Source organism: Sander lucioperca, chromosome 1, assembly GCF_008315115.2.
Source record: "Sander lucioperca isolate FBNREF2018 chromosome 1, SLUC_FBN_1.2, whole genome shotgun sequence".
Taxonomy (NCBI): domain Eukaryota; kingdom Metazoa; phylum Chordata; class Actinopteri; order Perciformes; family Percidae; genus Sander; species Sander lucioperca.
The window spans coordinates 3643369-3715457 of NC_050173.1; positions in this window are offsets into that span (position 1 = coordinate 3643369).

Consider the following 72089-nt stretch of genomic DNA (forward strand, 5'->3'; position numbering starts at 1 on the left):
TCAAAGAGGTTCAAATCTCTATTTATTAAAATTGTTTAACACTGCACTGTTCAAGTAAAATGAATTTTTAGTGCAACCTGAAGCCAGGTGTAGGCTATCAATCTAACCACAAAATAAAGTCACTTTCAGGAGGAATATAAAAATAAAAACTTAAAGTAAACAGAGCAAGTGCAAAAAGATAGCCTGTATTTGCTTTTTTAACAGTAGGTAAAATAATGAATAAGCTCTTGTTTAACATCCAAGCTCTTCTCCCTTTAATTTAACTTTCATTATTTGTATCTAATGGCTAGTTAAGCACTGTAGGGAGGAGAAGTTGGACAGTTTGTTTTGTCTCGTTCCAGTGATTGGCACATCTTGGTGATGGCGTTGGATATGCGGTAGCATGTTAGATGTATTTCCACTCACATACCCAACAACTGCTGAACAATGCCGACACACAGTCCTCGTCTTATCCACCACTCTCTCGCATGTACTACTGTAAGGCTACGTTCACACCGCAAGTCTTATGCCTAATTCAGATTTTTTGCTCAGATCCGATTTTTTGTTAGGCTGTTCACATTACCTTCTAAAATGTGGCCTATATCAGATTCCAGTGTGAACTGTTTGCGGTTTTGAAATGACCCGCATGTGCAAAAGTACAATAACAATGACATCAGACGCAGCACGCTGTTGCACTAAAGTTAGGGAGGTTATAGAGGAAGAAAGCATTTTCGCTTTTATTTCAAAATGTTTGTGTAATGGCAGCCATAACATTAATGAGCAGGTCCGGAGGAGGAGAATAATGAAGAGAAAGAGAGCCAAATTGGCTATTTTGGCCTTTTGTGGGGTTATGGCTGCAAATTCACTATAGAGGTCTGTGTGACCGGACGACCAATTTGATTGATTGATAGATAGATAGATAGATAGATAGATGGATAGATTTTTTATTGATCCCCAAAAAAAAATGGGAAATAACGTTGTTACAGCAGCAAAATTTCAGACACACAGCACACATACAGAGTAAACAGTAAATAATAGGAAACAGTATACATGAAATAATAATAGAATAATACACTAGCAATATTTAAAATATATACAATTTGGAAATAAAATGTACAACTGTTTCAATAGATATAGATAAACTAATGTGCAAGTTGGGGAGTAAAAGTGTACAACTGTTTCACTAGTCATGATTGTGCAAGGTTATGCAAGGTGCATTCAGTGCAGTTGTGATGTATATGAGTCTTATCTAACACTCAGAGATGAAGTGTTAAAAAGTTTTATTGCCTGTGGTAGGAGTGATTTCCTGTAGCGGTCTGTGCGACATCGAAGCTGTTGGAGCCTCTTCGAGAAGGTGCTCCTCTGTTAGACCAGTGTGGGGTGGAGAGGGTGGTCGGGGTTATCCATGATAGATAACAGTTTGTTCAGTGACCGCCTCTCCACCACAGCTTCAAATGTCTCCTGTTTGCAGCCAATAACGGAGCCAGCCTTCCTGATCAGTTTGTTCAGTCTGTTTGTGTCGCTGGCTCCGATGCTGCTGCCCCAGCAGATGGCGGAGGAGAACAGAGCGCTGGCCACAACAGACTGGTAGAACATCTCCAGCATCTTGCTGCACACGTTGAAGGATCTCAGCTTCCTCAGGAAATAGAGTCTGCTCATCCCCTTCTTTAAACAGCAGTGCTGTTGACTTTCCAGTTCAGCCTGTTGTCGATGTTGACACCCAGGTATCTGTACTCCTCAACCATGTCCACATCTCCACCCAGAATGCAAAGAGGCTGCGGAGCCGTTCCCTTCCTCCTGAAGTCAATCACCATCTCTCTGGTCTTATCCACATTCAGCAGCAGGTGATTCTTACCAGACCACTCCACAAAGTTGTCCACTAGCGCTCTCTACTCTCTCTCCTGTCCATCCCTTATACACCCAACAACTGCAGAGTCATCAGAGAACTTCTGTAGGTGACATGACTCTGAGTTGTACTGAAAGTCTGTGGTGTATAAGGTGAACAGAAAAGGAGACAGCACAGTCCCCTGTGGAGCCCCCATACCACTCACCACCACATCAGACAGAACACGGTCTAGACGGACAAACTGTGGTCTGTCTGTCAGGTAGTCAGTGATCCAGGAGACTGTGGACGCACCGACACCCATCATCTGCAGCTTCTCACCTAGTAGCAGTGGCTGGATGGTGTTGAATGCACTGGAGAAATAAAAAAATGTGATTCTCACAGTGCTGCCACCGCCATCCAGGTGCAAATGAGCTCGCTGCAGAAGATAGATGACAGCATCGTCCACTCCCAGACGAGGCTGGTAGGCAACTGTAGAGGGTCCAGAGAAGATCTCACCTGCGGCCTCAGGTGGGCCAAGACCAGCCTCTCCAGCACCTTCATCACATGGGATGTGAGAGCTACTGGGCGGTTGTCCTTGAGGCCAGATGGAGTCGACTTCTTGGGGACCGGGACAAGGCAGGACGTCTTCCACAGCAGCGGCACCTTCTGCAGGCTCAGGCTCAGGTTGAAGACATACTGGAGAACACCAGACAGCTGACTGGCGCAGGTCTTCAGGACCCTGGGGCTGATGCCATCCGGGCCGGCAGCCTTGCGCTGGTGAAGCCTCTCCAGCTGTCTCCTCACCTGGCCAGGTGTGAATGAAAAGCAGGGGGGGGGGCTTGAAGTGTCTGTGGGGGGAGATGAGATGTGCTGTAGTTGTGGGGGGAGTGGGCAGAGCACAAGGGGGTGAGGGGGGAGGTGTGGGAGCAAGAGAGGGGGGGGAGGAGGCAGAGAGGGGGTGTTGGTGTTGGTGGAGTGGTAGAAGAGGCAGGGGATGACTGTGAGCTAAACCTGTTAAAGTAACAGTTCAGTTCGTTTGCTCTCTCATGGCTGCCTGGTGTTGGTCTTCTTCTACCCCCACACCCGGTGATTACTTTCATCCCTGTCCACACCTCCCTCATATTGCACGTCAGGACCGGTACGGGTCTCCACCAGAGTTTCCTCTGGCTTCGCCCTCGCACACTTGCCACCTCCCCAACAGTGCGGGCGAGACGGGCCGGTGGTGCGCCCGACCCCGAGGAACCGGGATCCCCACCTCAGCCGGCGCGCACCGGCCCTCACTTGGGGGGCACACTGAGGACAGTTCGCCCAGGTTGACAGCTGCACCGGGAGCAGGGGGCCCTAGAACCCGCGTATCTAACAGTAGTTCCGCATTACATTAGTTCCGCATTACATTCATTAATTTGCGTTAACTAACCCTTGTGGACGCAAATTATTTGTGTTGACGCATTTACGTAATCGATGAATCGTCCCAGCCCTAGTTTAAATACAATTTTTCTTCCTTTGTCCTGCTCGGTTTAAACTAGATCCACATGGAAGGAGAAAGGCGGCGGTCTAGATGGAAAATGTGAAGAAAAAGAGAGAGATTAAGGAGGACTTCAAGAAAAAAAAAAGAACATGAAGGAAAAGGGTAAGAGAAATTGAGGAGAGAAGTGAATGTGAGACAAATAATGTAAGAAAAGGGAATTACAGAATGAAGGTACAAAGTGGAGGAATGAGTGATAAAGAGAGAAAAGAAAGAGACAGAGAATGGAGGTAAGTTAATCGATTTCATCTTGGATATGACAACGCTCTACACCCCAATACTATTTTAAGGTAATAACAGGGGAGGAGGAGGAGGTGACAGATGGAAGCAGATGTAGAGAGACAGAGTTTGAAAGTCTTTTTTTAAATTTTTTTATATATGTGTACATAAGTGTAACAGAGAGTCAAGTCAAGAAAATGTGATCTGTCCAGCCAAAAAAGCAAGAGCTGGAGGTGCAATTGTTTTTTGTTTCATTACATGTGATACTGTCATAACTTTTTGTTTTTTAGCTGTTATAGTACATCAGAGGTTAACCCTCTGAGAACAAAAGACCAGTGTTGCCACAGTTACTTTGAAAAAGTAACTTAGTTACTTTACAGATTACTTGATTTTAAAAGTAATTTAGTTACTTTACAGATTACTTTTTTTAAAAGTAACTGCCCGACCAACTTCTTCAACTCTCCCCCACCGGGTGAGAGTTGGTTTTGCACCGAAGTCCAGCTTTTGTTGTTTGGGTGGTGGGGGACCTTCTGCTCTCTGCTTCGCACCACCTGGTGGGACTTGCTCTGTAAGTTTGACTGCAGTGCTGCGACTCCAAATGTTTCTTCAAATTTGACGTAGTGTTTTTGTAGCTAGATAGCACTTTGTCGCCACCAGCACAGAGTGTACAACGGACCTTAATATTGCCATCTTTAGCTGACACAAGCTCAAAATAGTGACTGTATTTCCAGCACGAAAACGCGCATCTCTCTCCTCCCTCCATTGTTGTTTACGTTTGTGTCGCTGCGTGGTACACGTGACCTGTCCACATGCTGAAAACGTGACCTGTCCACATGCTGAAAACGGGACTTGTCGTCGCATACGTGACTTCACTCCCCGAGATGCAAGAAGAAAGTAAAAACAATATATATTTTTACTAAGGAAAATGACAAAAATAGTAACGCACAGTGACTTGGATAAGTAACTTTAATCTGATTACTGGTTTGGAAATAGTAACGCGTTAGATTACTCGTTACTGAAAAAAGTGGTTGGCATCACTGCAAAAGACGCACCGGCGATCAATAAAAACATTGTTTAAGAAAACAACAAGTGGTTTGGGACAGGCAGAGGCTTTAGAAAAAAGAGGAATGGAAGGAAATGGTATAGGAAGCATCACGGTTTTGAAATGTGGACAGCTGAATACTGGTGTTACTATGTGTCTTTTGGGCTCAAAACATTCTGAAATCCAGAGTATTTTGTTGAACAGATGGGATATTGTCAAGATTTTTCTCTTTGTTTTTGGCAGACAACAATGGCCACTTGTGCTGCTAGTGCAATGGTTCCCAACTGGTCTTCCTTCATCATCAAAATGTTAGCTTAGACAGTAAGTCAATAAAGTTAAACTTGGGCTTAGAAGTCAATAATTTGTAATCTGCAATTTTGAGCATACAAATAACATTAAAAGAACATGTAAAGTCATTATTGGTACGGACATTTAGTTGTGTTCAAACAAGCTAGCTTCTTTTTTTTTCTTTTTGGTTTGTGAGGTTAGGACCGTAACCTGCCAGTGGGGAACCCCTGTATTTCCATATACCCAGCCAATTCACATGGAATTGATTATTTTATGAATGCGGAGTTTATGCGTTATTATGGAACCAACGTAACTTCTAGGAAAGGCCAGCCCTACGAAGCAGCTCGATTGGGGTTAGGCATTGACCTTGAGTGGTTAAGGTTAGGATAGCTGATTGGTCAGGGAAGAGGACCTGAACAAATCGTGTTACGTTTCCTTGCGTAAGAATGGACGCCTAGTCAATAGTAGTGTGTGAATGTTATTGAAGGATGGGCCTTTCCTAAAAGTTGCGTGGGTTCCATAATAACGCAGAGTTGATATGTTGTGTCTAAGCTCTGACCTCTTCACCCCCGACAAGCATACAGCGAGCTCAGCATGACAGAGATTGGGGAGCATTACACAGCTTCACCCCATGGGACTCAGAACCTACAAGTGGGTGCTGGGCTGGAAGTGAAGCTTATGACATTCTTTATGACCAGTAGCAGCAGTGGCTGCAGTTAAAGCAGAAGATTCAGGTGAGCCGATCAGCAGCACTGATGCTACAACAAGTGCAGTAAAGGACTGATGACTCAACCCGTTCTCATTCCGAACTCGTAAAATAAGGACATTTGGACAGTGGCTGTCAGCGTCTGATGCGACGAAAAAGGTGTCTTTCAGCGTGTTTGTGTAACGCACCGGGGAGAGCAGCAATTAGATAGGATTTAGCGAGTAGTATGTAAGGGCGAATTTCCACGTAAGGAGGTTGGTTGGGGTGATGGATGGGTCAAACACAGGACTTTCACCCAGGAGACCGGGGTTCGCGTCACGCTTGCTAAAGTCATTTTTTTCTTTCCAACCCGTTCTTCCCGTGTGTCACAGAACCGTACGCCCACCCACGACCCTTTCCTAAACCCAACCGTCCCGTTCTTCCCGCGTGTAACGGAACCGTACGTCCACCCACGACCCTTTCCTAAACCCAACCGTCCCGTAGTTCCCACGTGTCACGGAACCGTAAGCCCAACCACGACCTTTTCCTTAACTGCGTCAAAAGGGACGGCAATAGTCCCGACCAAGCGCGTTTACTTAAAGCGCTAAAGGGACGGCAGTAGTGCCGACCAAGCGCGTTTACTTAAAGCGCTAAAGGGACGGCAATAGTCCCGACCAAGTGCGTTTACTTAAAGCCTGAAGGAGACTGTTAGCGTCAATAAGAACGACAAAGGCACCTGACCAAGCGTCCATATTTTACGAGCTGGGTGTGAGAACCTGTTGGATGACTTATTTAATATGTCCAAGGGTAGAGTGGATATATATTGCACAATATTTCAATATGCACTCATTAAAGTTAATTTGGCTGGCAAAACAGTTAAAGTTCTTCCATTACACAATAATAAAAGTCATAATTTTTAAGAACTAAAAAGTTTTGGATCAATTTTTACTTCTCCCAACCATATGTTAAATTAAGAATCAATGTAGATTTACATATTACAATAATATCATAATCCTACAATGAATCATTGTGAAAACAGGGCAGTTTGGGCTTCAGATAGCTTTTACACAGTGGCCATCGTTAATGACAAATCATGTTCCTCTATGAACACACACACGTATTGTTTGTATCACAAACATGGTCGGTCAGCGAAGGAGCAGTCGCAGTGGTAGCCGTCGTTGCCGGTAACGTACTCATATGACAGAGTGCATGGACCGAAGCTTTGGGACTAACATCTAATGACTAGGAGCCCTTTCTTACCGCTGCTGCCGTACAGTGTCTTCCTTCAACATGCGCTGCAGAAGCCCCCGGCTCCCTCAATCTGAGGCACCGTGTAGAACAGCTTCCCGTCTCCTCCATAGACATATATAATATATAATATATATCTCCTCCCGTCTCCTCTTGTCCTCTATTCATGCCCAGCGCCATTTGTTTTAACTCCTTTCTCAACTTAAGCTGTATCTACATGCTCCAAGTTTGATCAACTTTGCCTCCATTTTTTTAGCTGCGTTACCACGGAGACCACACCGGCACCGCACTCTCACATTTCGGCAAAGACCTGCCCTACTTTGCATGTGATTGGCTAGAACTTGTTTCATTGGTAGGTGGAAGTTCGATGATTGGTTAAATCCAGCGCATCAAAAACAGATCCCATGTGGACTTTTTAATTTATTTATTTTTCTAAAATAGTCATATGCCAGAAATCGGGCACCAGGCCTGATTACTTAAGCCCTGCGTTAGTTAGAGCAGGTCGCTCTCATATGATTGGTAGGTGAAATCAATTGCCTCGAAAATAATAAACCGCATGCAAGTTCCCAATTTCGTTTTTTTTGTCCTTAAGGACGCACGCCGGAGATCCGGCACGGTGCCGGAATACTTTAAGCCCTGCAACCTGCTCTACCTGCTGAGCGAGTCCCGCGCTTGTGTCCTCTTATGTCTGGTCTCCTCTCCCCCTACTCTCTATCTTTATAGCTTTCACTATACTGAGTAGGGTTTCAGCAATTTATTGAAAATTACACTGTGTAATTTTCAGTCTAAATGCACTAAAAAAAACAGATCCCTTGTTTCATTTCGAGTCATGATGCAATCTGTCTTTGCCACAAAGCAATCAAGTACACACAGATTTGGAAGTGACAAAAACAGACCTGGTGGTGAGCACCACCAAATTGCCAGCCCTGTTAATGAGGGCCTCATTTGCTTACAGATATTGTAATATAATAAAGTGATTATTTGATCATGTTAAAACACTGCATGTGCATAACTTACATTTTCTGTAAATCCAATTAAACTAAGGGGTAACTGACTACTTCAAACTTTAACTTTTCTCATAGTATATCTTAAGTATACATCTAATCGAGCAGTTCAAGCAATAATAATAATAGCAGTTCAGTAATTTGATCTGCTTTCCAAAATTTGGAGCTTTGGCTGTGCATCACTATACTGTATATTGGCATATACGTATGTTTGGGCATCATATCATAAGATAATTCAAAATTCAACCCAACTTATCTTTCCCATTAAGTATTAGTAGGGCTTAGGCTACTGTAATACCCTGATATGCATGAGTGTACTTACTCAATGATAAATGTGATTTCTGTTGTTTGAACATTGAACAGTCCTTCTGTTAATTTTCAGACTCCTCAGTAATATGCATATTCACAAGCCCAGAGAGGCTGATGCTGTCCATCCTGATGGGAGATACAGTTTGTGGGTTGTTAATGTCTGAATGTCTGGGGCTGAATTTTTTTAAATACAACTATTTTCAATGAAGTTATACAGAAAATTCAGTTGTCGTCTGCACAGTCACCATTTTTACTTAGCAGGAGCAAGCTTCAAGCACAAGCACAGACCACAAGATGCACAATCACAGATGGCAGGAAAGTTTGGAGCAATGAAATTGACGACCGGGAACAAACCAAAACCATTCCCCCTGTCAAATCGGACATGATTTGATTTCATGCTTCCCACAAAGAGAAAGAACTCAAAAAGGTCAACCATGTTTGCAACTGCGAGAAGACATATCCACAGAGATTCCAGCACTCTATGAAACCCTTTCAACTACATAGGTTAAACAGAAAATATGAGTTATTTTACCAGAGGCTATGCATAATAAGAAACTCTCTCGTTGTGCAATGTAATCATTTTTCCACCAGCAAGACTGCCACACTGTCTCGTTAAACAAGCACGTAGAAGTAACCTGTTTCTCATTAGCTTACTTGGAAATGCCACGGTTGGGCTTTGCTGATATATTTGCTCTCTCTTTACTTGAAAGCCTCGGGCTAGGAGCGTGATGGCAGCAAGACTCCAGCTAAATTTGAAAAGATGTTGTGGATACAACAACAATGATGAACATGATACTTTGTGAGGGCTCACTTCTACACAAAAGAAACACACTTGCTTTGATTTGATACTAGTCGACTTGAAGTGTATTGTACAGGTTAATCAACAAAAAGTAAATTTCCCTCTGATTATGTCTTCCAAAGTTTAATGAAACCTATGGTATACCGTCCTGTTGATTCCCCAGCTGTTGCTATACTCCCCAGACAATGCAGAAAAAGTATTTACTGGCGCAATTCGACGCATCTACCCGATGCTGCTTCATTTGTTTTACATTACTGTAAAGCAATATTGCTCTGCAGGTTTAAACTCACACATTATGTTCTACTGACACAGTATGATAGTATTGATGTCTTAGATCTTTGAAGTCAAACTGCAAATCTCCACTGATGGGATTAGCCCAGTTTTCATCATTGTGAATTTGATGTCTTTCTTTTTTTCATTAAGATAAATGTATTATTTAAACCTTTCTTTTATTCAGTAAAAAATCTGCTGAGTATGTATGATCTTTCCCAGCAGTGCCTCACACATTCATACAGCTGTAAACGGTCACCCACGGGAGCCGCAGAAAACATCCACTGTCGTCTACTGTCGGCAACTGAGCAGCACCACAGGGATATTTCAAAGTTAGGATGCACTGTAATGTTTTTGTAGTGGGCACTTTATTATTTAGACTATTAGACTTGAACCTGGCCCGTACCCGCGCCTTTCAGAGCTAACCCAACTAAACACGCCTGGTACTGCCAAATTTGAGACATAAACCCAACCTGTGACTAAGGCTATATTTTAATTTCCTCTGAAAGACAAACTCAAAAGGTCTTTCCGAGCTGAACTTGGCAACAGTTCAAACAGTGATAATCCCGACACATGATCAGTTGTCGGGCAGGTTGCTGAACTCTACTCCCTACCCCCACTTATCCTGTGTTGTGAGGAAATGTTTCTGTTCTTTTTTCTCTCTAAACTACTTCCTTTGACTATTTTATTGAATTTATTCAATTCGTCTCATTATATACTAATTCCACTCACTTTGAATTACCTCTCCTTTTCCTTGTCCTCGTATTGAGCTTGATAGATAGATGGATGGATAGATAGATAGATAGACTTTATTGATCCCAAACTGGGACATTTCTGAGCTGGGTAATTGTTCATGTAAATCCCAATGAGACACTGTATGCTAATATTGGGCTATACAAATGAACTTAACTTGAAACTGTGCAGCTTTAAATGATTCTAGTTTATTACAACTATCATATTTATCTGTTGTAATCACATTGTGGCGCCTTATTTTTCCCTACGAACCAAAACTTACCAGTTAAATCATGTAGCTCCCCTTTACTTCTGTTGTTAAACGTTTGTTGTTAATAAAGTCAGTCTTGTTTTCTGATCCTTTATCAAATCTTTTTAAGTATGTATTAATATTTTGCATCCATGCATTGTGTCAGAATGACCTCCTGGGGTCTCATTTATAAAACTGTGTGTAGGATCCTTACTAAAAGTGTACGTGCGTCCAAAAGCCCAAAATGGCAAAATTCAGATTTATAAAATTGTGTGTACGCACATCTGTAAGCAATGTTCCCTTTATAAATCAGAGATTACCTACAAGTGTGCGTATGTGGTATGTGTCAACCTCTTATCAGACATGAAAATCACTCACCTTTCGGCGAAATTCGCCGTTCTGAAACCAAAATAGGTGACCTACGTGAATCGTGTAGATTCGATGAGAAAATGTTTAAGGGGGGGGGGGCAGGAATGGGTTAAGTACTCGGGCCTGGTGCCCGATTTCTGGCATATGACTATTTCAGAAAAATAAATAAATTAAGAAGTCCACATGGGATTTGTTTTGATGCGCTGGATTTAACCAATCATCGAACTTCCACCTACCAATGAAACGAGTTCTAGCCAATCAGATGCAAAGTAGAGCGGGTCTTTGCCGAAATGTGAGAGTGCCGGTGTGGTCTCTGTGGTAACGCGGCTAGGAGCAGATACAGGCAGCTTTAGTTGAGAAAGTAATTAAAACAAATGGCGCTGGGCATGAATAGAGGACAAGAGGAAATGGGTGGAGACGGGAAGCTGTTTAGCACTTGGTGCCTCAAATTGAGGGAACCGGGTGCTTGCTTCTGCAGTGCATGTTCAAGGAAGACACTGTACGGCAGCAGCGGTAAGAAAGTGCTGCTAGTCACAAAGCTTCGGTCCGTGCACTCTGTCATACGAGTAAGTTACCGGCAACGACAGCTACCGCTACCACTGCGACTGCTCCTTTACTGACCGACCCTGATACAAACAATACGTGTGTGCACGTTCATAGAGGAACACGATTTGTCATTAACGATGGCCACTGTGTAAAAGCGATCTGAAGCCCAAACTGCCCTGACGCTGTCTGTTTGGAATTAGCATGGCAGGTATTTATGTCCCAGAGTTTAGACGTCTAGCTATATGAAAAGATAAACAATGCGACATTTTTAATAAATGTAAATAAAGCAGCTAATATCAACATGGACAAAATCATGAATGTACCAATTCTCTTTTTTGATGATGACCTGGTCAAAGTAGTAAAGTTTAGTTTTCACAATGATTCATTGTAGGATTATGATATTATTGCAATATATAAATGTGTACTCTTTATTTAACATATGGTTGGAAGAAGTAAAAATTGATCCAAAACTTTTTTGTTTTTAAAAATTATGACTTTTATTATTGTGTAATGTCAGAAGGACTTTAACTGTTTTGCCAGTCAAATTAACTTTAATGAGTGCATACTGAAATATTACACTGTTGGTTGGCAAAAAATGCATCTCAAAATGCATCAGATTGATGCTTTAAAATATGGAATATTTAAAATTTTCTTCTGGGGGAGCATGCCCCCAGACCCCCCTAAAGGGGTAATATTCTTCTCACCTTTTTCACCCCTGACCTGTTTTCATGCCTGTCTTATCCCGCCCTGACCCGTTTTCATGCCTGTCTTATCCCGCCCTGTACATGCCCATTTTTAACCATAAATCAATGCAAAGCACCTCATGAATGCTGATCAGTATATTAATGACACTGGCATGCAATTGTTTTTTCGTAACGGTGAATCATGGCGACAGGTGGGAAAAGAGCGAAAAAGCGTAATTTCTCAGACACTGAAATTGAAATACTTGTAGGAAAAAAACATTTGGTGGCTACAGCAGCGGGATCACCAATAAAAAGAAAGCGAGTGGCAACATGTTGCTGCTGCCATCAACTCTGCCAGTGTCACAGAGCGCACAGTGGCAGAACTCAAAAAAAAAGTGGTCTGATCTGAAAGTAAAGTATACTACATCTTTTTACTCCTTTACCAACATTTATTTAGTTTGTTGCTTGTGTATTTGAAGAGGTTTTACTTTAATGTGCTCACTTGTGCGAAATAAAGAATCTCATTCATTCAGGAGGAAACTGTCCTCCCACCGCCAGAGTGTGGCTGCAACTGGTGGGGGCCTAAGTACACCTGAGCTCACATCAATAGACAGCAAAAATCGCTGCCATAATTGGAGAGGCCAGCGTGTGGGGGATTGTGTCGGAAAAGGAGGGAGACACCAACCACAGAGAGACCACAGAGGAACAAGGTTAAACACATTTTAAAGTTTTATTGTAGGCTAAAGTTTGTGTGTTGGGTCAAACAAGTAATTAAATTGTTTGTTCTCCAGTCCTTCCAGAGTCTGGAGCGTTGGGTGGGCGGGAGGTTCTCGGCGAGGAGAGCAACTGTGAGGGGTCCTCTGCAGCTGCACAGCGTCCGGCTCTAATCAGCAAGACACAATAAACGCCATCAACCTCATTTCAAATGAGCTACAGCAGATGAGACAAGCAATACAAGAAATTGCACATTTATTAAAAGATGTTAAAAAATGAACCTTGAACCTTTTTTGTCTTTCTACAAACGCCGCATGACATCCTCACGGATTCTTGCCCCATGCTGATAGGCCTCTTGTCGGGCAGGGGGCTGTGGTTTGGGGTCACAATGTTGGGGGGTGGGTAGGTCAGAAGGGAGAGGGATACCGGTCCTAAGTGTCACATTGTGCATAACACCACACGCCCTGATTATTGCGTACACCTTTGCCGGATGGTAAAGCAGTCTGCCACCTGCATCCAGAGCACGTCATCTGCATTTAAGCAGGCCGATGGCATGCTCCATGACCGAGCGTGCACAAGAGTGGACCGCGCATTTGCTCTACGCTCTGCGGGTTCAAAAATGGGGTAAGGAGCCAGCGTCTGAGGGGGTAGCCACTGTCACCTACATGTTATAATTAAAACATAATTATAGTCAACATCAGAACAAATTGTTACAATTTCACCAAGAAGCCAGCCATCACGTCCTGCACCTGCCTCTAGTCTGTTCCCTACACTGCTATTTGTCAGGATAAAGGAATCATGTGTTGAGCCAGGCGAGCGTGCCACAATGTTTGTGAGGGTCATTTTAGAGTCACATATGACTTGCACATTAATATAATGGACATGCTTTCTAGTAAAATAAACAAATTTGTTTTCATATGGAGCCCTTATAGCAATATGAATGCAGTCACTTGCGCTGATTACATTCAGGAAACCAGACATTGCTGCAAATTGCATTTAATTTCGGCCTGTTCTCCAGCAGTATAGGAAAACCTGATGTATCTACTACCTATATTAATAATACCTTCCAAAACGGCAGGCATTATAGCACTCAGGGACGGCTGTGATATACCAGACTTATAGGATGAGATTTAACAGAATTAGATTATATCCAGACAAGGCTTAGTGATTAAATTGAAGATTATATATAATGATATAAAACACTTACCTGTCTGCCAATTCCTGCTGGAAACAGGCAGTTGCCAGGAACCCCAGAGTGGTGAGGACCTGTATTTGGATCTGTATTGGATGGCATGGTTCCGGTGCATTGCCCTCTCTAGCACTGGACCCAGTTCAGTACATAGATCCAAGAGCGCAGCTCTAGGGAATCTAAATCAGCATATTAGCCAGTCGTCATCATGGGCCAGTAAATCGTTATCGTCCCCGAAGACTCTTTCTCTCCTGATTTTGCCATTGGCGTAGTCCTCCGGCAGTGCCAGCAGTGCCATCGTGAAGCATTACGCACGGGGACCACCACAGTATTTATATGTTTACAACAATTAGAGTGATTGTTAACACCTTGCCAAAATCACAGCATCAATTTGTGGTATCCCCCACCCAGATAATTTGAAGATGAAAGTCTAATAGGCAAACACACTTTTCTTCATGCAGGTTTTGTCACGAACAGTATTAAAGTTCGGACTGATAATGAGGACATTAAGTGTCACGATTGCACGAGAGCTTAACTGCTGTATTTCCAGACTTTGACATTTGATGATATATGCACAGTATTAAAGACAGATATTTAGTTATTTACGCTGTGTTCTGCAGTTATCTAATGGTAGGGTATTTGATGCTATCATGTATTCCATGCAGTCGGGCCATCTCCTCCTCCTGCGCTCCGTAGTGGACAATGTGACGGTGAGACAAGCGGTGATTAAATATTAAGAGTGAATTTTTAAGATTTGAGTTGGGTTTTACAAGGTGTTTATGGAACAATTATAACTCAGTACAAGCGCAAATAACACTGCTGGATTTAATCATCATGATAACGTGGATGATATGGAGTGAAAAAATGTGCGTGAGGCATCAATACTTGAAAATATTAAGAGTAATCGTTATTCCCACATTTACTTTCTGCAGTCTGACTTCAGTTCACCACCTCACCATCTGCATCGCCAATTCCCATTGTCTCCAAAATGTGTGTACGCATGGGTCAGGAGCCCAGTCTCATGGCAGTTCGTGAAATGGTCACGTTATTGAATCTATTGATTTGTGTACTGAACACGTTAATGTTATTTTCGTGTGGTGAGCACAAATTTTATAGTAATGTATTTCAATGGGAAGCATATTTCGTGATCACAGAACGATTACGGTAGCGAGTAGTATTGATAAGGCGAAAATCCGCGCAGGGAGATTGGTCGGGGTGGTGGATGGGTCAAATAACACAGGACTTTCACCCTGGAGACCGGAGATCGCGTCCCGCTTGTTGCAGTTCCTTTCCGCGTTAATTCTCTTCCTAACCACAACCGCCCCATTGTTGTCGGCATCTCCTGCATGTGACGGTTCCTTTCCCGTTCTTCTTTTCCTAACCAAAGATGTCCCCGTTGTTGCGTGCAACAGAGACCGTGGATCGTGTCCCTGCGCCTGGGGATCGCATCCTGCGTGTGGCGTTTCATTTCTCCGTTGTGGCGTTTCATTTCCCCGTTGTTGCGTCCCCCAGAGCAGCCCAGTGTCATGGCAGTTCGTGAAATGGTCACGTTCGAAAATCGTGACCTGTACACAAAATAAACGAGAAAATCGTGACCTGTACACAAATTAATAAATCAAAATAACGTGATCATTTCACGAACTGGCGTGAGACTGGGTTGGGGTCAGAGTTTGCGTGGAGGACCGCACATTCTCCCGTCAAGTTTGATTTTTATAAATCACAACCTTTGCGTGGGAAGTGGCGTACGCACATTTTCAGCCCCGTTTTGTGCGTACACCATGTTTATAAATGAGACCCCTGGGCATTAAGTGCAGAAAATGTATCTAATTAGAAAAATTACATGTTAGTTAGAACCAAAATAGCATTGCAAACACTTGCAGTTTTACAGTAAAGGTATTCCACTGCTTTCACTTTAAAATGCACATTTCGGAACACATTCAAGAAGTGCCAATTTAGCATTAGTTGTAGCTACACATTTCAAAATCAAAGCAGAACAGTATCTGCACAGTGGATCTGTCACATCACATCAGATCCACTTAAGGTTAGTATTGGTGCTGATGCCGATCAAATGGATCAGAGTGATGCATCCCTAATAGTAAACAAGGCAGTATTTCAGTTAGATTTTGATCGACTTTATCTGTGGTAAAACTGTTTACAATGTATAGTTTAAGTAATCATTTTACAGTTCTTCTTTGTTTTCTCTACCAAGTGAATTATTGTCTGACTCTTTATGTTTAATCCCCAATTGGACTTGTTTTGTGCGATGCCGCCATGTTCCCAGATCTCATCAATTACATGGTCAGTGTAATTACATGTCTGGTGGGAATGATGGCCAGACTATGAAAATGTGTTGTAATAAACTGGACTTATCTTTTAGAAGAGATGCATAGTTTTGAGGAGACAAACATTGCAACCCAATTATTACAAAAATCATGGCCTGAGGCTACAGTTGCCCCTGTTGACATTTTACATGACCTTTTGACTGAGTGTCACCCTCGGAACATTGCCTGTAGTGATTTATGGTGTTGAATTGTATGACTTTACACGATTACGATGTCTTTCCACCTGCTTCACGTACACTGGCCTGCACTTGGGGAGAATGCTGTAAGAATTCGGTAAAATTGTCAAAAGTGATAGAGCTGAAATGAGGGCTACTTCCCATAGCGCTGACAGAACTCAGAAAGCAGATTGTCACTAAGAGTTTCTAGTCTTGTGCAATTAGCCCACTTGCAATCACACTGCAGTGAACTCTGGGAACTTAACAGCAGGAATACCCTACATCTCTTCAGTGGAGTGTATTCATTTTACATTAATGCCAGTGTATTTTGACATTTCCAACGGCACTCTGAATGGGTGTAAATGTTTTTTTTATTTTAACATGAGGAAAACTGACATTAGGGACACTTGAAACAGCCACTTCAAACAAGTCAAAGTGCTTCTCGAGACTTTTGACATTTAGATATTGGGATATTAACCAGACCGCTAAGTAAAACAGTTGCCGTTACTGGACAACCCTGTAGCTCCACAATCCTTCCTTTGCTGAAAATATGAAAAACACCAAGTTTTCTCCTTCTGCAAAACGAGAGTCAAAGGGCCATTTGACTCTTCACAGTGCTGGGATTAGCCCACTTTCCATCATGCAGTGAAGTACCAGGGATTTGACAGTTATACCCGCCAGACTCTCTACTGGAATGTGAACTGTTCTGACTTCTTTGCTTTAAAATGTCTGCCTTTTAGGAACCAAAGGGAAACTGACAATGTCTGCTTTTTAGGAACCAAAGGGAAACTGACAATGTGTTGTATGCAATTTTATTTTTGGAATAGCTTTGAGACCTTGTGTTATGTTTATGACTAATTTTTGTGTTGGCTCTTTACATGGGAAGTGAAAAGTTTCCCCTAAGTCTTCATTTATTTTTTTTCCAAGATTATTTTTTGGGCATTTTAGACCTTTATTTTTTTATAGGACAGATGGAGACATGAAAGGGGAGAGAGAGGGGAAAAGACATGCAGCAAAGGGCTTCTTTTCTAAAAACAACGTCTAAACGACAAGATAAGTTATTCTTATCTTTCCAAATGCAAACGGGTTTGCCGTGTTAGTTACTGACGTTGTTGAAGTTTCAAGTTTGGGGAGGTTAGCCTAGCCTACTGTTACTAGCACCAGCCTCGTGTGAAGTTAGGCTAGCAGCCAGTTGCTCTGAGGTAAACATAACGTTAGTTTATTGAGAAACGTCTTGCTGAGAGATTATTTTAGTTTAAATGCCGCTCAGTTAGCGCCACAGGATTCCAGGCACACCTGTGGCTCCACTGAGTAGTCTCCGAGGGAGCATCGCCACCCGGATAGCGCCACTGGTGACCAGGATAAAGCCAGTGGTTCCTCTGGCTACAAGGGAGAATAGTGGATGAACAACCACTGTTGATCGGTGCGGCCCTATTGCTCTGGGAACGCAGGGAGAGACACTCTTTGGCTAGTGGTTTGTTGCTAAAGGGACCGTGAGTACGATACATCAACTGTCAACACGAACTTTAACAGGCCTGCAACGGGGGTTTCATTTTATTTTGCTGGCTTTTGTATGTTATGTCTTTATATTGTTACTGTATGTTGAGTGACCGGTTATCTCAGGGTATTGATATCAGTTTGCAAGTGTTAGAGAAATAATTTGCACTACTCTGTACCCATGCTATGGATGATTCGAGTCAATGTTGATTAATGTTGATTGTGTTATATTATAATACAGTTGTGTTTTGTAATACTGACTCCGGCTCCACTCACTGGTTAGTATAACCTTTATACCGTAGGGGTGCTTAAGCTACACTGGTTATACAGCAGTCTTAACAGGTGAGAACCTTACCCTAGGAGTTAGGTTACACTAACACCCCTCCGAGGCAAAAGAGATACACAGATATGAGAAAATGGCTCTAAACACCAATAAGTTCTCTCTCACTAGTTATGGCCAATTGTTCTTTATTTTCTGAGCCTACTAGATGGCACTCTCTATTCAACAAAGGGTTGAGAGCACACTGAATTGCCATTCCTTGAGCATTTTCTTTAAACTAATAGCGCCATCTCTTGGGCTCAGAAAATAAAGAAAATTGTTTATGAAGCGGACTATGATATGGACAATTTTGTTCTTACATAATGCTCCAACATACATACATAATTTACCTTGCAGTGCATGTGTAAAAGGGTCACAGACACACGAGTCACAAACCACAAACAGGACTAAGTTTTCAGCCAAGCTAACATCTCTTTGAGGCCATATTTAGATACAGCAGTGTATTTAGTTAAAGCTAATATAAGCATGCTAAGAAGCTCACAATGACAATGCTAACATGCTGATGCTTGCATGCAGTTAACCCTCTGAGGACGAAAGATGCACCAGCCAAACAATGTTTGACAAAACTCCTACTCAAAAAGCGATATTACAAAATTTAATTTCAGACATTTATTTACTATTTTAATCATTTATAACCTACGACTTTGGTAAACTCATTTCAAGTACCGAAACAATTCGTACAACACATCATAAGTTAAGGTTTGTTTTCAAAAGAGATATTTCTTTTTTTGGGGGCATTTTTAGGCTTTTATTTGACAGGACAGCTGAAGACATGAAAGGGGAGGGGGGGGATGACATGCAGCAAAGGGCCGCAGGTCTGAGTCAAACTCGGGCCCACTGCATCGAGGAGTAAACCTCTATAGACCCTTTGCAAACACGTGACCACGACCACTTTAACGCCATGATGGACGGCAAAATTACCGGCAATAACAAGCTAAACAGTGTAGTATAAAGTTTCATAGTTTCAATCAGTTTGAAATACATAACACTAAATAAACGTGTTTATGGCTTTATGGCTTCTTCTATTGAACAAGAAGTTGTTGGGCCGTTATCGGTTGAGGTAGGGCATCTGGTAGGTGCTCACAAAGAGCAGTATTTGGAGAAGTTGGAGATAGCAGGATTGGATACCGACCCTTAATTCTTCCTCCCTCCGTTTTCACAGACCTCATTAAATCACAGTCTGCCCGACTTCAGTCCACATGATCTGTACCACTATGTGGTAAACGGGGTATACCCATATACTGGTGCTGATCTCAAAGCTTTTAAAAGTCTGGATGCTTACCAGTTCTTTGTAGCTGGCTGGGTTGCAGGTACGCGATGCTATGCTAACAGCGGGGGGAGGTACCTCATAATGGTAAAGATAAAACATCAACCTAGGGTTTATTTTGTATTAACATCTATTCTTTACTTAAGTAAAGATTTATATAACACGTAGCCCATGTTTTTAGAGAACATGTTCGGTCGTGGCTACCCACATACCATTGTTCACTGGGTGTGCCAATGCAACTATCTAATGGATGCCTGAACGCATCCCAGCTCTGGGAAGTGCAGTCATTAATTATCTATCACACGTTAATCCATGCAGTAAATCATGGAGTGTCTATGATCAGTAGTAACCACACATAATTGTAACATCTAGCCATCTTCAGCAGTCCAAAGCTAGCTGCTGCTAGCTCGTCAGCTAACCGGGGTAGGAGCTCCGCAGACCCGCATTTAACTCGTTTTTAGGCCTTTTTGAAGCTAGTTTCCGTGCCATGTCATCTTTAATTTAACCAATATTTTTTGTATGTGTGTTAAATGATCAAGAAAACGGCTTTTTTGGATATGTAGCTAGGTCAGTGAATAACCAATGTTAGTTATATGGGTCATCATCGGGTTGGACCTGTTAGCAGCTAGCTGGTTGAGGATATATTTATTTATCACTCATTTAAAACAGAAGTTTAGTTTTAGTAAGTAGCTCCTAGTACTGGCTGTAGTCCTTTGCCTCTGGGCAAAAATCTTCCGATGACGCAAAAATCTTCGTTTTACGCCATCGGAAGATTTTTTCCAGACCCACAATACAGAGATCTCTCCTCTCAGGGGGGACATGAGGGAGGAAAGCACGGTCATTCAAAAATACTACCGTGTTTCTGCTGATACAAAGTTTAATGCTAAATCGGTGAAGTATCCCTTTAATAGCACTGAACACAAAGTACAGCTAAGGCTGATGGGGATGTCATTAGTTTTGCAGATATGTGTTTATATACAATTTGTATTGGGCAAATTGACATTTTGATTCATTAATGGCGTTAGATTTAAAAAAAATTACGTGATGTCACAAAAGCTGATATCAGCATCATCGAGGAGCCATACATAGTTGTATAAATCCATCTAGTAGATATTTCACCAGACAAGTGAAAACATTGACCTCCTGGTAGTGCTATATGAAATGTCTGGGAATCACCAAAGTCACTGAGATTGTATTGTATTTAACAAAAAACTAAAGCTTTTATTTTTGTGGTGAGTCTCGATGTTCCTGAGTGTATCTGTAATATCGCAGGGGATCTAGCTCTGATCATCCTTGTTGAATTTCTTCTAACCATATGACACTGCCAACTGTCGCTGTCAAATTAAAAATGAATGAGTGACTTTAACAAGAGTGCGATCTGGCACTGAGTGAATGAATGGGTGATACACATTCACTTCTGCATTGTGTGGTGTGTATTTCTCAGTTTCATTACCTGTTAATCCTGAAGTACAGTTTGACAAATGTTGAAATTGCCAGTACAAGTATTGACTAATAAAGGCAAAATTAAAAGCTGCTTCCTGCTTCACCCATACAAGTTCTAATTTGCAAAAAAAAAAACTTTTAATTGCAGATTTTACAGACTTCTTGCAGCTGTGGTCAGAAGCACACAAAAAAACATTGTGAATGCTCTGGCTGATGTGTGCCACTTGACACCTCTTACAGCATTGGGATTAGCCCACTTTCCTTAAGTATGCAGTCAGGACCACAGGGAAGTAACAAGCAATATTCCCCTGTAGCTCTCTACATGGGAACACAAAAATGAGCGAGAAACCCCCCTAACCAGTGGTGTAGTCTACGTGATACGCAGGTATACGCAGTATACCCACTAACCGTGGATTTCCACAGGATATGTGCGCTGCAGAACGGCTCCGTGCTCCGCCGTCCGTCAATACCCACCAGGTCTGGATTTGTTGCGTAACGGCTGCGGCCAGCCGACCACGAGATCTCGCGAATTCACGTATGTTCGTGCGATATAACAGGATGTAGTTTCTATAAACAGAACCACAAAACCAACAACAGTTTGTTTCCATCCAGAGGAGTAGAGGGGAAACAACTCTGTGCTGTGTTTTCAAGGTGTAGTGCAGGTAAATATGACCTGCCGTGAGCACGGTGTATTTTATTTTGAAGTATCCGGATGTTTTATTTTGTTTCTGTGCTCAACTTCCTGTCCCGCACAATCTGAATTGTGCTGAATTGCTGCGGAGCTCTCCGTCGTCCGTCAAAAATAGAAGCTCTGCGTATCTGCTCCGGAGGGCTGCGGACTGACGGAACTGGGACAGAGTAGGGACGCAGACGTTCTGCAGTCAGTGGAAATACACACATTGACTTTAATGGAAACCTAATGACTCCGTCGACGTTCCGCAGACGTTCCGCATCCAGTGGAAATTGCCGGTAAGAAAGCTCCAGGATTTCTATATACCCACTTAAAAATGCCAAATGACATGCAACAACATACTTTCTATTATATTTTTGATATATTTTGAATTGTCAGTGTTTTTCTTCTTCGCAAAGCTAAATAAAAGGTATTTCCACCGTAAATTGGTGCATAAGTGTTTCCAAATCCAGGAAATGAAGTCTTTGATGCTCAAAATAACCCTGGGGGAGGAAACACAGACCCCCCACTATGATATGCCCCACCACCCTCCCCCAAAGGCAGATTCTGGCCGAGATATATATATATATATATATAGAGAGATAGAGAGAGAGAGAGATAGAGATAGAGATAGAGATAGAGATAGAGATAGAGATAGAGATAGATAGATAGATAGATAGATAGATAGATAGATAGATAGATAGATAGATAGATAGATAGATATAGATATAGATATAGATATATAGATATATATATATATATATATATATATATATAGGCCAATATATTTATTTACAGTAAAGTATACCCACTACAATACATCAGGCTACACCACTGCCTCACACCCCAGCATCCCAGTACTGATTCCTCTCTAGTTAATTTACTCCTGGGCCCTCTTTGCCATACGGCCTTTTATGAAAGAAAACACCCTATTAGAGGAAGAGACACCTTTTGGATGTGAGATACAAAAAACAATTTTCTTCGTGCCTATCTGTCTCCCCCCTTTGCCTCAACAGCTTCTCTAATCACTCTCCCTCTTTTTTTCTTCCCCCTTTTTTTCTTTTCTTCAGATGCTTTGTTGAGAGCGATAGAGCAGCGTTTCTCGGTTTGTGCAGGTTTTCAGTTTTTTCCTGGAGTCCCTTTGATATGGAAATTAAACGACTCCACTCAATGTCAGAATAGCTGAGGCACAATCGCAGTGTTCGGGGTTCCAGCTTTTTTTTTTTTTTAAAGCTCCTTTGCTTCTTTGTCAAAAGAGAGGAAGAGAGAAGACAGGATCACAGTGAGATGATTATAGCTGGCTATTTTGCTGAGCATTATTGAATTTAATATGTCCACCCGCTCAAAGGGAACTTTTTTTTTTAAACAAACGCCTCGGGGAGCGGATTCCGATAAACGCTGGTTGTGTCTCAAAGTTGCTTTGCTGTGGTTACCCCAGAATAAATTCAGCTCACTCACCTGAAAAGTGACACACTTTAAAGAATACAACAGAAATCCCACAGTCCTAATGAGCGCATCTGAACTGAAGCAGTCGAAGCACGTTAGGTGTCAGCATGTTAGCATTTCAGAGCTAAATCCTCCCTCGATGACAATGAACAGATCAAACAGTAACACACTTCTTGAACCTGTTCCTAAGAAACAAAGTCACCTACACTAACCCTACAGTCACATTGGCTACAAGAGACAGAGACAAAGCGTCAGACTACCATTCATTTTCAATGGGAATGGCCGTTTGCCAGCGACAAGTGACGAACTTGCCGCTGCCACGAGCAAGGCGGGTCCAAAATAGACAATAAGTTTATTTTATGCAAAAGCTGAGCGATGCGACAAAGTGACTGCCAATCAGAGTGAAGGCAGCGTGACGTATGTCAGTGGTTGCTCGAATCGAAGAAAATAATTCAAGATGGCGGAAAACGCTTCAGGACATCGTATTTCTGTATATATCTGATATGTTTGGCATTTTATCTCGTGTATATATATATATATATATATATATATATATATATATATATATATATATATATATATATATATATATATATATATATATATACACACACACGAGATAAAATGCCATATATATATATAAATAAATATATAAAAAAGAAATAAATACTTTTAAATCCAAAAACATCGTTCTTATGACTTGACAATACCTCTGAAGTGACTTTTGAGACCTCTTGCAGATACTAGGCACTACCAATACAGAAGCGTCACCGTGTCAAACGTTCACAGAAACAAATCGATCAAACTTTAGTTCCGCAAAGCTGTGAGAAAATGGAGGAAAAACTTACTTTAATTGTGTCCATGCACCCGGTCCTGTACAATTTAACTTTAGATTCGTACAGACAACATTAAAAACGATGCATGGAGGAGAGTCTCAGAAGTGATGGAAATGACAGGTTATAGCTGAAAACGTACCTCTTGTGAAAAATGTAGTTAGCTTGCAAGTACTGCTAGCCTACATTCACTGACAATATTGCTGGTGCTCAACATATATCAGGAATAGTATTTCGAAAAGGTGTCAAGCCAGCCAGGGCAACCCACCATGCAGCTGACAGGCAAGAGGTCCAGGGTGGGGGGGGTGGGGGGGGTCTCAGCAGCTTTGAAAGATGCTTAGTTAGTGCCATAGAAAAAAGAGCCTTTGTTTTAAAATTGTAGAGGGGATCTTCAGTAAATGGCACCCTCAGCACTGAAATATGTGGCAAAGGTCTCCCTCACACATATTGCTTCCTGTGCAGAATGGTTGCTCCCTGCTCTGTTGATGCCCTGAAGTGCCCGAGCTTCCTCAGCATTTCCACGTATGTTCTGCACATTGGCACTTGATGTCCTCTGCATGATATTGTGCAGGATGCAAGGGGCTTTCACACAGGCCTCTACATTAGCAGGCTCATGGTGGATCACAGAATGGTACATGTGCCACTGGGCAGCAAGTATGCCAAACGTGTTTTCAACAATCATCCTGGCCCGTGACATCCTGTAGTTGAATACTCTGCCTGTTGGGGAGGTTAACACTGGGAAAGGGCCTCACCAGGTTACTGCGAAGCAGAAAGGCCTCATCACCCACAAAAACATGTGGCTGTGCCCCTAGGTGGTCAGCTCCAGGCAGGGGTTTGGAAGGAGGTAACCCAAGTGTGCCATCCTGCAAGGCCTGGCCAAAGGCGCTGTTAGACAGAGTCCCACCATCGCTGCTCCTGCCGTAACTCCCAACATCGATGATAGTAGTATATGCTCATGGAATGCACTGACACTGTCTGCTTTACAAATTAGCCTAAATTGAGACTAGTATCCATGCAAACATATTCAATATGAAAATGAAATATTCAGTATGAAATGAAATATTACACATGAAAATGAAATATTACATATTAAACTTCAATGTATACACTCACCTTGAAGATTATTAGGAACACCTGTTCAATTTTTCGTTAATGCAATTATCTAATCACTAGGACCAATCACTTGGAAGCTGCTTCAATGCATTTAGGGGTGTCGTCCAGGTCTAGACAATCTCCTGAACTCCAAACTGAATGTCAGAATGGGAAAGAAAGGTGATCTAAGCAACTTTGAGCGTGGCATGGTTGTTGGTGCCAGACGGGCTGGTTTGAGTATTTTCCAATCTGCACAGTTACTGGGATTTTCATGCACAACCATTTCTAGGGTTTACAAAGAATGGTCTGAAAAAGGAAAAACATCCAGTATGCGGCAGTACTGTGGGCGAAAACGCCTTGTTGATGCTAGAGGTCAGAGGAGAATGGGCCAACTAATTCCAGCTGATAGAAGATCAACTTTGACTCAAATAACCACTCGTTACAAACGAGGTATGCAGACAAGCATTTGTGAAGCCACAACACACACAACCTTGAGGTGGATGAGCTACACCAGCAGAAGACCCCACCGGGTACCACTCATCTCCACTAAAAATAGGAAAATGAGGCTACAATTTGCACAAGCTCACCAAAATTGGACCTTTCAAGACTGGAAAAATGTTGCCTGGTCTGATGAGTCTCGATTTCTGTTGAGACATTCAGATGGTAGAGTCAGAATTTGGTGTAAACAGAATGAGAACATGGATCCGTCATGCCTTGTTACCACTGGGCAGGCTGGTGGTGGTGGTGTAATGGTGTGGGGGATGTTTTCTTGGCACACTTTAGGCCCCTTAGTACCAATTGGGCATCGTTTAAATGCCACAGCCTACCTGAGCATTGTTTCTGACCATGTCCATCCCTTTATGACCACCATGTACCCATCCTCTGATGGCTACTTCCAGCAGGATAATGCACCATGTCTCAAAGCTCAAATCATTTCAAATTGGTTTCTTGAACATGACAATGAGTTCACCGTACTAAAATGCCCCCCACAGTCATCAGATATCAACCCAATAGAACATCTTTGGGATGTGGTGGAACGGGAGCTTCGTGCCCTGGATGTGCATCCCACAAATCTCCATCAACTGCAAGATGCCATCCTATCAATATGGGCCAACATTTCTAGAGAATGCTTCCAGCACCTTGTTGAATCAATGCCACGAAGAATTAAGGCAGTTCTGAAGGCGAAAGGGGGTCAAACATGGTATTAGTAGGGTGTTCCTAATAATCTTCAAGGTGAGTGTATGTTGAAGGTTCTCTAGTTCAGTAGACTCCAGTTCAATCAGGAGAGACTTCGTTGCAGATATGCAAACATTTATTACTAACAATTAACCAAACAAGTACAAACAATTATTTGGAGATTAGACTCCATTGTAAAGGGGATCTATACAACTAATGTTTAGGAAAACCAAACACATCCCCCAAAACTTGAAAAGAATTTAAGTGATTAAATGACATGAATATAGCCTACATACCTTACAGCCGCCACAATCTGTATGGTAATACAAACATGAATGTGTTAAATGATCAGTGAATAATCAGTGTAACAAAGACATTGAGCATTGACATTGAACAAACCTCAAAAGACATAAGAAGAATACGACGTTGCAAAAGAAAACTTCGGCGATTCAGGCCGGAACAAAACAAAATCTTGGCAATTCAGGCCGGAACAAACAAAACTCGGCAATTCAGGCCAGAACAAACAAAATTTCGGCAATTCAGGCCGGAACAAACAAAATATCAGCAATTCAGCTGAACATGCACTCTGCAATCCAGGCAGGAACAACCACAGACCTCTGCAGTTACAACGGCACCTGTAATTACAAAACAACCACATATCAGCAATTCAGGCTGGAACAAACTAAACTTCTGCAGATCTAAAACAAAAAATACATATCAGCAATTCAGGCTGAACACGAAATCTCAGCAATCCAGGCAGGAACAACCACAGACCTCTGCAGTTACAAAGGCACCTGTAATTATAAGGGCAATACACATCAGCAATTCAGGCTGAACATAACACAAAACATTGGGAATTCAGGCAGGAACAAACACAGAACCTGTAGTTATGATAGATGCAAAATAAAATCTAAATTGATGAAAACAGTTATAACAATACATCAGTACCATTGAGAACACCACCCATCCATTACACCACCACCAGTTATATGCAATCTTACCACAATCAAGGTTTAAGAGATCTCTGGTTATTGATGATGTCTTCTACATCAGAGCAAATATATGAAGAGTACACAGAGGAAGCCCACCGTCCAAGTTGTTGTAGAGAAGTACTGTAGACCCCTCAACTAGCAGCAGTAGTAGCAGCCCCTATTCTAAATGAATGACTCGTAAAACGTTTTGGTGAAATGTTAGCTTTGATAAGGACTAGTTCCAAATGCTGTTTAAACCAACATTTTGACATAGGGAAATCTCCAGGAATACAAATAAGGGTGACAGGGTACTACTCTGTAAGATAGATACTCAATCATATCTTTAAATGGCAAAACTGCGTGTCAGTGCGGGCAACAATGATTGAACTAGCGCATCCACATTAAGAAGGCTGAACACAAAACCAAACCTCGGCAATTCAGGCCGGAACAAACACAGAACCTCTGCAGACTTTATACTTTAATACTTAAAGTACATTAGAAACGGGTACTGTTACTAAAGGGTTATCATAGTACTTTTACTAAAATAAATATATGCCTGGTTATTTTACTGAGATGCAGTACTACAACCACCACTGTTAAGAGATCAATACACCACAACCAGTTATATGCACGCTTACCTGGATTATGCCTAAAAGATCTGGGTTGCGAAGACGTCACAAATGTAAGGGGAATAAACAGAGGAAGACCATATGCCGGGTTGTTGCAGGGACGTACATGAAATGCCTTGATTTCCCGCATTAGTAGCTGCCCCTATACTGAGTGAATGACCCGACTAAACTGAGTAAAGAAAACTAAATGATGGCTAAACCGAAATACACCCGGAAAACCTCTAGTATGAGCATAAGCAATGAGTAGTTAATCTTAGATTAAAAGTAATGAAAAGAAGCAGTGTCTGAGACTTAGGTTAGTGTTGTAAGGAGTACAACTTAATGAGGTTAAATGTCATGAGTTAGCTGCGTGCAAGGTCAGTGATAACGTCACTTAATGCACTGCATAAATGAAGAGTTACAATAGAGAATTTACCCATCCTGCGAGAAAAACAGGTTAAACATGCTGCAATAAGAAGCTATTTAAACGTGCATAATATGAAGTATAGCTGGCCGTGCTGCAACGATATCGTGTAAAACATGCTCATAATGAGACATTGATATGAGGAGATCTATAGGGTGTAGCTATATGAGAATCCCATTGCAAAGGTGAATTATGTTTAAACATATTGCAGAGATGAACTGTACAACTAGCTGCTAAAATTCAATCAGTAACATAAGACAATAACGACTGCCTTTTGCCCAGTAAGATGGACTACCACCACCATACTTAGGATAGGGATTCCCCCAAAACTTAGCTCAGCAAAAGAAAACGAGTGCCACACATGTATTATTAATACAGCGCCTTAATAATACCCAGATACCAACTGACCTAGCGTGGTTACGACAGAGAAGCCTACCGCACGATGACGATTATGCGAAACAAATGATTACCAACCACAACAAAAATGTATTGTTCTTGACATGCCCAAAATAATATTTCATAAGTGATAGAAAGTGTCTGGGTAATACACAAAATACTTACCTTCAGAGGGCATCGCAGAATCTAGGTACAAAGTAATAAAGTCAGACATAGGATACCGCAAGAAGGATCCATGAAATAGGAGGATGCGATGACCATAATGCTGACACGCGACCCATATGCACCATGCTGAGTTTGCATGCCCATGAATAAGACAACGTACTTTAATGATGCAAGACTAACCACCGAGACCAGCCATAACTGAAAGTGAATACACGTAGTGATTAGAAACCTGGGCTGCCACCGGTTCCAACACATCTACCGGGAATCAGTCAGAATCTGATTTGCAGGACTCACACCAATCTATTACCAACATAGGAAGCTTAGTGGAAATGAACACCACATCTTTGTAAATAGATTAAATAAAACGTAAAACACCAAGAGGCCCCCACAGATATGAGATGAAAATAAAGTAGGCTAAATAGCTGATGCGAGCAATGCAGCTTGTTAGATAGTTTGTACAATATAAATATTATGCTGAGAATACTGGCTTTGAAAGACCATATATGAAACATAATGAGTGTGAGCAACCCACCATGAGTGAGCATAACGCACAAAACGTTAGTAAGCAGGCAACAACGGCGATAAGTATATTTATGTACAAATGCAGAATATAAGTGCCTTATGCATTTTGCTGACGTCAGCATGACTACTGACAAATATCACGACAGCTCCGAAGACAAACCATAACGTGTCATTCCCTAACGAGAAAGAATCTTACACCTGCCCAAGTATTAGAACAGTACTTAAGCCTAGAAACATCACGAATATGGGACAAAACACTTACGTACCTCCTATGCCCATTATATGCTACCAAGTACTCACCCGCCGTAGCATCCAGTGACTGCCATATGACGTCACTTGACACCAATAACTTACATCTGAAGCGTTAAAGACTTAATTCGTACATTTAACTAAAGAAACACAACAATGTATAAATGCTCCATAGCTTGTATGTCACGGTGTGCTCCATAACAGACGTTTGTAGTAAAAAAAAAAAAAAGCTACCGTTACTTGTAAGATAATAACTAATGTTAACTAGCATTCTAGTTAGCAACAATTACCCCTTGCCTACATTATTCCTAGCACATAACTCAATCTCACTCTGCAAGATTGACACGATGGAGTTTACTCATGCACAACCATCAGAAGACTACAACTTCGGACAGGCTCTTCATACCACAACTACGTAGGTAAACTCAGTTTGCAGCTGCGCAGTAGCGCTCAGCCCTAACATACTTCAGTGTCACCATCCAGCTAATGCATCCATGTCCAGAGCAACACCTGTTGAAAAACTGAATTTTTAATTTTTAGAACGTCAGCTGCAATGACAGCACACTAAATAAAATAAAAATGCCGGAAAAACTAAAAAGCAGCTTGCCTAGTGAGCCCATAGAGAAAATACGTGCCAGTCTAAGTACACAATTAACCTTGAAGCATGTATAGAGGTAAAACGACGTCCCCGGCTGTCTCTATCATAGAATTTACGGTAAATAGGCCCCAGAGATGCAGAGGAATCTGCGGCAGAAGCCAGAGTTTAGACAGAGCCCGGAACTCCAGGCCACAGCAACCTGATCCGCATTACTGGTGGGCGGCAAACATGAATGAACAAAATATGCCCGATGACATAATTTACCTACGAAGGGTTGGATTATCCATCCGAGTTGACATGCCGGTTCCGCTGCCGTAATGAACCTGACCAAAATACGTACAATGCCACGGCTGAGAGTCGCGGCTGGAAGCCAGCTGCAGTTCAGAGCGGCCGTGCGGCGAATCGGGAGCTACGAACAAGGCAAAATCCCCGGGACTGCAGTCGTGTGAAAGTACTTCTGGAGTGATTTCTGCCTGCCAGGCTGCTACTGTTTGCATCCGCGTGCGTGCGCCATGGCTACGGAAAACTGCTTGCAGGACAAGTGCGAGAGAGAAATCCTCTAGGATAGACATCATTTGCTACACACACGAGACACGCCGGAAAAGGTAAATTGAAATGTGCTCTTAACCTGAAATGACACACACCCACGAACCAGACGCAACATAGAAAAACACTAATGCCATAAGCCAACAACTACTAGTCGCACTCTCGTCTGAAAATATAACTGACAGAAACGGGAGAGAGAAGATATTTAAAACAAGGTAGTCATACTGTGATTGGATAGAACATACGTGCCCGATTCTAATTGGTATACAGAACCGAAACACCCACTGCCCAGCTGATCAGTTAAAGAGAATAGAGACAACGTATTAGAAGTCTCCCTGACAGAATTTACGCTGAGCTACATTAGTGTAAAAATAGGAGGTTAAAACGGCACATTAATTTTACACTCACCGCAAGCAAATCGCAAGCCGTTCAGCAGGTGGAATCGCTTAACGGCAACGGGTGCCCTGTTTAGTTAACCGTGGTTCGACCAGCTCGTCGAACAGCTCGTTCAGCCTGAAATATTGCACAAACCTCTCTTCCAAACTATCATCCAGCCGCAACTCCTGCACAAGACAGTGGAACGAGCCCAGTTCAAAACGGGCCTGGAGGGTACCATGCACCCATGCAGAACGAGGACGGCACTGTCTTCTTCTCCGCAGCACATACACAGCCACAATCTTCAGTAACTGTCTTCGATTCATTTTGCAATTGAATAAAAGGTAGGTAGAACAGCGGTCTTTTTATAAATGGAATATTCGCTCTTTAAACTTGCCGTTATAGCTGGAAGGCATTTCCACAAAGTAAACAGAGGGGACGTGCTTGAAGGTAGCACCAGAGAATTTCTGTTTACTGTTGCCAAGCAACCAGGAGTAGTCTAGGCACGCCCAGAGTGATAGATAAAGACTAGTAGTATTTCAAAACCACAAAAATAAGCACTTTTGAATTAGAAAAAATATCTCACCTTCAATATTTGAGCCTATTTACAGTACAAACCTTGCCAATAAATTATGAGAAAAAAAAACTTAACACAAAAAAATTTATCGTTATTGAGGTAAAATGTGCAATTAATCGTTGCATTTAATCGATTTTAGGTCATATCGTGCAGCCCTATTGCAGCATACTGAGAACATCACAGCTGGATACGAATTAACAGCCATTGTGGCAAGTCTCAGCTGATGAAATGTATTTGACCTCTGGGCATGCCTCGTTGAGGTAATGAAATTCTAAAATAAAGCCAGGCCATCGGGGAACCGCCTTAATTTCCCTGTTCACTGTAAGGTCTTAACTTTAACCTTCCCCGCTGTTCTATTTTATTACCGAACACATTATAACTCTGCAATATGATGACACAGATCAGTGGACTCCTGGAACTACATGGGAGTCAATGCAGGGAAAGTGACTTCTGAAGCAATGTTTCATTTTTAGTGCAGCTCAAGAATTTATGACCCAGGCTGGATTTTACCGAAAAGTGGGCGATTGCCCCCACGGCCCATGAAGTCCAGGCATCCAAAAAGTTCAAGGTTTACTGTGTCAAGTGGTTTGTTTGAATTTAATTGAATTTTTTTTGGGAATATGCAGCACTAAAGAACTTATTCAACACTTCAAATTGACACCCTGTATTGAACAAGGTCCCTGTGTTCAAATCTAGAAGGGCTGGGTATCACCACTGATCAATTCAATACAGATTCACAAGGTTCTGATTCAATTTGATATCCGATTCCATTTGATTGATCGATCAGGGATATTTCAGTTACAATACCAATTTGTATTGCTATGATCTCACGGAACTAAACTACTACTGTTGTAAACTACACATAAAACACGGTTCTATAACAGTTTCCTCCCTGCCACAGTCAGACTGATTCAAAAACAAAATAAAACACTGAACAATGACCTGTGATTTAAATGTGCAATAATCCTCACTACTTCACTCTACTGTGAAATACTACCGTGCAATATTTATGCTCGTTACAGATGCCATATCCCCCATACTTGTATCCTCCACTTACAGTATTCATAATTTATTATATTTTTTGCACTCTTTTGTATAGTATCTAATTTTTTTTCGTCTTATTGTGATTTCATTTATTTACCTTGTATAATCCTTTTCTATTTTAGTCGTTGTGCTTTTCTTTGCCCTTAACTGTTTTTTACTTGACTCAAAGAGCCTGCACAAGAATTCCTATGTGCCTGGACTGTTTGGTGTATGCACAAATGGCAAATAAAAATTTTGAATCTTGAAATTGTACAAAGAACCCTTTAACCCTGGTGAATTATTAAACATATTCATGTTGACGTTAACAATTGACCCCAAAGCAGTTACATTAATGTACTGTACTTTTTATTTAACATGAACACACAGCCCAGTCTCATGGCAGTTCGTGAAATGGTTACGTTATTGAATCTATTGATTCGTGGTGATTACGAATTTCTGATCTATATCGGATCACACAAATCAGAATCAGAATCAGAAATGAATTTCGATTTAAATCAGAAAATGATTTTTATTTTAAAACCCAGCCCCAAAATCTAGACCCTTATGGTTGAAGTGGATATCTCTAAATCAATGTGAAGTAAGTACGTAATGTGTAAGTTACCACACATCAAATCTGCAGCTACACAGATACCATGTGCGGATGGCAAGAACTGTGATTGGTAAGCGTTGGCTGTTTGTGTTTTCTCCTAGGGGTTTTTAATGTTGGGTAAAACAGCATCTTCTCCTTTTCAATAACACACATCAAGCAAAGCCATTTCCACGGCAACCCTTCTGATAACCTTGATCGCCACTTTCTATCCCAGCGAGTTGAAACAACATAAATAAGCCGATTACACAGGAGTAATCACAACCCAACACTAGTATCATAAGGTAAATGGAAGCGTGTAAACACAGTTACTGCAGGGAATATGATTAAAGGATGATACTGCCTGATCACGCACGATCCATTCGCCAAGTGTTGCCATGGTGCTATCAGCGGTTAAAATCCGACACTGAACTATAAATCAAAATCTACCCAGTGTGTATCTACAGCAGTGCTCCTGTTAACCTCCTGCGTCAACAATAAATCTGGATTTAATAGAGGCTCAGCAGCTGAAGTGAACGCTATACCCTGCATTTACTGTATATACATTTAAATCAATATATCATATAAGAAAGTAATTGGCTATCCATCATGATCACGGTATTACAAATGTCTATATTGTTAATGCATTAACACTACTTTCTTTCTTTATGGAGACGTGATATTTCAGACATGCACCCCTTTAAGTTAAGCTGATGGTAATTTAACATGTTGGTCTCATGTCTGAATGAGCACCCTGGTCTCTTGTAAAAGTCCCAACGAGCTGTAACATTTCCTCATCACTTTCAACACAACACAACACAAATCTGAATTGAATGCGGTTAGATTCATGTGCAATAAAGGCTGCAGCAAAAGGTAAAACATGCAGAGAGAGAGAAATGTGCATCTTGTCCTGTCATCTAACATCACTGCAATAAATCAATCATCTCAATTGCCATATTTTAAGTACAAAATAATTTTAACAATCTGTTACACACTGTGAAAGAGCGCATTTTAACTTGCTAAGGAGATTCTTCTTATGTCAGATATCAGGACTGATATAAAAAAAAACTCATAATCACACCAGCACATTCTCCACTATATTTTCCTAATGTTCGTTTCAGCTTCATGCAAGAAATAAATTAATAAACAGTAAAATGCTTTACATACAGCATGTGAGCAAACATTTTTGTCTCTCACTGCTTGTGCTATGTTAACTGTTGACATAGACGTAAAAGTCACAGATGTCTAAATGACAAAATGCCACTTTCACAGATTGATATGTCTAGAAAAGGGCATGAGATCAATACAATTGAATTTGCGTCTTTATTTCGCTCCATTATCTTTGATTCATTGTTAATGTTAGCATCTTTTTAGGTCCCATATTGTAGTATACGTAAGTGTAATTTCCATTTCTTTTTGGATTATAACGCAGGTCGAGGTGATATGTAAATATGTGAAAGTATCAAAACGCTTAATCTACAGAGAAATGTAATGATGTAGTAATGGTGATAGGTATTCAGCGTCGCTACAGGGCTGTTACAGTCATTAACCGGCTGCAATGACGGTGCAGAGACGCTGAGAGCGGAGATGCAGAAAACCCAGAAATGCTGACCAATCAGAGCAGACTGAGCTTTTTCGGGAAAGGGGCTTAAAGAGACAGGCTCTAAAACAGAGCATTTCAGACATAGGGTGAATACAATTATATTTAGACAGACAGTGTGAGAAAAATAATGTGTTTTTTAATATTAAAGCATGTAAACATGTTCTAGTAGAAACCCAAAATACAAGTATAAACCTGGAAATGAGCATAATGTGTGACCTCTAACAGAATATGAACTGAAAAATCAAAATATAGATTTTTTTGCATAGATGTTTTGTCACAACTTCAACCCTCGGTAATGTCATCATGTCTCTTTTCAGGCAGCATATGGCCTAAACGTATAAAAACCCAATAAAGTAGGGCAGACTGTAGTCTGAGAAGTGAAAGCAGAGGCAAAAAAGTTCATAAACCCATTTACCAAGCCTCCAGAAGCTGCAAACTTTCCTTATGTCCATGTTTTTTTGTTGTGTTTTTTTTTACCTTTTGAACAAAGAAACAAAACACAATTATGTGTAACTAAAATTAAAAAATAAATAAATTAATGAACAAAATATCAGAAACCAAGTTAAGGAAATGTAAGAAACTACTGTGCATAAAACAGATGCATTTAAATACTGATTTAGTGACTGGAATGTAAACATAACAACAGTCATAAAATAGATAGAACAAATAATGTGTTCGATGGTGTTTTAAGCCCCCAACGTCGACTTCAAGGCAGCGCTGCAACCGTGGACTTCAAGGCACCTAACCCTAACCATTGCCTAATCCTAGTACCTTCCAGGCACCGCTGCCTGGAAGACGACGTTGGGGATTTAAAACACTAAATAATGTTAAGGTCATGTCTTAAGAGTGTGTTTTTGCCTGCTTGTGCATGTTAAGGTGGATGTGGGTGTTTGTTAAGGTGGAAGGTGTTTGTGGGGGTGTGAGGCTGCACTTCACTGTGAATTGGGCAGCCAGGTTTTTAGATGAACAAGAAGACATGTTTGTGGAGGAAATGCGGCTTCACGTTGGCTTCAGCCTCCGCAGTGTGTACAGGCTGCTGCTTGCTGGATCAACTTGTCAAATTCTTCACTCCCAGTTAGTGTGAAATGACGGGCTATGCATCCTTATGAAAGGGAATATTGTTTCATTGTTCCACAACATCTTCATTTTGTTGACATTTTTGTAAAGTCTTTATTCTAAATCATTTTATGTGAGCAGGCCAGAACAGGATTTTTCTGTTTTATCTTTGTGTGGTTGTGCGCGCACGCGCGTGGGTGTGTGTATTTTTAGGTGAATTGTGTTTTTGTATCTTGATATCATAATTTTTTCTACAAAATTGATTAAGAGGAGACACTACAGGTGAATAGGAAAACAAGCTACAGGGGAATAGGGTAAAAATAAATACTAATAAATGTCACCATGAAACTTCCTCAATTTATGACTTAGATCAAGATTATTTTACATTACATTAATTATTTTTTGTACCGAGTTTTCAGAAATGTTATGATTAAATGCAAATGAGGTATTATCTTAATAAATATGTGCTAATTTGCATAATTTCCCAGGACAGAAATCTGAGCACTGCATGAAGCCAGGCTAAAATGTTCGTTGTTCGTTTTGTTGACATAGAGTCAAAGGTTTTTACAGAGGGAATTTTGGATATCTCTTTTTATGAATCCATAAATTAGAAAAATCTATTTTCTCCATGTTTTTAGGGGTACAATCTAATATAAATCAGGCTATGTAATGTAATGTAACTAATAGATATCACCATGAAACTTCCCCAATACATTTTTGTTTACACGTTTTCTGTTATGTTTAAATATGCAAATGTGGCATTATTTAATGCTAACTTTTAGTAAATTTAGAAGGAAACTACGCAAATGGACAAAGTGTAGTAACACAAACACTGAAATGTAGGGATGGCCAAATGAAGCTTCATAAAGGTTCATAAAACATTTTCTTTATTTTCTGAGCTCTGAGTTCAACAAAAGGTTAAACGGGAAATTAATTATCATTCCTTGAGCCTTTTTCTTAAAACCAAGAGCGCTATCTAGTAGGCTCAGAACATAAATAAGTAATTCATGAAGCTTCATAAAGCTTCAATTGGCCATAATTGGCTAAATTTGTATTTTGGTTGTTTTCTTTCCACTAGTCTGAAAGAACTGTTATGGAAGCAAAAATAAATGTCTACCAATGTCACTGCAATTCAAAAGATGTATTTACAATTGTGAGACTACCAAGTGGCTATATTGCCTGAACTCATGTCTGACAGCAACAAACGTAGTGCCACTTGTGGTATTCTGTGATGTTGATTTGCTCAGGTACTCAAGACACACTTTAACCCAAAAACATGAATTATGGGAGTTTTTTTCAGTGTCATCAAAACAGTAGGTATTGGGTCAAATTAAAATTCTGATCAGCACATGCAAATGTGAAAATCACCTGACCTCCCCTAGAGAAATAGATTTTATGTGATTAGAGCTTATGAAACATTTACATTTTAAGTGAGCTCATTTATTATATTTAGGACATTTTATAGACATTTCCTCTCATCCTTTTCCTCTATCAACTTCTTTCTTTCTTTTTTTTTTGTGTACAACATAGTACAGTAACAAGTAGCTAATTCAACGTAGAGCTTTAATAGTAATGTGTCCCAAGGTGGGAATTCAGCAACATCTGTAAAACAGTTTGGCTTATACCTTCTCAAAGACATAAATGTGTATTCTCTGGAAGACAGCTTTCTATTTCATGGCTTCAGCGGGACATGGGAAATGGATTTTAATGAAATATTCAAGACAAAAAAGTAAGAGGTCATACTCTTACTTTTGAGCCTTATGTCAAAAAGACAATTGCATGAAGCCAAGGTGGTAGAAGGTGTTTTGCATTTGTGTGTGTGTGTGTGTGTGTGTGTGTGTGTGTGTGTGTGTGTGTGTGTGTGTGTGTGTGTGTGTGTGTATTTCACTGCTGGGGTGACAGAATGGGGGCAGATGGCAGATTGCTGGGGTTCTTGATGGCACACACACACACACACACACAGATAACCAGAGAACCTGTACACAAGCAGAGCTACATGTATTCTTCCTCACACACATGCAAATACACAGAGTACATTGTTAATACACAAATACAATGGTTAAGTACATAATTTAGTGCGGGAAATAAGAGGGATAGAATATAGAACTTACTTCATCCACAGCAATTCCCACCAATGGGTACCAATTGTTGGCATTTGCAGGATGGCTCTCCATCTATTGTTGCCTTTTTTTTGTCCTGCTTAATACGCATTTTCCATGATAACGGTGGCAGACACTAGTTAAAATTCTTAGTAACTTTAAAAAATAAAAATAAAAAAAAAGAGTCCAAAGATCAAGACATAGTACAGTGGGGAAATACGAGTGACACAAAACAAAGTTTTGCAAATATAAGTTAGGATTTTCTATTATTTGGGGTTTGCTTGTTTAGCAATTTGAGTTTTGGTTGCTTCAGAAGCTCCCCTCCTCCTTTCTCTATCACTGTCCCCTCCCAGCTCTTTTCATTTGCTCCCTTTCCTCCTTCTATATCTTTTCCTTTTTCTTCTCCTTTTCTTACTTTCTTGTTGCCATTGCTTCCTCTCTCTCCCCCTTCTCTTAGTTTCCTCTCTATCTTTATCTCTCTACCTCATCACTTAGCTTTCATTTTCCGCTACACTACCACCACTGTTATTCTCCGTTCATGCCCCTCTTCAACATGTAATCAATCTCATTCACGTTATCATCGCCCTCCTTATCTGAGGCACTGACATTACCGTCCATCAAGTCAAATGGGAGCCATGCTGAGAATATATGCTGTTAAATGATTCAAAAATAATATGCTCCCCGTTGCACTCAGTCAATTTCCTACCCTCCCCCACTTTTATCTACTCTCACACACACCGTTCTATCAAAAATGGCAAGCACTTTCAAAAATTACTTGGCAGGTGATTGGATTAAACATATGTCTATCAAACTCTTGCCAAAGCCAGTCGGGAGCAGTGCGAAACACATTTTCAGTTAATAAAAGCCTTCAGTGCCGTTCTTCAAACTTCTTTCAATGAAGAAATACTCTCCATTTCTAATACAAATGATGGTATTGCAGCATCTACGCTAACCTCTTTAGGAGCCGCCATTGTACGAAAAGCCGCGTCTCCTTGCCGTCACACACATCTAAACCATGCCCGTAGCTGCCAGTAGTTTCAGACGATCATTGCATTACTTGAAGCCTGACAAGATGGATTTGTGATCTTGTGATATCATGCAAATCCAGCTGCCTTGCAAGGTAAAGCTTCATCGACCTCAGAATTCAAACCAGTCAATACACAGGCTATTGCTGCATTCGCACAATGTTGGTCAAAAGGAAAGAACATTAAAACCTCCTGTAATTTCATTTTAGGAGTGTTCGTAAATTATTCCAAGACGGTTAATGCTAGCCTGACACCAGAAATATAGCCTAAATGAGCTACTCATGTATTGTTATGTATTAGTAGTGGTTAGTTAACAAGTGAAAACCAGTTACAATCAGACTTTGTATTGCTAAATTATGCTGTATTGACTGTGTTAATATTGGATTTTATTTAGGTGAAACAGCCAGCTATGTTGTTATGCTCATTTTCAGGTTCATATTTGTATTTTGGGTTGCTACTACAACATGTCTACATGCTTTAATGTCTGCCTGAATGTACCAGTATTCCCCAGTCTAAAATGCTCAATTTTAGCGCCTGTCTCTTTAAGACCCCCCTTGCACTTGCTTGTCTTCACCACGATTGCAGCCAGGGAATGACTGTAACGGCACTGTATCGCCACTTTCTACTTATATATCGTATAGTTGTGACGTGACAATGGTACGGAAGCCCTGACGGCTTGTTTTCAAAGCACAGTTTCAGAATACAGGCTGTGTTTTGATACTTTTACAGTATTTATATAGCACCTCCACCTGCTTTATAATAATAATTAAAAAAAAAAAAACATGGAAACCTCACTTAAATTATGGGTCCTTTTTCTCAGGGGGTAAACAGTTTTTCCATGATCTGGGATATGAACGATATGACATATGTTCTGTTAAGAGAAAACTTTTGGTGTGATTAGGCCTACACAAAACAAAAATTAGTATCTTCAGAAATATATAAATCATTGATAAGGTAGAAATGCTAGGCAGGTTAACAGAGTGAATACAATGGAAAAGTAAATTACAGCATGTCATAATAAATCCAGAACTCTTGGAACAAAAACAACATAAAAGATTGGCAATGTAAGATTATCCATGGTTGTCGTTTTCCATTAACCATTTTTATGCTAAGCGAAATGGCTTCTGAGGCAGTACTTCACATACGTAATAGGAAAACAATAATTCAGGTTCAGGGCCCTACAGTATTGATGAATTTTAGAAGGGAAAATGTAATATACTAATATCTATCATCTCCATCATATTAGTGGTGGATGACACTGAGTGGTGCAGAGTGTACCAGGTACCTAAGCTCCCTACCTCATCTTTTTTTTTTTGAGAGTCAGACCCTCTGCTCTAATAGCACCGTCAATTTTCTTGTTTCTGATTTTCTTTTCATCATTTTCAATCTCTCCTTCTTTTGTCATAGCATCCTTACTCTGTCCTGTTCATCTAATTCATCTCTCCTTCATCTTCCCTCCCTCCTTCTATCTCTCTCATCTTCTATCATCACTGCTTCCATGTCTGTGAGCTACTTCCCACTCTTCTTGTACCGCCAAGCCTTTAAAATATAGATCAGGCTTCATTACCTACCTGCCTTTCTCTCTCGACACTAAAAAAAAACAACCCCTACCTTTTCGTCCTCTTATTCTCCCTCCATCTTTCACTTTCATCCATCTCCTGTTTCTTTTCAATCCATCTGCCTTGTTTGTGTGCTTCTCCGTAATCTTTCCACATTTGTTGTCCTACTGAACCAAAGAAGGCCACGTTAAGCTGGAGTTCCCCACTCCACCACCACCGCTTCATCCATCTGTCTCTCTATTGCTCTCGCTCATTATCTCCTTGGTAACAGTCCCCGTGGTGATAGCGTAGCTGCAAATCCAGGACATCCTTGAGAAGAGGTGATACCTTTTTCAGAAGACGAGAGAGGGAGACAGGGATAGAAAGGAGCAAGGAAGGGGATGGGATGAGAGAGGAGAGAAGAGGAGACATAAAGTGAGGCGGAAGAAGCTGAGAATACTTTTCGGAGCAGGTGAAACAGAGAAGAAAAACGGGCAGAGGAGGACAAGAAGATGGCATGAGGAGAAGAGAGTAAAGTAAGGGAAAGAGATAATGACTTCAAATGAGAGGCTAAAATCATGAAAATACAAAAAGATAAAGGAGAATAGATAATAATTGACCATAACTCTTGACATTGCAGTAATATCAAATAGTATTAAAAATAAGGATTTATTGCGTTAAACGCTAGTTCTAATCTAGTACAGAGATAGGTATGTGTTAAGCCTAGCTTGGCATAAAGTCTGGAAACAGGGATAAACTGCTAGCTCTGTCAAAAGTAAAAAAAAGGTTAAAGTGACATGCCAAGGCTAATTCGTATCTAAGCTAGCACGGCAATGGCCAATACACCCTAAGGTCAACTGGATTTTTTTCATGGCAGTGTTATGTGTCAAATGGCCTCTTGTGAGAAAAAGAGTTTTGGGATATTGGGCAAATAGAATTTTGAACACTATCTGCCATGAAACTTAAAAATAAGCTAACAAATATACAGCCATCACAATATTAACATAGTATAAAGTTAGGGCTAACATGCTAGCCAGCAAGTCATTTTTTGGAAGTCCAAGTCGAGTCTCAAAACTTTGAGCTTGAGTCCAAGTCAAGTCTCAAGTCTTTGAGGGGAAAGTTCAAGTCAAGTCTCAAGTCTTTTGCAACGAGTCCAAGTCAAGTCTCAAGTCTCTGGCCATCTGATCTGTCCCTAACACTGTATTGTTAAATCTTATGAATTCAAAGCATGTCCTGTAGCTACCATCCGTACAGTACAGTATCAAAATCAGTTGTAGGATAACTTTATTGGGTCTACTTAACACATCCCTCTAGCCCTCGGACCTGGTGAAATATTAACCTAAGTCTGTCACATCATATGGATACAACTATAAAGATACAATTTCCCTTTTCCCAGCATTAGCACAACACTTTGCGATGGTTAGCTTGTTACCTGTGACGACATATGCTAAATGTAACGTCATGCATCTCAGTGTCAGTCCAAATTATGCAAAATAAGCATTTTGAACTCGCTGATGTAATGCCATTTATTTTCTAAGTGTTCGTACGCTCAGTGAAACGGAGTCCAGTGTGAGGGAGATCCGACTAAGAGGAGGAGAGGTTAGTGAGGCCAGCGTCTCCACGGCAGGTGACAGTGCGCACGGATCTGCTGTGCCACGCATGGATGAAATAATGAAATAGTAAATGGAAAGGACAACAGTAACAGAAATATGTGCAGAATTAAGACAGTCAAGATGGCCCAGTGTTTGGTGGACCGGGTACACCTTGTTCACTTAATAGCCTACAAATAATCCACGGGATCAATTACGCATCACATGAGTTTGGACACACACTTAAATTTAGAGACTTGGTGGAAGCCAAAACAATGCAAATAATGTATAAAGTCAAAAATAGAATGGTTCCAGAGTCTATGTTCACAAAGATAAAGATTAGAACAATCAGCAAAAGGAGTAAACTTGTGGAATCTTTTAGATGAGGAAGTAAAAATGTGTTACACGTTACAAAGATTTAAAAAAAAAAATACTAAAAAGTAGGATGATTAACAAATGTAAAAGCAAAGCATGAATGGCAATGTGTATATGAATGGGAATGTATTGTTTTGTTTATTTTAAATTTTTGCACATATGTGTGATATGTGTATAAATATAGAAATTAATGATAATACATTTCATATAAATTGATAATATCCTGAGGGACCTAAGAACAAAAAAAGAATAAAATAGAATGTAAAAAGGGTAGGTGTGATAAGCAAATGCTTCAACCTACACCTTTTCGATCAGTATTGATTATAAACGAATTAAGATGACTTCACTGTATGAAGTAATGTGACACTTTTTTTTTTTTTTAACATTTATGGTAAGTGATGTGTATTTATGTGATTTAAATAAAGTAAAATAAAAAATAAATTTTATAAAATCGAGCTGCTTCGTAGGGCTGGTCTTGGCGTGGCCATAGTAATAGTATATTTCGCCACCAGCGGGACATCGGACTGTAGGACCAAAGGGATTTTTTCGGGTTATTGAGAGGTCGGAACAATGGAGCATCGGAGAAATGGGCAGTGCCCGGAAGGGAGGCAAGTGGAGGACTCAAGGAGGCAATTTAAGGGCTATGAGATGCAACTTGTGAGCCTCTGCTGCTACGATTACCTATAACACCCTTCTCATGAAGATCCACAAAGACATCTTTGCGGAAGCACTGTGGAATTCTTGCATCAGAATGAACCAAACAAGTATGTGGGGTGTAAGCCTACAACCAAAACGAGCTAAAAGAGACAAAAAAGTTTATTATATGGCCATTTTGAGCAGCTTTTCAGATCACGCCATTTGATTCCGTTTAATACAGAAATTTGGATTAATGCAGGTTTGTTGAAAAATACATGAACATTTTATCCTGTAAAATGCTCATCTTTCATCACATTTTCAACCCAGATAAAAGGTAACATTTATTTCTCTGTCAGTGACAGTAATAACACTTACTTTTTACTTTTTCTTCTTCTTCCATAAGGAGGAAGATGGCTTCTTTTGGCAGACTAAGAGCAGAGGGAGATGAGGAGAAGAGTCAGCATAAAGAAAGTAAAGAACAGATTTAAAGAAAGAAGGGGAGACAACGCTGGGAAGGGAAGAGACAAGGAGAGGAAGGAACTGGAAAAAAAGAAAAGGCTATTCAAGACATGAGGAGGTAGGAGGAGACACGCACGCACGCACACGCACACACACACACACACACACACACACACACACACACACACACACACACACACACCATCTGAGCCCTCCTGTACTAAGCTCCTGTTCTCACAAGAGTTAGAGACAGAGTGTGTGTGTGTGTTGGCGCAAATCCCAGGTATAGTGGGAGGGATATGTGTATTGCTCTTCCTCTTAATGTCAAAATGCCATCTCTTTCTTTGTTTGGAAGCATGATCTGCATAAATGTGTGTGTGTGTGTGTGTGTGTGTGTGTGGGGCCAAGATTTTTTTATTTTTAAAGAATGTATCTATGTGGTCTGTGCAGTATGTGTGTAATTTTAATTATACTTTAATTATAATTTTGGATACTGTTACCGGAACATTGGGTTTCTGCTAAATCTCCTATAGCCACAGTATAGCCAGTTTTGTTGTGGTAAAGCTTCCAGTGCTAATTTCCCCCTATTCTGTAAGTCCAACTGAAATGAAACTGCTTTTTTTGTCTGATAAAACATACCTAAATGCTCTGTAAACCACATGTCCTGTAGGGCTGTTGGAACGAATACCGAAAATCTAATATAATTCGAACAGTAAAAAAATCAAAACTATTTGAATGCTGAAATGACTACTCAAATGTGACTTTTTTTTATAAATATGTTTACTAACGTTAGCTAATCTCCCTTTTCTCCCCTTGGCCTACCGCATGTGTCACTGAACAGTAAGTTAGCGGGAGTTAGAAACACAAGGTATTGTGAGGTCTTAGTACAACATTACGGAGCTAACGTTACGTACCGAGTAATGGGGTGTGTGTGTGACAGGATGCGGCTGGAAATAGTTTTAACATGACTTTAAAATCGACATCCACCGAGCCAAAGTGCTTATGTAAACATTAGTTAACTCGTTGTTTCTTAACTGCGTTGCGAGTTATAGTAACGTTAACTTAGCTGGGAGCTTCATGGAGAAAGCTTAAGTTTATGTTACCTGCCCTACAGCTCTCAGAGTTAGCTTCAACTTAATATATTACCTAACGTAACGTGACAATCTGCAAAAAACAGGTTGCTTATAAATCACTAAAATAGTAGTGACAGCACCGTTTGGCTTTGTTATCAATGCCGTTAGCATCGTTTGTTACTTAGTTTATGACCAATCGTTTCGGCTGTACTTTCTAACATGACATCATTGTGCTAACCGAGCACCGTTAGCCTTTACAACAGAGCTGCTTCACTACATTTGTTAGACAATGTTTCATTATGGAGTTCTCTGTTGATTTGTGTTTGTCGCTGTGTGCTCGTGGTGGAAAATGAATGTAAACAAAGTTACGTGCAATGCTCCATGACGTAGGTCCTCTTCAAGGCCAGGCTAATGTTAGAAGTCCCTCTAGTGGACAGAATGTGTAACAACAACCACATGCTTATAGTGGCATTGACAATGCATAAGCCTGAGTAGTGTAGTACATATTAATAACATGCATTAATAATAATATTTGAATATTATTAGAATATTTAAAAAATAAATGAAATTTGAATGGTATTATAGAGGAAGATTGACAGCTCTAGCTCTTCAGAGAAAAATCTGAAACCAAAAGGGAGATTTTTTTTTTTAAATAAATGATTGGTGTTCATACCTATCCATACATCAATTTGTTGAAATAACGTTAGCTCTTTGCCTGAATAGAACTTATTTCAAATCGTTTAATTTGAAACCATAAAGCAGTAATGTTAGCGTTAGGCAGACAGTCATGATGACTAAAGCCAGACAGCAGCCTGCCACACAACACAAGAACTTTGAACAGCCACCCACATTAGCTTTCCTGCTAAAGTCTCTGTCTTATCTAACTGACGAACGTGAACTCGCGTCTTGTCCTGCACCTTATCTTGTTGAACAAGCCACCAAATAAACATTCACTGGGGAAAGGTGCACTGCTAACGTCAGTTTAGGGTGAAAAATCTACTCCAAGGCTGGCAAAATGAGACTACCGTAGCAGTAATGTTAGTTCAAGTTCATTTAGATTTTAGATGTAAAGTTAATGAAATAAAGGAGGATGTACTTTTTCTTCAAATGATGAACAGCTTTGGTAAGTAAGTGTGTGCGTGGTGGCATGTGTGTTGAGCCTCAGCAGCTTGGCTGGAATTTATGGGTAAGCCTGTTGATTCCTAATTGTGTAATTTGTGTTTTTGATTGCCATGTGGTTGTCATAATGAGTAAATGTGACCGGTTGGTAATTTGGACTATATGTGACGCAGCACATGTGTTGAACATTGCGTTAAATCACTTTATTCCACGTGATAATGCCCTAGTAGTGCACATTTAAACTAAAAGGTGGGATTTACACTACTAAGGGATACAGGAAGCGAAAGCTAACTAGTTATCTATTAGGGCTGCTCGATTATGGAAAAAAAATCAAAATTATTTTGGTCAATATTGAAATCACGATTATTTTACACGATTATTCATTGACTTTTGGAATGATGCATTTATTGAACTGAAAAAAACGGTGACAGCCCTGTTTACACGAATACGCTTGTGGGTGAAAACGACAAAATATTTTATCAGATGTGTCTTTCGTTTAAACGGCGACGGCGTTTTTGGGGCTTAAAAACGCAAAAAAGTGAAGCCACCCTCCAGAGTCGCCGTGTGTGCACCGCATGTGTGTGTGTGCGCCGCGCCGCGTGTGTGTGTCTGTGTGTGTGACGTGTGTGCATTGTTTGGAGCAATAACTCCACCTCCTCGTCTGTCCAGACAAAATTGTCAGCTTTTGTTGTTCGCTTTGCGCTACTAGGGAGAGAAGTAGAGGGAAGGTTCTACGCAGGCGCGCAGACTTGGTTGTGTTGTGTGGCAGTGCTTCACACTACCACCTAGCACGACTGACTTCCTCATCGTAAAATAAAACATTTGCATTGTTTGCATGAAAAATGTGTTTATATGTGTGAGAAAACATGAGGGGATGATAGTGAAACAGTGTTAGTATCAATGATGTATGATGTTAAGCATCGCCGGTGGATTTTAGCATTCAGTGAATGGGAAAGAACATTTGGCAGTGCCACAGAGCTTGATGAGTTCCGGAGTGTGAAGAGTACACTGGAACATTTGTGCATCTCATTCATACTCACTCTTGCTGTTCCTAAATTAGCTTGACACTTCTTTTCCTCGCTTCTCCTTAATCTCCTATTTTTTGTTATACGCCCTCTCTTGTGAACCTAGGAGAGATAGGGAAATGAATGGGGGGGGGCAACCGAAAAGAAAAAAGAATGAAGACGAGACATCTGGTAAATCATTTAGCAGACAAGAACAGGTGGCTCTCTTATCCCCCCACGTCATCCATACTTTTACAGGGTAAAATATTTATTGGGCTGCCACAAAATGAAGCACTTATAATTTGGTTTCCGCGCATGGTGGCACTCAGGCTCATTACAAGTAAATATTACGTGCCATATGCTTTCATTTTTACTGACTAATGTCCTACAAACTAATGTGTTATTACCAAGGAGGACAGGAGATGAGAGGGGAGGGTTGGCTTTGTCAAGACAAAGAAAGAGAGAACAGAAGGAAGGTATAACAGAGTGTTAGTAACATGTCATCTTGCCAAGTTGTAGATTTTGTTTGGGAATGGAGTCCAAACCATTCTGATTCCAGTATTTTGAAGTTTGGCAGTTCATTATTAACCTTGGAAACAGTTGATAAAACTCAACTCAAGGTCCACTTACTTCCTTGTTCTGGGACATTCAGCTGTATCATGGTCTTGCATGCTTAGTTGTCCAGGAATTTTAGATGTTTTTCCAGACTTTACATTATTTTGTGGGCTTTTAAGACTTTCATGTTGACTTAAAGCAACACTATGTAACACTATGGTCCCCCTACAGGTGGCTACATGACAACTAAGCACCTTCATCTACTCATGACAGCGCTGTGATATGTTGGAGTGTACTTGAGTGGTGATTGTTGTGTCAAGATGTATCTTTAGCTAGCATGATGAACATCAGCTCTACTCCTACGAAATTTCCTGAAACGAGCCCAGACGACATCCTTTATCTGATCCCTGATTAGCTCAACCAACCTGGCAACCCTACAGGAGCTAGAAAAGCTTCTTGACTAGGCTGCACCTGTCGGCTTCTATCTGGTCAGACCAGCTAGTAGCAACGATAGCTAATATAGTAGACTTTATGAATTTAGTGACGGCCAAATGAAGCTTCACCATTTTCTTTATTTTCTGAGCCCACTAGATGGCGCTCCTGGTTTAAAGAAAAAGGCTTAATGAATTGCAACTCAGTGTGCTTTCAACCCTTTGTTGAAAAAAGAACGCCATCTAGTGGCCTCAGAAAATAAAGAAAATGGTTCACGAAGCTTCATGAAACTCATTTGGCCGATGTCAGATCCGGGCAGAGCACCGAAACAAAAGCACCAACACATTACAGACAGTACGATTATAACATTCAAAACACAAGATTCACTCTTGTGTGGTTTCTGTGACACGAGAAATACTGTGTGAGAAAATACCAATGTTTAAAAATACAAAATCTGCCAAAATACACATACCTACAGGGCCGTAGCCCTACCTAGTGGAAAATAACGTGTGAGGCCAATTCTGATTTACATGCAGGAAATCCAAAATGGATGCATCAGATTTGAGATCTGGCCAACAGAGACGCATGTACGTAAGTGGCTAAGTGTAAAGGAAAGTGTTTTAAATCTAATGTATATAGATATGATTGATAAATCTTCCATTCATTTAAAAGATTCATAGTCATTGGCTATGTTGTTCATTCACCTTTTTTCTAAGCTAAGCATTTACATCACTGTTCAAATGCACATCAGTACCCCATATCAGTGTGTGATCGTCACACCGTTCATTATGCTGTGACGGCTTCAATTCAATAGCAAGTTCAGTCTGTTGTGTTCAGTTCAGTACAAAACAAGGCCTATACAAGGACTGTTTATAAGGTTGATCGCTCAGCAACCACCTATCTGCAACTAGAGTTTAGATTCTCAGACCAAGCCCGAGCCCGCCGTTATTTTCCGCCACATCCTCGGGCCGGGCCGGGCCGGACCGCGCCTGGGCCGGACCCTTGATCAAGCAATTTTTTTTTATTTATTTTTTTTATCCATTACCTTATTATCCTATTTGGGTGGGGAGATAGCTATGCCATAATCAGAAATATTATAAATATATATATAGGCTATATAAAAGTAACAAATGTGTACAAAAGTTAGGCTGCAGTTACAAAATGCAGCACTTCATGCGCGGAGTCTCCTCTCGCACGCATCACACCGGGAGCTTGAAGATGTAAAGAAAAAAAGAAAAACAGGAGAATTAACTTTGAGCAAGTGTGGAGGAAAGTCGGAGGTATGGAAGCAGTTTAAACAAGTCGTGGGCAGTGACAACAATATGTTGTTCATCATTGTTTCTTTTTTTTACGTTTCTTCATTCGGATCCACTTGGCGATCCGTTCCATTCTAAACAAACAGCGCAGTTTACATGCTTCGTCCTTGTTGTATTATTCTAAACAGATTTCTGCAGTTCAAACAACTCTGAATTGTAGTTGAGAACGTCAGTTATAACGGCCCACGTATTAAAAAATTGTCGGGTTTAAATCGGGCTCGGGCTCATAATTACAGTTAATGTTTCGGGCCGGGCCGGGCTCGGACACAACGTGCTCGGGCTCGGGCAGGTTCGGGCTTGATTTTTTGGGCCGATCTAAGCTCTATCTGCAACTGAGTTTTTATGATTAAGCAGCCTTTCAATAAGCTTGTACTGTATAATACAGCCTAGCGCATAAAGCTTTTTTTTTTGTCTCACATATTTCAAACCTGCTTTGTAGAAAAGGATCCTATGAAAGAGAATGAGGGAGAGAGCAGCAGAGCAGAAATCAACTGTGTCCACGTTTTTGATTCTAAAGGGCATTTGGACCCGAGGTGCTGGACTGAAGTGAATATGCAAGCTAATTGACTCACTTTACATTCAAAGCAGGCACTGTACATCCTAATTAATATAGTGATACTGCTCTGCTGAGCCTCTTAGCCAGTGGACAATGGGCGATTTAATGGCTCCCACTGTATAGATGCCAAAAGGAACTACGACTTTGTCTCAATGTGGAGAAATTACTTCACTGGTATGTCATCTGGGGAAAATGGACACTCCAATTGTCACACTCCCTTAATACATCTCGACAAGGCCGGATAAGCTTCAGAACAAAAAGATGACAATCACATTTATTGCTCTGAGATTTTCGCTCTTATGGTTGCAACTGAATTGTCTCCAGACTGTCTGCAATGGAGCATTTAAGACCAATCTAAAACTACTTTTAAGAGGCAATATGGAAGGTGTGTAAAACAGACATGAAGTGGTACTTCAAGGAAAATAGATCACCAACTGGACTGATTGGTTTGTCAGTCAAAGTCAGGTCAGTTGCTTGTTCAGACCAAAGTATTTAAAGTTATGACCAGCTCCAGCTATGGGTGTTGGGTAAAACAACACAAGAAAGACAAGCAGTTAAATAGCATCATTCATCAGGCTGGTGTTTTCTAATTTACGTGAACAATTGACTATTTTGCAGACTATTTCAAATAATGCAAGACATTTGCTTATTAGGTAGGTCTTACTGCAATAACCAACTATCAACTATTCAAAATAGCCAATGCATCAACTGCTTTATGGAATGACAACTTTTTTGTGTGCTTTGGAAATTCTTGTTATTGTATTTTGTGTAATGCACAATTTTAAGCAGGTAATTGATACAGCTGTGGCAGGCCCCAGTTAGTATCATTTAAAACTTAATTACGTTATCCAGACACCACTGTCAGTGATGTATTGAGTAATACTGGCCACAGTAGCTGTGTCGGTTGGAAGTCAAATGAAGGATTTTCAAAAGTAGCAACCCCAGTTTTCTTGTGTTCTTACAGAAGAACAGCAGAAACTTCAGTTAAGTCAGAGACACTGGTGTCTTAATTGACAATTTATAGCAAATTATTATACAAATGTGCCGTAAAAGGCATTGCTCTTTGCGGGAGCTTTTACAGAATCGAAACAGTGACAAGGATTCTAATAGGAAATATAGGCAAACATTCAATCTTAGTGAATTGTCATGAGGGTATGAGTAGAGTAATAGTGAAACATGTACTTCACATGAGTATTTCCATTTTATGTTACTTTAAACATCTACTCATTCACTACAATTCTGTGACAGCTGTGTGGTTACTGTACAGATAAAAATTTTCATTTTAAAAATATGATAATTCAACACATTCCCAAACATTTGGCTTCTGGCCCCTTACAAAAAAAACAAAAAAACTAGGGCTGTCAATCGATTAAAATTTTTTATCTAATTAATTACATACTCTGTGATTAATTAATCGAAATTAATCGCATACATAATTAACGGTGCCGGAACCGATACTTTTTAAGAAAAAAGTAAAAAAAGAAAAGAAAAAAGAAGGGTACTAAACAACAGTCGGTGACATTAAAGAACGGCTTGTTTATTGCTAAGGCCATATGGTAAAAATGAAAAGATTTAATAATAATGTATAACAATAACAATAACTTATTTCACTAGTAAATTGCTGTTGAACGACAAAAACAACCACCAGATGGGAAAAGGACATTTACAATAACTTAAAATGCACCACGAGGCTGTAGTTTACCAGTTTCATTGAACGCACCGTCTGTGTTGTTTTTCCAACGGCAGCAGCAGATTGTTACATCCCGGTGTTGAATTCTCTACAGTAAAACACAGTCAAACTTTACACCGTTTAGCGTTAGCTATCAGCATTTTAACCGTGTTTAATCCAGCTACTAGCTAGCGGTAGGCTAACGTTAGCTGCTTATTTTGACAGTCCTAAAAAAAACATGTTGGGCCCTTTGAAACATTTAAAATGTCTGAGTTGTTAGCAGTTCCACCAAAAAAACATTTCCCCTCTAACCTGATCAGACTTTTTAAGGTCCAAATAGGTCAAAAAAAAATTATCCAGTTTACCCCCCAAAAAACACATTATAGAAAAGTCCCCAAAATGAATATCAATTAGTATTGCAGAACTTCTTAGTTTTTTTCTTGTGAACCCAATAGATGGTGCTCTCTGTTCAACAAAGGGTTAAAAGCACACTGAAGTGCCATCTCGTTGGGTCAACAAATACAACTAATAGTTCATGAAGCTTCATTTGGACATCACTTCCTGTGACCCTTTGGAGGTGGGCCAAACATAGGTTGGGAACCACTGGACTGAACTACTGCACTAACTGCCATTCGTCAGCAGAACAAGTACTTTTATTTTTGATACTTTAAGTATATTTTAAGGATAATACCTCTGTACTATTAGAATCTCCAGGTATTTATACCTAGTAGTATTGGGTAAATACACATAACTTAAATGTATGTTTGCACTAAATACAGTACAGGGTAGATTTGAGTCCAGGTATGGTGGACTACTAACACTTTATAATGCAGTTGACCAAAGGTTAGTGATGGCCAAATGCAGCTTCATGAAGCTTTGCGAACCATTTTATTTATTTGCCCCACTAGATGTCGCTCGTAGTTTAAAGAAAAAGGCTCAAAGAATGACAGTTCAGTGTGCTTTCAACCCTTTGTTAAACAGAGAGCGCCATCTAGTGAGCTCAGAAAATAGAGAAAATGCTTCACAAAGCTTCATGAAGCTTCATTTGGCCATCACTAGTGATTATATGAATGCTTTCCTTGCTTTGTAGGACTTTTGTTGCTGCTATGTAAAATGAGAAATATACTGATTTGTTTCATATTAATTGTCAGTTTTCTTGTATGTAATTATATGGCTAAATAGTAAAGATAATTCTGTATTTGGAGCTGGCTAAGATCAGTTTAAAGATTCATTAGCTATATCAATTATGGTAATCTAGGAATATTTCTACTGTGAGAGGCATGCCAACGTTTTGTGATCTAAAGGAGAAAATACACTTTTAATCAGAATGCACACATTCCATTTCTCTGATCTTAGTCAGTTAGTATTATCAGGCTCACAGATGTATGGACCCACAAATGCACGACTCAGGTACGTAGGAATGCCAAAAGTTTATTAAAGAAGACAGAATAAACTTACTGGCAACAGTGTCCAAAAACGACAGGCAAAAGGGAGAATCCAAAATACAGTCAGTGGTCAAAATCCAAGGGAAACAATCAGGTATATAATTCAGGACACAAGGAAAAACGCTCGAAGGCTGTACACGGGGGAAGCAGACAATCTCGCACTGGGGTAAGAGGAAGACTGAACTTAAATACACCAAACAGAGAAGACAATGAGACACAGGTGCAAAACATTAGGGCGGGGACAGGTAATCACTAACGGTGGGAAAAGGAAACAACAGGAAGTAAAACAAAGACAACACAAGGAAAACAGGGAATTAAAAAATAAAACAGGAAATGTGAAAACAACCCGAAAAAATAAGAATCTACAACAAAACAATAACTTGACATAGGAGCGGAACGTGACAAGTATGAACATGTCTAACCCTTCCACAAAGGCTGTAATTCACAGAAACATGTTTTTAATCTATGATAAAAATGGAAATATCTATTTTCAATATATTATGAAGATGCTCTGCCATTAAAGAAAATAAACTGTTAAATGATGTTCCATCTGGCTCCTCTACAGTAGACGACCTTATATTCCACTTAACCCATGTAGAGTTTCTCACTGAGTCATCCACTAAATTCCACTTGATGAATCTGTGTTATGTAGGTGAAGTGATCAATGGCTGAAAATAATGGCTGTTTAATAGGAGGAGGACAAACAAAGTTTGTGTACAGTGTACAATGAATATGATAGTATGAGTAAATGAAAAACAAAAAGCAGATATTGTTTTGCATCACAAACCACTTTTTTAGAAGTGGGAATTCTTATCTAATGCAGGCTGTACTCCTACACTATATAGATGTTATCCATTAGTTTGAGAAACAAACTGTATTTTTTGTTTTACTATTAGTTATAAACCTCTGAAAACAATAACTAATGTCTAATGTCATCAGGGGTTACCTCAGCTTCGATTCAAGACTGGACGGAGTAACAGTGCCTTGGTGCAAAATAGCCTCAGGAAGGAACTTGTTTTGGTGGAATATATGTACGTTCAAAGGTTGTTTTAGTCGTGCAACAGAAAACTCAGATTGAACAGATAGTCTAGCTAGCTGTCTCAATTCACCCTGCAGAGATCTGAGGAGCAGTTAACCATAGGCCTCATAAATCGACTGGACTTTAGAATGCCAAAACAAAGAAAGCGGAAGGTGACGGACATCCGGCCGAAATGAGGGACATCCGGCGGAATTTCCAGCAGCACCTGAACAATCCCGGAAATGAAACGTCGTCAATATGGACTATTAGATTGTTGAGATATCCAGTTTGGGAAGACATGCACATTTACCAGGCAGGACCAGTCTAGGGAAATACACTATTGGTTGCATTATGGGAAATGTAGGATCTCGTGTTTTTGAAACTTGACCCATATGACAGACTTCAATTCTGGATATTTCTGCTTTTTTGCAATTTTCAAAAAAAAATTTTAACCTGTCTCTCACAAGTCCCCCAACTTTTAAGGAGTTTAGTATACCACTTCTGGATTTACCCTTTAGGGTTGATAATAGCATTTAATTAACAAGTAAATGGCTCAAGAAGATTAGAGACAGGTCATTCAGAACAGGGGCACATAGATCAATGTATGGCGCTAAAGCTGATTGTCGACATGACATTCAGGGCAACTGCCGTGTGGGCCAACCACCTAAAAGATAGTGTAATCTGATTTTATGATATTGTTAATTATACTAGCTGTGGTCTCTATCCATCCATGTGTGTGTTCATAAACATGAGTAGACTGGTATAAATATGTATAGATATGCATTTGGGTGTGTTATGTATCGGATCGTCTTATAAGGGAGAGATGCACACCCTTACTAACTAGGCTTTTGAAAGAGTGATGCCATCACTCTCTGATTCCATGGCAGAAAACCTCATACATGCTTTTATTACCTCCCGTTTGGACTACTGCAATGGAGTCCTGTCTGGGGTACCCAGCAAAACCCTAGACAGGCTCCAGTATGTCCAAAACTCTGCCGCCATGGTCCTTACCCACACCAAGACCTGGCAGCACATCACCACAACCCTCATTCACCTTCACTGGCTCCCAATTAAGTCCTGCATAACATATAAAATCCTCCGTCTCACCTACAAATCCCTCCATGCCCTGGTCCCACAGTACCTCTCCGACCTCCTACATCCATACATCCCACCCTGAAACCTGCGGTCCTCGGACGCTGGCCTGCTCTCCATTCCCCCCACCAGACTCTGTACCTTTGGAGACAGAGCCTTTCGTGTTGCAGCCCCATCCCTCTGGAACACCCTCCCTGCAGATATCCAAAATGCTACATCCCTGGACATTTAAAAAAAAAAAAAAACTCCTGAAACACCACCTGTTCACCACAGCCTACAACCTCCTTTAGGTTAGCCACAGTAATTCTGTAAAGTGTCCTTGGATTTCTTGAAAGGCGCTATATAAATAAAAGTTATTATTATTATTACTATTGTTTAGCCAGCAACTTCAAGTATAAGAACCATAAGGTATGGAACAGGTCAATATCTTCTACTTGGAATTTCTAAACTTTAAACATTTTTTAGTGCGACTGACATGTTGTGTTTTGCACTAAACTAAACTCATTCTGTATTATTTACACCAGGAAGCTGCCCAACCTGTCTTCAGCTGGTCACCATCATTGAGCTGCTGCCCCTTAATCAGGCAAGGGTTAAGTGCTGGAGCAGGAGAAATATAGTCCCTCACTGCGCTGTATTTGATTTACTGGAGGTACACTTGATTTATACTCCCCTCAAGTTTTATATTTCCCTCAAGTGAGAGCAGTACTTGCAAGAAAGGATAAATCCGATTTTAAACAGATCACAGTAAGTTGCAAAGAGCCCATCCCAAGAGCAGATACAAAGCGTAATGACTATTAACAAAGGATGAATTACTATACACTTTTTTGAAGAGGTAAAAGCAATCAGTTTGCTGAGATCATTTGAATTACTGCTATGAAGCCTGGGTTGTTTGACGAGTTGTTTAACGTGACATTATTCTTGTTCTGTGTTGCTTTAAGACAACTCTTGAGAGTCTATTAAAAGTGAAAAATTTGATTTTCAACACTGGTGTACAGGAGTAAGTATCTCTCTCTATACTGACTGCTCTTTCGTGGCTGCTGTTTGATTTTCTGGAGCTGCAGTCTACATTTATCATGTCAAGCCTTACAACATTTCCCAAAAGTAGAGACAGTGTTTGAAAGAAAGAAAAACTGCCCTAGGACAGATCAGGAAGTCCTGCTGGCAGCAAACCTATTCCCAAACTCTTGCAAATGGCTGCTCTGTGAGTTGAAGTGTACACCTGTACACCTTTTCTTAATTGTGTCCATTTTGCTGCACTCTGTCAAGACTCCAGCGGAAGAAGCAGAGTCCCTGCTTGCATTGAGAAAAAATACTAGAAAATGTGTTTCACTGTGGTATAAATTAATTTTCTGTATCCTCTCCCACTAAGGTGAACTGCTGTTACAGTCTCCTACTAATTGGTGCGCAGCAACAAAAAGAAGTCAAACCCTGAACCTTCAAGGGCATGGATGGCTTAGAGGGATTGTACAAATATCTAAAGTACAAGTGAAAGATGACATCACAAGAGTTATGAAGAATGTCAGATTGGGTTTTATTGTTTTTGGCACACCTCAAAGTAAGAGTCAAAAAAGATAGAATCACTAAATTTAGTTTATAGTGCCCCAGGAAGGATGTGCTCCATTTCCATGCTTCAAATTTATACGGCAGATAATTATTACTACAGACATATGAGACTGTAATATCTACCACACTAGGCTCCAGGAGTTGCTAATTTGTAGTGATGGCCATATGAAGCTTCATGAACCATTATCTTTATTTTCTGAGCCCACTAGATGGTGCTCTTGGTTTAAGGAAAAAGGCTCAAGGAATGGCAATTCAGTGTGCTTTCAACCCTTTGTTGATGCTGAATTGCCATTCCTTAAGCATTTTTCTTTAAACCAAAAGCGACAACTAGTGGGCTCAGAAAATAAAGACAATGGTTTACGAAGCTTCATGAAGCTTCATTCGGCCATTACTAATATAATATAAACTTTCCTTGAAAAAACTTCATTCAGCAGGGCAATGCACATCTGGTGGGCAAACATCAACTCTCACAGGCTGTAGCTTTTGTCAAATTGGTCTTTATCAGTAACAGTATGTAATAGGTCTCCTTTAAGGTTTGAATGTGAGAGATATACAGCACCTGAACATATTTAACTTACAAGTCAAGTAGAATAAATAATTCCCAAAGACATCTGCCCAACAAGTACTCCAAACTAAACAACCACAAATTGTTTGTCATTGCAACAGTTAATGTTCGCCTTTATGAACTTTTTTCCTTACCTTAACCAAATGTTTTAATCGCCTAACCCTATCCATACTTTAACCACAGTTTATTTTCCATAACCACAATCCTCACCTTAACCATACTGTAGTTGCAATGCACAGACAATGTAGAAACAAATTATTTGTTGGTAGTGAACTTAAAAAAACAACCTGTTAAATCATCCAATACCATACCACTGGTGGTAGGTTTGTACTATCCAGAATTTACACGGCAGTGACATGTAAAGGATTTAGCGATGAACCATGTCCTGTATTCTCGAGGATAACTTTATGATGGGATTTTAATCCCCTGACTACACCACCTTTGGGTCTCGAGTCTTTCCAGTGCCAGCGCCCCAGGCACACATGCCTGCGGATAATGGAGTCAGCAGGCTGTTCCTCATGCTCTGGACTGACTTGTTGGTGATTCAGGGGTCATTATGGCAAAGTGAGAGCTTGACATTTACACAGAGACCAGAAGCTACTCTGTCTCCTCCGAACACTGTGCGGATTGAATTTAACGCTCCCTTGTCCATCTCTGTCTGTCTGCATCTCTTTCTCTTTCGTCTCTCTATATTCACTCTAAACCCCCCAAACACACTAATTTTTACATTTTACTCTTAGTCTGGAAAGTGTTGTGCTTTGGACCATGGATAAGACCATGGATTTAAAAAATATTGGCACATTCTAAAATCAGATCCTGAACTCACATGTTGTGAATGACTTGCCGCTCTTCGTATACAAAAGTGAGAAGAAGCTCAGAGATCTTCTAGTTCATGCTGACTTTGCGAGATATAAGCCAAGGAGAGCTTCGCAAAGATTATTAAGCCCATTACCTACTGGCAATTACCACTGTGGAGGATGTGCACAGTGCAACAACACCTATAAGACACTAACGTGTCCATGTGGTCTGGTGTATGTAGGTAAGACCATAAGGCAGTTAAAACAACGCATTAGCGAACATAAGAGCTCTATTCGCAGAAACGGATTACCCAGTCGTGGTACACTTTAATGATCATAAGCATGACATCTCATCATTGCGCTTTTGTGGCATTGAACAAGTCAGTCTTCCAAAAAGGGGGGGCAACCACGACTTGCTACTGAAAAGACGTGAGGCATATTGGATATTTACTTTGCAGACCCTATCGCCAAAAGGCCTTAATGATGAATTTAATCTCAATATCATGTTATGCTAATTTGATGTTTTTTTCCTTGTTTGTTGTTTTTTCCTTTTTTCTTATTAGGTTATCCTCAGGAACTGTTCATTGTACAGGTGCATATCCATATGCATATAACAGTCCACTGTTATAATGTAATTTAACCAATGTAATGATCCACTTTTGAATGGACTGTGTCCTCTCTGGTTAAGAGTAGAAAAATATTGGGCTAATGACAATGCATTGATCATGAGCCTACAACAAAATTGGTCTGATTATCCATTTTTTTTAAATGTACTGAGTGGCATTTTTTTTGCCTTTTCCTGTTCACGGTCCGTGATGGGAGTGCCACTTTGTGAATGAATGACGTCATTCAAGAGCCGGACCTGATTGGTCCTGGTTAGTCAACTAAACTTTTTAAGGCTATGGTTGAGGTGAATATGTGAATTTACTTGATAAAGGTCTGAGACCGAAATGTATTTTTCTAAATAAATTATTGCTTGCGTAATGGTCAGTGTGCAGGACTCTTCTCTAAGCTTTTGATCTGCTACTTTTGATCATATCCTACGCACCTGCCCGACAAAAGAGGTGTGCAAAAAAGCTTTCTTACGGACCATGGATAAGCAAAGCACACTGTGGCTTATTTTTAAAGTAGTGTTTTATAATTAAGGTGATTTCAAATTCTTTGTGTATGTCTCTTGTTTCTGTCTGCCTTTGCTTTGTAGGCAAAAAAACTTTCCATTACCTTACATACCTCTTGGCCTGTTTTGTACATTGATCCACCCTTTTTCTTTTTTTATTATTTATATTTTATTTGGAAAAGGCAGTATCATGGCAAACATTCTTTCAGTATTTCAGCAAATGAACAAGTAAATATACAAATGACACTTTTCCATTGTTTTTCTTAAGTATATACATATATATATATATATATATATATATATATATATATATATATATATATATATATATATATATATATATACATACACATACACATACACACACACGCACATACACATATATATATAACCCAGAGAAGAATATTCTAAGAAAAGACAAATTAAACTGTATTCTTTGAGAGTCATTTAGTCCACATGAAGATCTTACAGAGATCCATCTTCTCTTCCACGAATATAAGTCCGTGTATATCCTTCCATAACATAAATTTACACATACAGATCAATATCCACATGCATAACCACGTCTTTGCAATGTATAATCCTATGCTTATTTGTACTTAAATCCGCCAACAATTTTCTCACCCATTAGAAAAATAACTATATACAATGGAACCAAGGGATTTTTCATTACCATTATTTCTATCAAAAAGGGAAGAGCATGGAAAATCAGTGAAATCATACAAAGTCTGCTCGTGTTGGGGCTATAAATTCAATCCATTTATTCCAGATCTGATAAAATTGGTCTCTTTGGGTCCTCAAAGAATGTGTCAACTTTTCCATTAAGAAAATTTCCAAAATTATTCCATACCAATCTTCCAATGTAGGAGGCACTGGGTTCAGCCATTTTCTAGTGATTGATTTTTTACTTGCCGCCAAAAGGGCCTGCATCAGCTTTGTATCTCTCCTTCCTGTCAGGAACTCAACATGGCCCAAATACAGAGTCTCCAAGTTCATGGGAATTTGAGTCCCAAATACCTTAGGTAATGTTTTGTGAATGGTATTCCAGTATAGGTTCAATTTAGGGCAGTCCCAGAATATGTGGAAATGATTTGCCTCCATTGAGCCACACTGCCTCCAGCATGTCGGGCTCCTATTACTGTATTTTTCCTGGTGAGGCGTCTTAAAATATCTTATAACATTTTTCCAGCAGTGTTCCCTCCACTCCGTGGAGGCAGTTGAGGACCACTGGAAGCTGCAAACTTGCCCCCAAGTTTCCTCCGAGAGCCTTATTCCTGCTTCCTTTTCCCACTTATCTTTAATATATAAGGTGTTTTCATTCTTAGCGAAAAAAAGAGCATTATACAATTTCGAGATTGACTTATTTGGTATTGCCCTGAAGGCTGAATTCAGGATCTTGTGAAACTCAAATTCTACTGTTGATAAATCTGTAAGACTGCACTTCTGATTAAAATAATGTCGTACTTGGAGGTATCTGAAAAAGTCACTATATTCTAGGCCATGTTTGTCCTGCAGAGACTTGAAACTCTGTAACGTACCTTTGTGTGTAAAAGAAAGATAGGTTGTAAGTCCTTTCCTTGTCCAGGTTTCAAATCTTTTATCCATCCTATTTGGAGTGAAATCTGCATCATATGCACACCATCTAAACAGTCTTAGCATATTATCAATTCCATTTAACTTAACCACCTTATGCCATATTTTTAATGTAAGATTTATCCAAGGGTTTTTTAACTCTTCAAGTTGAGCTGCAAGGCCTCTGTCAGCTATTGTTGCTTGTAGGGGAAAAATTTTTGCCACTTCTAATTCCATCTCCTTCCATCTGGCCTTGTACTCACCGTTGCACCAATACAGCAAAGGAATTAGCTGTGAGGCATAAAAATACTTTCTTAGGCTAGGAAGAGCCATGCCTCCACTGTTTTTTCTCAGTTGTAAAATATTAAACCGAATTCTTGGTTTCTTTCCTTGCCAGACAAATCTTGAGATCCATTTATCCCATTCCTTAAATTGATTCTCATCCACCTCCACTGGGAGAATCCGGAAAATATACAGTAATCTGGGGAGGATGCTCATTTTTACTGCATCTATTCTTGAACTCAAACTCAAAAAGGGGATAAGGCTCCATCTATGCATATCTGATTTTATTTTCAAAGATAGTGGCCCATAGTTTGCTTGTGACAGTTTTGAGGGATCTTTTGTCAAATTAATTCCTAGATATTTTAGTGATTCCGCTTCCCAATGAATGTTATATTCATCCTTAAAATGTTTTGAAGCAATAAAGTTTAGAGTCATAACTTGTGTTTTCGATATGTTGAGTTTATAGCCTGATACCTTCCCAAAGTCAGTCAGCAATGTCATCAAACATGTAAATGATTTTTCAGGCTCCTCCAGATAGACCAGGACATCGTCCGCAAATAACGCACATTTCTGTTCGATCCCTGCCGCTTTAATACCTTTGATACCATCATTTTGTCTTATTGCTTGGCCTAGGGGTTCAATAAATAGAGCAAAGAGGAGAGGGGAGATTGGGCAACCCTGCCTAGTTCCTCTCTCCAGCATAAAAGAATTAGTAAGATCTCCATTAATCTTTATTCGCGCTCTATGTTTCTCATATAGGGCCTGAATTACTCTAATAAATCTATCCTGGAATCCCAATTTTCCCAAAATTTTATATAAAAATGACTATCTAACTGAATCAAAGGCCTTCTCCGCGTCTAGTCCCACTATCATTGATTCAATCTTGTCTTTAGTTATCTGTTCTAGAATGTGTAGGGTCCTTCTTATGTTGTCTAATGTTTGTCTGTGCCGGATGAATCCAGTCTGGTCTAGATGGATGAGATTGGGTAACAGGTTCTCTAATCTGCGAGCTAAGATTGATGTGAATAACTTGTAATCCAGATTTAGAACACTGACAGGCCTGTAATTGCCACATTCCTGTTTGTCTTTATCCTCCTTGGGAATAACTGAGATAATTGCCTCCCTCCAGGAGGGAGGAATTTCTCCTTTTTGCATAATCCAGTTAAATGTCCTAAGTAGTAATGGAGATAACTGTGGTTTTAAAGATCTGTACCACTCCGTGGTAAAACCATCTGAGCCTGGGGACTTGCCAACCTTTAATTTAGAAATAGCCAAATCCAATTCTTTGATAGAGATTGGCCGAGTTAGCTCTACGTTATTTGAATTTGTCAGTCTGGGCAGTTCTAGGGAGTCCAGGAAAGCGTCAATTTGGTTCTCATTGGATGCCCGGGGTTGGGAATATAGCTCCCGGTAAAATATCTCAAAGCTCTCTTGGATTTTCCCTAGTTTATCTTCGACCCGTTTTGTTTTGGGATTTTTAATTTTATAGATCGTATTTTCAACCTGTTGTTTGCGTAGTTTGTACGCTAAAAGTTTTGCTGACTTTCCTCCTACTTCGTAATTCTTTTGCTTCAGGAATAACAGCCTTTTCTGTGTTTCTAGTGTGTATAGATTATCAATTTCCATTTGCAGTTGTTTAATTTCTCCTTTATGGTTAAGATTACCTCTATTGCTATCAGCAATTTGTAACTGTTTTAGTTTTCCCTGCAGGTTCGTCAATCTTTGACCTCTAAGTTTCTTCTGATATGTAGTAATAGAAATAACTTTCCCTCTCATTACGGCTTTCAATGTGTCCCACACAATTATTGGTGATACTTCTCCTGAATCATTAAATTCTAAATACTCTTTAATGTCTTCTTTAAGTTTCTCCAGTATTTTTGGGTCATTAAGAATGTTTGAGTTAAATTTCCACTGCGTACTTCTTATTTGCTTTTCCAGAATTAATGACATAGAAATCGGGCTATGGTCTGAAAGGTCAATTGTTGCAATATTACAGTCCTTTATCTTAAATCTATCTTTACTAAACATGAAGAAGTAGTCTATCCTCGAGTAAACTGAATGTGGAAAAGAGTAATGTGTATAGTCTCTACTGGAGGGGTATAGTTCCCTCCACACATCTATAATGCCTAGCTCGTCCATAAGTGATTTCACTTTCTTAATCAGGGGCCTATTCTGAATAGCTGCTCCTGACGAATCTAATGCTGGGTTTAGCCTGATATTAAAATTCCCTCCACAGATTACCACCCCCTGAGAGTTGACCATTAGGTCGAAGATACATCTATAGAATAACCAATTGCTTCCTGGTGGGGCATACACATTCAATAATGTTATTTCAGTCCCCTCTATTCCCCCTGTGATCCTAACAAATCTCCCCTCTTTGTCCTTAGCCTCTGAAAGATGTTCATAGTTAAGTGTACCTGATATAAGGATGGCTACTCCTCTCCTGTGGCCCAGCTTATATGAGGAGAAAAATACATGTCGGAAGCCTAACCTTTTTAATTTGTCATGTTCGGATTGACTCATATGTGTTTCTTGAAGGAGAGCTACCTGAGCCTTCTCTTTTTTTAATTTTTACAAAATCTTAGTTCTTTTAACTGGATTCAGAACCCCATTAACGTTAAATGAAATTATTTTCACACGTCCATTGTGCATTTTATATTAACTGAAATAAATGATCACTCTTCCCTTCAAAATAAGCAGTTAGTAATCCCTTCTCAATCAAAAAAACAAAACCAGTAACCAGAACTCTAACAAGGCGACTTTCCACCATACTTCTAACAGTGAGGTCTCTTCATAGACCTGTCTGACTCTGAGGGATAACCTCTGTATCCTAAGTGGACTAGAGGGCCCCCAGTCTTGATAGCAGTCGTGATGGGAACCCTTTTTACCCATATTTATATATATGTCTCGACCGTATCACTAAGATTTACATTATTTCGTCTAATGTATTTTCTTTATAATTATGAACCTATACCTGATCATCACTAGTCTTAAATCAGCCTGTGTTCTCCGTTTGTTCACGTCTGAAAACTTGCAGCTTTTCCCTGTAACTTGCTTCGCTGCTCCGAGGTGTGCGCCGAGTTCTTGCCGGCTGCCATGACCACCGCTGGATCCTCTCCAGAAGCGATTTCGGATCCATAATTACTTTCACCGGCAATCCCCGCGCTGCAAGGTCTGACGTTGCCTCCGCCACCGTCTCGTAGGTTTTAGTGCCGTCCTCGAAGAAAACTTTGAGCCGGGCTGGGAACAGGGTTTGAAATCGTATGTTGTTTTCCTTCAGGACCCTCCGTGCCTCTGCGTATTCCCTCCGTCTGGCCAGAATGACTGGTGCATAGTCGTGGTCGAGGCTAATTTTGCAGTTATTCCATGTGAAGCCTTTCTTTTGCCATGCAAGCTTGAGCACTTCTTCTTTCGTTCTAAAACTGAGGAATTTGACGAGAAGCGATCTGGGCTGGGCGCCAGCCGGGGGCTGAGGCGCTAGTGCTCGGTGGGCTCTCTCTATTTGTAGGTCCTTCGTGGCTGGGATGTCAAGGTTCTCTCTAAGCAGCTTCTCCACGAATGAAATCACTGAAGTGGGGCCACTTTCAGCTCCCTCGGGTACTCCGTATATCCTCACATTTTCCCTCCTTGAGCGCCCTTCTTGGTCCGCTAACTTCGACTGGAGCTGCTCTTGTATTTTTAGCAATTCTGCTAGTGCCTCCTCCATACTCTGTAGCCTCTCCTCATTCCCCACAATCCTCGCCTCAGCTTCGTCCATCCTCAAATTAGTCTTGGCTATTTCTCCTTTGATATCTTCAAGTTGTTTTTTGTTGTCTTGTGTGAAATCACGTATCTCTTTGAGGATCAGGGCTAGGTCCGCTGGTTTTTCTCCTACGTCCCCTCGGTTGCTATTCGTGGAAAGGCTAACGTTAGCCTTAGCTTCCACCTGTTGCTGCATCTCGTTAGTTTTATCGAGGTTCCGAGCGGGCGTTTTACCTTTATTTTTAGACGTCATCCTCACCCCTTCTATGGATTTACATAAGACAGTTCTCAATTTCTTACATGTCAATTTTGGGGCAACTTTTTTTACACTTTAGTCGAGAGCGCACCAACTACGCCGCCATCCCTTCGGTGACCCGGAAATCCTCCCGATCCACCCTTTGTCTACCTCTCTGTCTCTACTTTCAGTCCGGTCTCACAGCAGGTCGTGTAAATGTCACGTTATTTTTAATCTATTGATACGTGTTCACGGGAAAGTTTTTCTCGTTTTTAACGTGGTGGTCAAATAAAGGGAGGTTGGTCAGGGTGGTGGATGCGTCAAACAACACAGGACTTTCACCCGGGCGAGCGGGGTTCGCGTCCTGCGTGTGGCGTTTTGTTTCCCATAGTCTTCCTAATCACAACCGTCCCGTTATTGTCGCGCGTCCCCCGCGGCCGTCCCCCAGCGTGTGAGGCGCCCTTTCCCCGTAGGGTTTTTCCTAAACCCAACCTCCGCCATCCTGTTATTGTGGCGCGTCCCCAGCGGCGCGTCACCAGCGGCCGTCCCCCGGCGTGTGAGGCACCCTTTCCCCGTAGGGTTTTTCCTAAACCCGTTATTGTGGCGCGTCCCCTGTGGCCGTCTCCCGGCGTGTGAGGCGCCCTTTCCCCGTAGGGTTTTTCCTAAACCCAACCTCCGCCATCCCGTTATTGTCGCGCGTCCCCCGCGGCCGCCTCCTGGCATATGGCCGTCCTTTTCGGCCGTCTCCCGAACATATAAGGCATCCTTTTCGGCCGTCTCCCGGTAAAAAAACATGCCCGTGAACACGTAAAAATAACATGACATTTACACGTAAAAAACGTGCCCGTGAACACGTATCAATAGATTAAAAATAACGTGACATTTACACGAACTGCCGTGAGACTGGGTTGCTACTTTGTATCTACAACCCCCTCTCACACTGCCCCAGCTTCCTGTCTCTCCCCTTCATCTGCACCCATCTGTCTTCTTCCTCATCTCAGCCAGTATCCTCCATAATGTTTTCTGTTTCTGTCTTTTCTGGTCATGCACCGACCCAATCCTCACCCCGCACTTCCAACCCACCCTCCTGTCTCGCAATCCAAAGAACCTCCTTAGTCCATCCCTCTCCTGGGGCCTAATTAATTTACTGAAATCTCAATCAGCTTTATACCCCATTACCATAACCCCGTATCCTGTTTGATACTCTCTGCTCTTTGCTGGGGGCATTATGATGATTACGCTCAAGAACCGGTCCCGTTCCTCTAATATAATGATATCATGATGGCGTTCACGCCCCTCGCTCAGGTCAGAACAAATTGAATCTTAACAGCAAAGTTCTGAGGCTTCAGAGTTCAATCAGAGAAAACTGTGGGTGGTGAGTCTCTTGGGGAGGCAATGAACTCATCTGAAGTCAGAAGGGAGAGATAGTAAAGAGGAGATGGGGGAGAGAGATAAGGAGACAGAGGAACAGGAAAAAAAATGGGAAGAGAAAGCGAAAGAAAGACAGAGAGAGAGAGCAAAGTGGTGAGAGACAGCCGTGAGGTCATGAAAGAGAAACAGATATACAGAAAAACAAACAGAAAGAGAAGGACTTCTAGGACACATGCTTCATGGTTTAGTCATACTAGGCATGTTTTCCTACATGCTTTCAGCTGTCATTTGTATAATAAGCCCGGGTGAGCTGAGGAGAAAGTCAGCTGTAAGAAAAAAACATAGAAATGAGAGGAAAGGAGGTGAAGGACAAGGAGAGGAAAACATGACAAAACGAGCAGAGTTTAGAAGAGGAGACAGGAGAGTATCAACAGCGATGCTAGAAGCTCTGTAAGGCTATTCTTTAGCACAGCGGTGCTTTGAAGGAAATGCTAACATTAGGGTTGGGTACTGAACTCGGTACTCTTTATGGTACCAACCGAATTACGTCGGTACTGCCGAGGACAGGTTCACGTTAATCAATTTCGGTACCTGATGTATAAGCGTGAGCTTCTCTGTCCTCTCTGCATGTTTCACAGAGTGCCGAGCTCAGCTCTGACACACATGCAGGCACATATGGAGCAAAACTATGTCACCTCTGCAGCTTGTTCAATGCACAGTGAGTGACAAGCAATGTCGATAAAGCGGTCGCAAGTGTGGTTACAGTTTTCAAAACTCCACGAAGCAATGTAATGTAATGGCGAGGCGAAAGCGGCTGCGGTGTGGTTAAACTTCCACTGAAACAGACAGGCACAACAAGTCAGGTGAGTGACTGACATGCTGGAGGTTGTAGGCACAAAAGGGTTCTCTATGCCCTGGTTACATACTAACAGGCTGGAGGTTGTAGGGCAAGGCAACTTTATTTCTATAGCACATTTTAGCAAAAAGGCAATTAAAAAATTGATTACATAAAAAATAAATTAAAACAGTCATGAAAGAGATAGAAAATAAAAAAGGTTAAAATAGAATAAGATACAAAAACAAGTATAAAAGTTACATTACAGTGTTTAGAAATAAATAATAAATAATTTGATTTAAAGTTTGTAAGGACAGGTTTGGGAGGGGAGAGGAATTTTGTGTGGTCTGTAAAATGTTCTAAATAAACAACAAAATGTTCCAAGTAAATAGGATATTTAGGTTTTATATGAATTAGTTTTACAACAAATTAATATTTATTAGAGGGAAAGTACCGAAAAAAGGTACCCAACCCTAGCTAACATGCTCACAATGACAATGTTAACATGCTGATTTTTAGCAGTAATAATGTTTACCATGCTCTCCATTTTGGTGTATCCTGTTGGCACGCTAACATCTGCTAATTAGCACTATAAACACAAACTACAATTGAGACCAAGGTAGGTCAGCGTAGTCCTTATCTTCAACTCCTTCTAAACAGCATGAATACTAATTCATGTGAAACATATTTCTCCCTGTATGCAGTTAACAAAGTCATACCTACATTTACAGAGGTTTGTGTGGTTTGTTAAATTTAAAATATTGCTTCGGTTTCTAAAAAAAAGTTTTGGAAATGATGTTACATGTTTTGATAGGACAGTGCTACAGCTGTTTCCTAGGACCTAGGACAAAGTCTTTATTACAAGCTAAAACATTTGATGGTACAACCCAATTTCGTAAATCACTAGTTTGAAACTAGTGTACAGTTGCTAGGAACTTAGGAAATACTTTACACACAATTTACTAATGGATTACAAATAGACTAAGATTGTGTTCATTAAAAGGCAATCCTTCCAATATATATTAAGATATTTCAGTTTGGACCAAAGTGGTGGATTGATCGTCTGACCAACATTGCCATCCATCAAGCCACAAGCATGGCTAAGAAAACAGGAGGCCTAATTTGGCAACCTGATTGTAACTTTTGATTGAAGTTAGTTATGACACTTGAACATTGCACATGTATGAAGAAAAATCCCTGGGGGAATCGTGAAAAATAATCCAAACTACGAAGCCATGCGTTTTGCATCAGTGTAAATCAGCAATTGAGTAACATTTGATCCGCGCTATTATTTAATAATAGAATGCAATATAGGGGCAGCAACTGCCTTTATTTAATCAGCAATATTGTGGGTAAAAGGCATGCATCATAAGTAGTGATGCATTAGTAGAATATTCATGAAGCTTTCTAAACTATTTTCTTTTTCTTCTGAGCCCACTAGGTGGCGCTCTCTGTTCAACAAAGAGTGGAAAGCACATTGAAATTACATTCTTCGGCCTTTTTCTTTAAACAAAGAGCGCCATCTAGTGGGTTCAGAAAATAATGAAAATGGTTCACGAAGCTTCTTTGGCCATCACTAAGCATTAGTATAAGGCTACATTTACATTGCTACGTTTAGATTTTTTGAGTTTTGAGCCAAAAGCCGATCTTCATGCACACAAGTTAGTAGCTTAGTCTCAGAGAACGAGACGTCATGACCAATAAGACCGAATCAGGTGGCTAAACGTTAGCATATAGTATAGTCTGTGTTGCCAAAGGTCTCCGTTTGCAGCCGTTGAGACGGCAACACAACCCCGGAGATTCCAAACCAAAACAGGGTCAGAAGTGTTTTCAAATGTCTCCCGTTTAGGGGCTCTGAAACGCCAGAGCAGTATGAATGCAAGGTGTAAAGGTAGCAAAAGCTATTTGTTTTTAACCAAAACGTAGCAATGTATATGTAGCCTAAATCAATGTGCTTCACATTCTGACTGTAAACAAAGGTGCACACGTGGCTTGTATCCCTAATGCTAATTCACCCTCTGAATAAGCTCTTGGTCTGAGTCATGCTGAAAAAACAATATCAATTTTATTCCTCAATATATTTGAGGCAGTATATGAGGATTAACAAATGTGCCACCCATCACTGTTGAGCGTATGTGCTTCCATCACACTTGATGCAATGTGAATGTGTTGTAGGAGGGGAGCAGCTTTCATTGGTTTAAAATAGATATTCCCATTTTGCCTGAAGCCCACTGGCGATGGTAAAACTTTGGGGGCGAAGGTGAAATTGCTGCAGGGTTTGAAATAAGTGTTCTAAACTAACATGGTGTAAAAGCCCTATCAGCCAGCTGCTGCTCCATCCCTCCAGGCCACATTCCAGTCTGACCTGCCAGCCTGGACTATGGCTGCTGCTACTCCCAGCCACATATACACTGATTCTATTGGTCTTACTCCTTAATTTCACTTATTGTTGACTCCATAAGCTTCCAACAAAATACTTTAGACTGACTATCTGTAGGACTGGGTATTGGTATTCAATACCTTTAAGGTATTGATAGAAATAACCCAGTACCAAACAGTATAAAAAGTTCTTCAGTCAAACAACTTGCATTTGATCCTTTTTGTACCCATGACTAGAAAAAAAAATTACTATTTGTATGATTTTGCCACCAATCATCATTTTTCGATTGAATGCGACGTGTGATTGGCCCACTATCGCAGCAGCTACAACCCATACAGTCTGTGGTGTGGTGAACCAGGTACGGTGTATTTCATCAAGTTGGCAGTTTTTGAGTGATCACCAAATGAAGCTTCATGAGGCTTTGTGAAGCATTTTCTTTACTTTCTGAGCTCACTAGATGGTGCTCTCTGTTCAACAAGGGGTTGAAAGCACACTGAATTGCCATTCATTGAGCCTTTTTAACCAAGAGTGCCATCTGTGGGCTCAGAAAATGAAGAAAATGCTTTACAAAGCTTAATGAAGCTTCATTTGGCCATCATTACAGTTCACCAAAACGTTCTAAAGTAAGTTGACCACTCAAAATATATTTGTGTAAAAATCATTTGAATGGGGAGGAGGGCTGATGGCATTTTACGCAACTGAATGCTTCCATTTAAATGATGGGGATCGAATGAAGTCAGGGAAAAAAAAGATATCAAATGAAAGACTCTATTGGTATTGGTACCACTTTAAAGGTACTGGTATTGGTACTGGTATCATAATTTGTTAAATGATACCCAGCCCTAATCCTCTGTCTGTAAATCTCTGCTGTGTACATTTAATCTCTTCAGACAACGCAAAATTCTAGAACCACCAGTGTAAATAATGATACAAATTGTAATGAAATTAACAGTTGTCTTAAAAGATTTATGGGGACTGAAGTGATGGGCCCTGGAGAAGGTGGCGGCTCCTGTGAAGGCTTATTTAAACCCACACTCTACCTGCTAGTACTGATTCTATTCCTCTTAAAATGTATTCATTCTGCTTTGGTTTTGGGTATATTTTTTTTACAGAATTTAAAAAGATCTTGTCATTTTAACTCCTGGGTTGAAAATGAGAGAATTTTACACATCTTTTATTTCCTTCTTAATGTGAACTGTTACACCACCTGGAAATATATTCAGGTTTTTATGCCACTGATAACTAGTGGTTGTAGAGTGCTTGTTAGAAATCGTCCAGTGTCAACATTTGTCTGGCAGTAAGGTTGGACTTGCCTGTGTCCTGGCCCACTCCAGCGAGTTGACTGATTTGTCACGGTTGAAAAACAATTGATTCAATTGTGTGTGTTTGTGTGTGTGTGTGTGGCCGGGGGGGCAATAAACACCACGGGCACTAACGGCGTTGTCAAGCTATACTTGTCTTCTTAAACATCGTAGTTTGTTTTTACTTACTACGCTCCACTTTTAAATCCCCTGCAAAACCAGTGTGTTGGCATGGCTACGCACCACTGTCAACTCAAAATGACGTTATATTCCGGCCGATACGTTGTTCTCCAGTGATTGACGAGTTGACAATTCTGTCTGACATCAGGCAAAGGTTGGACATACCATAGGTAGAAAAGGGAAAACAGAGAAAGAGGACATGATGACATTTCAATCAGGAGAGACTTCGTTGCAGATTTGCAAACATTTATTACTAACAATTAACCAAACAAGTACAAACAATTATTTGGAGATTAGACTCCATTGTAAAGGGGATCTATACAACTAATGTTTAGGAAAACCAAACACATCCCCCAATGGAATCTAGACACTGGTGGTGGTGGTGAGAAAATCCGAGATTTAAAATGGCCCGTCAGCCGGGAGAAGACCGATACACCGTCGACAATGCCTGGAGGTAGAAGGGGAGGAGGCGGGTCGCACTCTCGTCTGAAAATACAACTGACAGAAACGGGAGAGAGAAGATATTTAAAACAAGGTAGTCATGCTGTGATTGGATAGAACATACGTGCCCGATTCTAATTGGTATACAGAACCGAAACACCCACTGCCCAGCTGATCAATTAAAGAGAATAGAGACAACGTATTAGAAGTCTCCCTGACAGAATTTCCGCTGAGCTACATTTCAATCAGGAGAGACTTCGTTGCAGATATGTAAACATTTATTACTAACAATTAACCAAACAAGTACAAACAATTATTTGGAGATTAGACTCCATTGTAAAGGGGATCTATACAACTGTTTAGGAAAACCAAACATCCCCCAAAACTTGAAAAGAATTTAAGTGATTAAATGACATGAATATAGCCTACATACCTTACAGCCGCCACAATCTGTATGGTAATACAAACATGAATGTGTTAAATAATCAGTGAATAATCAGTGTAACAAAGACATTGAGCATTGACATTGAACAAACCCCAAAAGACATGAGAAGAATACGACGTTGCAAAAGAAAACCTCGGCGATTCAGGCCGGAACAAACAAAACTCGGCGAATCAGGCCGGAACAAACAAAACTCGGCAATTCAGGCCGGAACAAACAAAACTCGGCGATTCAGGCCGAAACAAACAAAACCTCGGCAATTCAGGCCGGAACAAAACAAAATTTCGGCAATTCAGGCCGGAACAAACAAAAATCGGCAATTCAGGCCGGAACAAACAAAACTTGGCAATCCAGGCCGGAACAAAACAAAATCTCGGCAATTCAGGCCGGAACAAACAAAATATCAGCAATTCAGCTGAACATGCACTCTGCAATCTAGACAGGAACAACCACAGACCTCTGCAGTTACAACGGCACCTGTAATTACAAAACAACCACATATCAGCAATTCAGGCCAGAACAAACAAAACTTCTGCAGATCTAAAACAAAAAATACATATCAGCAATTCAGGTTGAACACGAAATCTCAGCAATCAAGGCAGGAACAACCACAGACCTCTGCAGTTACAAA